This window comes from Cinclus cinclus, chromosome 14, assembly GCF_963662255.1.
Source record: "Cinclus cinclus chromosome 14, bCinCin1.1, whole genome shotgun sequence".
NCBI classification, from domain to species: domain Eukaryota; kingdom Metazoa; phylum Chordata; class Aves; order Passeriformes; family Cinclidae; genus Cinclus; species Cinclus cinclus.
The window spans coordinates 14035473-14107414 of NC_085059.1; the positions used below are offsets into that span (position 1 = coordinate 14035473).

At 42.0% G+C, this 71942-nt stretch overlaps 1 protein-coding gene across 3 annotated transcripts; it reads left to right on the forward strand.

Moving 5' to 3' along the window:
- Positions 1–14784: 14784 nt before the first annotated feature.
- Positions 14785–47387, forward strand: CNOT6 (CCR4-NOT transcription complex subunit 6). Of its 3 annotated transcripts, none has more exons than XM_062502019.1 (12): positions 14785–14798; positions 29106–29219; positions 31708–31894; positions 35339–35424; positions 36374–36478; positions 36565–36633; positions 37986–38143; positions 38651–38805; positions 39784–39938; positions 40903–41133; positions 42429–42631; positions 43295–47387. In XM_062502019.1, the coding sequence occupies exons 2-12, from the start codon at positions 29108–29110 to the stop codon at positions 43505–43507; spliced, it is 1674 nt and encodes a 557-aa protein (XP_062358003.1). In that variant the 5' UTR covers positions 14785–14798; positions 29106–29107; the 3' UTR covers positions 43508–47387. The 3 variants fall into 3 exon arrangements, with proteins under 3 accessions (XP_062358003.1, XP_062358004.1, XP_062358005.1); XM_062502020.1 differs by lacking the exon at positions 14785–14798 and adding an exon at positions 16025–16991; XM_062502021.1 differs by lacking the exon at positions 14785–14798 and adding an exon at positions 18560–18581.
- The last annotated feature ends 24555 nt before the right edge of the window (positions 47388–71942 follow it).

Consider the following 71942-nt stretch of genomic DNA (forward strand, 5'->3'; position numbering starts at 1 on the left):
CTCCTCCTTTCTACTTTTTGCTAGATGTCCATAGCTAGTCAGTTAGGCGACACAGCAGCAAAAATAAAGACCAGAGGGAAGTCTGAGGGTGAGGAGTCCTGGTCTTCAGAGTGAAGTAGGGCAGGGGATCAAAACACTAAAGCCAGGAGAGAGACAAAGGAAGGAGCTGCCACATCAAGGAGGAAGTACCATATCACTTTTGGAAAAGCAGGGCAGGAACCGACACAAGAGGACAGTGACAGAAGAGAGAGGGGCTGGTTTACAAAAACCCTGGCAGATGGGTTCACGTGTGCATTAATCAAAACAATACTTTGTTTTTTACTTTTTTTAAATAAGATTTACTAAGAACTAAAGGAACAACTGTTGGTTGAAAGTAGGTATATATCATTTTACCAAATCATCTTACCTTCAAATTAAGAACTTAGGAATTACTATTAAGTAATAATATGCTTGTAACCAGGTCGTAAAATCCACCCCTTTCCCTGCAAAGGCAGCTGTGATAACAGAGTTGATTTTCCTTCCCACTTCTTACAAGCAACTGAACGATCATGGAAAATCCAGTGATTTGTGTAAACTCTGCTTCATGGCTGGCCCAGCTGAGCTGGACTTTTTATGGAGTGTAATGTTCTGTGTGGGGAAGCTCTGCAGTGCCTCACTGCAGGCACAAACAAACCACAGGACACACCAGCCTTGCTCCTACTGCTGCTGGTTTTGGAATAGGGACGCTCCTAAAATACCCCACTGGGCAATTATCCTGGGGCACTTCACCAAAGGCAAAGGCAGGCTGGTTTGTAGAAAGAAAACTGCAAATATTTCATACCATTTCTCCTGAGAATTCTTTGTCTTGGGTTATAAAGCAGGCAAAAATGACAATTGCTCAGTCCCCTGTAACATTCTGAAATCCACCTTTAATATATTAGTAAGCTATGTATGAGGCAATGATCTGTTCTGACTGAGAAGAGCTGGAATTTGTGTGTTCAGCTGTTACTTGTGATATAGGAAGGAAAACATCTGCATCAATTCAGTCACCTCTGTTAGCAACAGTGTAGATCAGACACTATACATAGCAGGCAGAACTTGTATTAAAAATCTGATGATTAGGACATATTTATGCAATATTTTTTATTTTTTAGTACATTTAAAAACATGGCAAACAACTAACAAACAAATAGCAAGTCTTTTATGTCTGTCCACAGAAATATCTGGGGTTTTTTACACCTTGGTTATATGGAACATCACTTTTCCTGTGCGTAGCAGTGCAGCAGTTCAAAAACAAAGATCTTTTATGGACAAGCTACAAGCCCTTCAAAATACTGCCCAACAGTTCTCCTGCCAAATGAGAAGGATTTTACACCATACAACATACTGTAATACACCCCACACACCCTGTGACACACCAAGGAACTCTGTGTCACTAACGAAGTTACTGGAAGTGATGCTAACAGAGGTAGTTTTCTTTAAAAGTATTTTTTCACCCTGAATTATCTGGGTTTTTTTTTTTTATCTGGCCCGAAGAGGTGGTCTGAGAAGCCTCCTTTGAATTCAGTCAGTCAGCACAAAGGAAAATTTTCTTTTTCAGAAGCTTGAATGTTTCCATTAAATCTTTTTTTTTTTTCTCTCCTATAGACTTTATAACCATGCAAAGCACTCCAGCACCGAATTTATATACACTGCCAGTCTCAGTAAGACCAATGAAATTATCCACATCCATTGCATAAGCACTGAAATGCTCTGTAGAGCTATGATGAGCCCATACACAATAAGTACAACCCAGGTACTTTGATCTGAACCTACACATGTCACGCTTGGAGATAGCAGGATTGAGGCTGCAGTCTTCTTTTCAGTGACAACTGACAGAATTCCTGAACCCTCCCATCCAAGAAACAAAAGGTATTTCTGCAGCTTCACTTTGTCACTGCTGGGATCTGGAGCAGATGTCCCTTCTGCATTCCTGCACGCTGATCACCTCCACTCCCCTCTGACATCTGCAGCTTGGCCTGCTCCTCCTCTTCCAGCTCTCCCGTGATGATGAGCCAGAAGGTTACTTCACCTGCTGCACTGTATTAAGATTTTCTTCATTGAGTTCTGTGCTGGAGAGATACAGTTTGTGACAGGGACAGTGTGTTCCTTAGGGCTGTACAAGCCTACAGGGATGTACACTAGAAAAATGTACATAATAAAACAATGAACAATCCTGACCTCTGCAAGCATCACCTCAGCACCACAAATACTTAAATGAAAACTGTGTAAAATGAGAAAAACACAGGTATGTTCTAAATCTCTTCAGGCAAAGTTCCAGCTGACAAGCTCTTTTTTTACTATCAAACAAGACTCGCAGGATCTGGGCTCTGTAGGGAAATTGGCCACAGCATCCTCTCATAGAAATGAAAACCTTTTCCCTCTGGCTGGCCTCTACAAAACCCACCCATCTATAGAAGACGACTCTAAGTACATTTTCAGCTTGCCCTTGTTTAGATCCACTTGGGAACACCTCAGATTCACCATTTCCTTAAGTTAAACATTTTGCATCTGAAAGCTGCAGACATCAAAGGTTAGTTGTGAATTCTTATCAGCTTTACCAGAGTTTTCCACAGGAATCTCCCATTAGGGTACTGTATCTGCACCAGATAGGGTGGAGTTTCTCTGATTACTAATGCTCTCCTTAGCCCCATCTATATCTAACAGCAGGACACTGAGGGAGCTCCTGCCTGTCCTGGCCAGGAGCCAGAGAACTGAACCTTTGACATCCTGCCAGGAATCCCATCAGCCAGAGCTGATGCACAGCTCTGCTAAACTAGGGAAGGACACAGCCTTTAACCTGCTCACCCATCAGCAACTCTGTTCTGTGCCAAAACTAAGTGAAACATCACTTCATTCTCCAGGCATACCCATTTGATCACTTGGCCTACAAAAGAGCACCAAACAGCAGTCAAGGGACACAGTTAAGTATTATACCATGTGAACCACCACCAAGAGGGTGGAATGGCAAGGGCTTCCCAAATTAGAGAAAAACCTGTTGGCCTTCCAGACTGAAGTGCTTTTGCTCCTGAATGAAGGTCTGTGACTTGTCTCTGAGAAATTCTATTTATTTTTTTTAAAGCCAGGACTGAGAAACAAAATCATTTACACTGCTAAGCAGAACCAGATTGTCCCAGTTCCACCTCATTGCTAGTGTTTGTTCACAACTTGGGTTCTTTTCCTGGGAGGCACAAAAGACACCACACAAAGGAAGGACTTTGTCCTGGACCCCAGTCCAGCCCCTGATACCATCAGTCCCAGGTATGCAAAGATGGAAGGGAGATTGAGGTTTTAGGTTCTATTTACAGAGCTGGGCAGGAATCCTGCACATCCTTTTTCCAATTAATAGCATGTTCCCTACTGTACTGAAATTAAATAATAAAGAACTGACCTGCCTGCTGGGGACATCTCTAATAACGTGAGCCATCTGCACTCCTACAATGGGTGGTTCCTCCCACATCACCTCAGTGAGGGTTACTGGCAGGACACCCAGTCTCCTTCAGGGCTTGTTCCTAGAGCTTTCCTATCATCCCATCCTGAAGGGAATTTTACTTAGACACTCTGATATTTCTGCAAGCACCACCCTTCTGAAGCAGCATGTTGCAATTACATGTCAGAATTTGGCTAAGTTCAACCAGCAATTTCATATCAGTTACTACTTCTACATTCACTTTAGAACAAGTAAGTCACTGCTAACAAAACCCCTTCTCTACTTCAAGTGTGTCTTCCATAGGATGGTTTACTAGAGAGTATTTTTTTTCATGTAAACTTTACAAAAAAAATGCAATGTCATTGAGGAGCCATTTTTGCTAATAACAGTTACCATGTGCTTTACCAGCTACTGGGACACAAAATTAATATTCGCTTTTCTGGAAAAGCTGGAATTTGGCTCAACTACAACTCTGGAAAGCAGGAAGACTGCAGAGATAATTCATATTCTGGATTATCCACATGAAAATGAATGATGTTTTACTGGTAAAAGTTTAATGAAACAAAAGGTTATATTGCCACATAAGGTAATAAGCACCTGCCTGAGACAGGTGCTTATTGGCACTGAAAAACAAATGTTTCAGTTGGCACTGAAAAACAGACGACACAGTGACTAGAGTGTATTGAGAACCAATTTAAACTACTCAGAAGTTCTGGAGGATTTCGAATTCTGGCCAGTTCCTTGGGAAATTGTTACTTTTTCTAAATTTCTAAGTTGGGAACAGAATCCCAGTCTGCTGCTGCAGAAGAAAAGCTTGGTTTGTCAAAATCAAGACATAAAAGCTCAAAGGCAATTAAATTACAATAGGCTTATATTTCCATCCTGATAAAACCTGAAGAGTTCAAAACAAGTGGAGCCAAGTTGAATCACATATTCCTGTGATGGTATCCATTTCCTAGAGCATAAAATGCTGGCATTTCTGCTCTCCCCGCTATAAATAGATATATATAGATATAAGAGATTAGACCTATAATATTTTTACACAGCCAGCTATACCTGGAAACATGGGCCACATAGGAGGATTCAGCCTCCTGGAACTCATCAGCTGGGCTCTGGCCCAGGTCTGACAAGGAAACAACTCACTGGTTATCCCAGTGGCCACACTGCAGGTGATGTTGTCCACATGTGGGCATTTTTATGGGCAGTCTGAAAGCAATTATAAACCCAGTCAAACAAGAAACACTAGGTTAGATTGTCTTAATATCATTTAAGACATGTGATTGAAGCTCTGCTTTTCAGGCCATAGTAGACTGTCATAACATGTCAGTTAATTATATAAGTCCAGTTATTAAAAAAACAAACAAGTTTTCACTTTTATTGGAGCTGAAATACTTCCAAAGCCAGCAGTAAACAAAGTGCCTGTATTAAATAAATCTCAGGATGAATGTATTGTTGACACATGGATTAACTGGGCTGGAGATTTCAAAACCATGTCTGTACCTTTGCCCATGCAGACACTCTCACCAGGCCAAGAAAAAGTATTGTCTTATCACAAACCCTGCAGGAATATTTGTCTGAAAATGCTTCCATTGCTCCTGTTGCCACTCAGCTTGCAGGGGAGAGGGATCTGTATACTTTGTCTGCCAGATGGAGGGTGGGTTCAGCCCTGTCTGTCTGACATGCTGCCCTGGCTACCTTCTCTCCTCTCAGGAGGATTTTGGGCTGGAAGAGAGTTTCTCTTCAGCAGCCCTGGTAGCTGATACAACCAGTTTAACTCAGCTTTAGTTCAGGTCCACAGAGTCTGCCTGAGCTCGCTGCTGTTCCCAACCCTGGTGCTCTGCTGGCTCAGCATTACCTGTGCACTTCCACAGGGAAATTATCCAGGAAGGATTCAATCAAGCCGAGACAAGCTCTCTCAGTCACATGGTGAAGGAACTCATGGAAAAAGTGTCTGTAGAAATGTCAGGGGCTTGAGCTTTCATGGAAAAAGTGAAAAAACTTGGAAGCAAGCCAGGTGCTCATCCTCTTTGGAAGCAGCCTTCCCACCCTTTCCCTTTCTAGAAAATCAGATGAAGGTTTGCAAAGCCTAATTCTTAAATAAAATCCCCAAAAGTGATGAAATGAACATGTGCTACCACCTGCTGTCCATAATTTGGAAGAGCAGGGTCCCCAGCAGGGCCTGGCACCCAACAGTCTCTCCATAGCCCAAGTCCCACTCTGGCCTCAGGACACTGAGAGCAGCTTCAGTACATGCAGGAGCAGTCTTGGGGAGCTCATGGGCATCAGTCACCCAGGAGAGAAGACATTTTGTTGAATTCTCATGAACAAAGGAGAGGAGAGAATTAGGAAATGAAGTTAAAGGGAGTATCAGAAAAGTGCCCAGGCTGGTGCAGTTTCCTGAGGTGTCAGATCCATGGACAGACATGGAGGTACCAAGATGGAGAAAACAGCATCGGCAGCTCCAGACATCCACGTCCTGGGTGCTCTCCTGGGGCCTCTCACCATCCACTGGCACATCCCTGACAGGCAGCTGCTGTCACAAACAGCCATTAAGGCAAACAATTCACCAAATAAATATGGGTTTAAATAGACCAATTTTTATACAGGTCACTTCACTTCCACACGTCGCCATCAGGGACTGGCAACTCAGATCTGAAGCAATAAATCACCTCGGGCTGGCAAGAATAATGGCCCAGAGCTCACGAACACAAAGAATGCATTTAATCCTTTTCTGTTGCTGTGGTGAGCAAACAGAGTGTGCCCGGTGCATTAGGCAGCTCTCTGTGTTAATGTATTACCTACAATTACTTGTAGAACAAAACAGAGACCAGTGGAGTCAGTCCAGGTACTCACCAATCACTGCAGCCAAAGGGCTCCCAGGAATCATCATCTTCCCAAAGTCTTGATGAAGAAAGAATTAAGGGAGTTAAAGGGTTTGGTTCTAATTGTTGTAAAAAGAATGACGTATGTCCTGAACCATGGCTACACAAAAGATCTTACAGGAAAAAAAAAAGAAAAAAATTCAGACACATAAAAAAATCTTCCTTTATCCTTCTCAAGCTGTGCAGAGGTTTGTCTTTCTGCAAGGGCCCTAGGCATCAACGTTAGCCATCTCAAAGTCTTTTTTTGAAACATGTCACTGGTCCATGGTGTCTCCCATCCAAAACCCTCAAAATACCTCTACAACTGATTAATCAATCACATTATCTTACAAAGATTAAATGAACTAATGCCTCACATACAATGTTACACAGCTGAGTAGCAGATTTCAAACAGCAGCTCAGTGCAGAACACAATACAGACCTGAACAGCCAAAGCACTCGGTTGTGCTGGCAGAGACCACACGTCAAACAATTCTGAATAAGAAATTGGGAAGAAGTTGCCTTTTCCAAGAACATGTGTCAAAATAAAGTGTGGCTAAATTTAATTAATAAATGACTCAGATATAATACTCTGATCAGCTGCAACAGAAGGTTGGATTGCAGCAGATATTTCATCGGTAACAGCCCTGGGCTTCCCCAGCCTCTTGCAATTTGCTCTGAAAGGAAACCCCACCAGGTCAGTTTGGAAGGGATAATTTCCATAAGTAAGTGTACCCCAGTTTTATCTGAAACCACTTCTGTACAGCCAGCATGCTGGGGCAAAGGAATAAAAAGGCCAATACAGCATGAGTAAAAGTAGAAAGGCAAGACGTAATCAGAGAAAAAGTAAAAAGGCCAATAAGTTAATGTCAATCTAAGCTTTACAAACATGTCAAGAGTTTTTCTCTTACTTTCCATCTGCCATGGAGACAAGTAAGAAACATTCTATGGCAAAATAAAAATGAGCAAAGGAAGACAACAACGTGTGTGTGAAACGCATTTTTCCAAAGCCTCGACGGCATTTCTCTGCCACAGCACTCCACATCTCTCTGTAGGCTTGAGCCAGCGAGCGGATGCTGGGTTACTTCACTCTCTTAGCATGAACTCGTACTCCTTGCTATTCTCAATCTGTCACATTCAACAATCACATGCGAAAGTGACTCAGGCTGCCAGTTGTCTCCATGTTGTGCTTGCTGAGCATTTGCCAGTTCCTCAGGAGTAGGCTTGATATTGAAAGCCACACTTTGGGAAATGCGATTTAGCCTGAGCCTGCTGCATGAGGTTCAAACATTTTGATTTGTTTGCATGACAAATTTTTGTCTTTTTTTAAATCTTGCAGACCAACAATTCTGACACAAAGGAAACAACAGCAGTCAGATCGGCAGCTTGTTCAACTTGGCATTTTGTCCCTCCGGGGGCATTTATTCAAAGTGCCCAATATTTTGGAAGGAGTGAAAAAGTCTTTAATGTACCACACCAATAACCAGCTGTGAACATAGGACAAATTTTCTTCCTGACACCTGCAGTGATCACCTGGGAAGCAGGCAATGATTTCACCCATTTTCTGAGCAGAAGCTGCTCCGTGGTGCAGCCTTTTAGCTGTCATGGCTGCAGACACTGAGTCACCCCCCACCCTTCGCAGCAGTGAATACCCTGCCTTCCCTCAGCTCAGTGAGGTCTCCCAGTGCTTGGAAACAAAACTCTTCCACTTTCATCACCTCAGCCCCAATGCCTGCCTTCAAAAAGAAATTAGAGCTCCAAGGTACTGCAGTCTCCTCTGAGTGCAGGGGCATCCTGCAGTGAGCAGCTCACCTGCATGGATGTGCCCACATGACTTTGGATGATCCTGCTCCAGCAATGGAGTGTCCCAAAGCAATGGATCTGGCCCTCCAGGTGGGGAGCAACCTAATGTGGAGCTCCATGAGAGGCTGAAAAGTTTTCATATTTAATTATTTTGGCTGTGTTGGTGTTTGACCCAATACTATGTTGTCCCCTCTCTCTGCCTACCTAATGTACTAAGGAAAGTATTTTGTCAATTCAGACAATATAGAAATAGCCACATTTAACTACCAGCTAAATTTATTCAGTCATTCAGTCATTTTGTAATTTTTTTGCAACCACCAATGAAAAAACCGCCAAGAACAGTAGGCCTCTAATAGCATCAAGATTAAAGTGTACTTTATAAATTCTCTGGAGGGCTTTTTCCCCCACAGAGACTGCCCGTAGCCAAAATTCTTCAGATAAATAATAATAATAGTCTCCTATACAAAACATTCAGCAATGAGGACATTCAACATCTTGGAAATGTGAAACACATTGCATAAAGAAGACTATGTATAACTGTAATTAGAAATTTTATGGAGTTACTTGTTGTTAAATGAGCAAAATTTGGGCCTAAGATTTGACACAGTAAATAATAATATTAAGAGATTGATTCCAAAATCCTTGTGCAACCATTTTATTGTTTTTCAAAGTAATTAATCTAATTTGCAAAAGGTAAGCAATGAATCACTTATTGTGTCCCTCAAATACCAAAATCAAGATAATGGGACCATAAACAAAGTTTGCTACATTTTCTAATATTGTAGCAAATGGAGTTTTTCTTCAGGAAGCCTCTCCAACGTCCCCCAATTACACAGATAGCTGTCTGAAAGCATAAGGTTTGTGTAAAGCCTGTGTGTACCATATGCATGTATCACTTCACTTGCCACTGAAACAGTTGTGTCATGGGTGGAATGTGGCAACTCTACCCACACACAGTAATGTGATACAACAGATTAAGATAGTGGAAAGCCGTGAAACTGCATGGAGAAATTTAAGTAGATTGAGTCCATCTCTACTTCAATGGGAATTAGATCAGGCCCCAAATGAGAATTTATGCATGACAGCTGGATTAACATATATATTTCCTGAAAGACACTACCTTTATAAACTGAAGAGTTCCACAGTGTCACACTGGAGCATTAGTTCATTTTTTATTAAGAGAGAAACCATCATTTTGTAATTCATGGTAATTTCCTCCAGGACATAGGTCTTCTTAGTTATCTCTTTTGAGTCCTGATCCTACTTAATTTGCAAGGAATGAGACTGCAGCAGGGACATCTTAGTGTATATTTGAGTTATGGTCCTCATATATTCTGGTTCATGAGCAGGAAGCAGTACAAGCACAAGAGACCCAATTAAATTAAAAGTTCAGCACTCTTCCATTTCAGGGAATGGTCAGGCAACAAATTATTACAGTATTATTTTCTTACACAAAAAAAACCTGCCCACCCTCTTTTAGTTAAAAAACCCCATGCCCAGTGGGCAGTGCTGTGCCTGCCTGATCCATGGTGTGAAATCCTGGCACTCCGGAAAGCCGGAGCTTCCCACCCGTCGCAGGAAACTCCATCAGACATGCAGTGCCACGGCAGGGGGAAGCTTTACAATGCAGGAGCACAGATGGGATCAGCTTGCAAGTAAATATGTTTCTGTTGCTAGAGAAAAGCATAGAAAGCGATGATGAATAAAGATGAAAAATAAGATGCCAACAGAGGAAGGGGGAAAAGCCACCAAAATGGGTACAAAGGGAAGAGGATATGGTAGAAAATACCAAAGATCCGGATGGGTAGTTTGAATGCTGGCTTTCCGCTAAAGAGAATTCTTCCATCTTACATCAGTAACGCCATTATTTGGCATTTAACCTCTCAGTTGTGACTCCATAACTGGGCATTCAGGTATTTCATAGCAATTTGCTCTATTCACTCACATACATAAAGGCTTTTGCTGTGAAAGGCAAAGCCTTGTGCTCTTTTTCCAGAGCTCTGAATGCAACCAGGGGCTCTTCCCATGTACTGAATGCAGGCAGGTCATACCATTAACATTTCCTTTCATATTATTAACTTAGTTCTAATACAAAAAGATGGATATCTTCACTGAGAAAAGTTGACCAAGTGTTGAAGAGGGGATTCTAGGTAAAAAAAAACATGCAAGAATCAGCATGTGTCTAAAAAATGACAGGTAAACAACATCATGGTTCATAAATCCAGCTTCTTAACAGCCTTCAGATTTTTATATTTGATTAGGACAAGTAAGAATTATGGCATTTTAGATCTGTTACTTCACTGCTACAATATAGCAAAAATGTACACACTAGGAAGTATTAATGACTCAATGCTCCACAGCCCTGCATGCCTGAAATAAAGATTCAATGCACATTTTAAACTGCTGCAATCCTGACAGTTTATCAAATATCTAAATAATTTTAAGAGTCATCTAAACATAGTACACAAGCATCTTGGCTGGTGGCAGAGTTATATAGTAGTATCCAAAAGGCAAAAAGGAATGAGAAACTCTTCTCTCACTGTGGAAGTCTTCCTATTAAATGCAGATATTTCCAGAAAGAAAGCTTCTGATAATATTCTGTTTCTTTCAAAGAACTTACTGCACTTTTGTCGAACAATGCATATTAAAGTAATTCTAAGGCCGCAAAGCCCTTACCTACAAATTGTGCCATCCCAGGATTAAAATTCCTGAATTCATCTCTGCTGTGGAAATACATAAGGGGAGATTTCAATTACCTTTTTACATAAAGGTCTTCTGGAAACCACTGAACTCCATTCCATGCAGAGGAAAGCAGGAATATTAATTGCCTCAATGCTTTTTGTATGGAGCTTTCACTGTAGTTTTAATGCTCAATAAACATCAAAGATTTATCTTTACTATCCAGCTGTGAAAGAAGATGCTCTTACATTCACTGGGTAGATGGAGAACAGGCCATAAAACTTAAGGCTGAAATCATTAAAAATGCAATGATTTCAGAAGCACAATATGAGTGCTCCAAGTCCTCATTTTTCAGACTAACTGTCATTTTAAGCATATGCCATGTTCAGAGCAGCTATCCCACCAATCTCAACAGCCATGGAAGCCATCCTGCAGTTCAGATCCCTGCATCTGTACCCATGCAGACTGAAAATGCAGACCATAATTAGGCTCTGCCCTCCTATTTGGGATCCCTCTCCATCTCCCAGTTACTCCTTTCCTCCTCATTATTTCCCTTGCTTTACCATAACTGTGCTCTCCCCCCCGCCCGATTCCTTTCCTGCCTCCAAGTTGCATTGCCTTTGTCACATTTCCTGGGCACAGAAAGTGAGGGAGTGGTTAGGACTGAACCTTTCCTTGGTCACCTCTTCTGTAACGCCAGATACAAGAGATCCCACAAGCCACAACCCCTCTGTGCCTGCTCCCCCTCAGGATGGGTGATGTATGAGCCATGCAGGATGAAGGATGTCCTTTACTACAAAGAACTTAGAAGTCAAAGAAGCCTCTACTGTGCAACGGTATACAGATATTTCAAGAGTATATCTTTACCAAATTTAGCAATTTAAATAAAGCAAATGATTACCATCGGTCAGCCACAAAGACAACTCTCTACCAGAAGTTTCACATCCCTCTGTCAGTGCACAGAGGCACCAGGACCTCAAACCAGCTGTAAGTGCTGGTCAAATGGATCCAGTGGTCCCCCTGATGCCTCCCAGGCACACTCCCTGCTCCAGCCTTGGACGAGTGCATTCAGAGAGGAGATGGTGGGAGGTACTGAGGTTTTTAAAACCTGTCACAGCAAATACTTCTATCTTCAAATGTAAGGTGAGAAACGTTGTAGGACATTCACCTTCATAGTGTGGGACACACAATTGTGTGGGACAGGTTATTTGGCCCAGCTGAAAACTTAATCCACAGCATAAAAAGGCATTTTTGGTTTCTAGTTAATGAACGAAAATTCACACTCAGAGTACAGTACATCTAATGTTGTGTTTTAAACAGTGGCTAATTTCTACTTAACCTGGTTGTCTCTGATAGCACTACTGTCCCAAACTCAGCACTCAGTGTAGCATGGTGGGTCCTGAGATGTATGGAACTGTCATGGACAGGTAAAAGATTAATGGGAAGGGCTCTCTTTTGATTGATGAATCTGTGACCTTGAGCAACCAGAGCACTTGCACCAAGTATATCTGCCATGTGAGACAGACAAAATGAAAGAAGCTCATGTTACACTCTCAGATCTCATTAAGCACCCAGACCAGAAACACCGATACTGGCACTGGCCATCTGCTCTGCTGTTTGCCTGGTTACAAGTCTGATAACATTTTCAGGGAGGAAAAGTTAATCAGATGTACACATGAGCAACAGCACTTCTGCACAGGAAATTCAGTGGAACATAACAGTTTCTAAAAAAGAAACCCCACATACCTGTTTTTACTTCATTCTGCTCTTCCAAACCACACAAGCTGGCAGTAAAAAAAAAAATATTGACATAAAAGGTTGTAATTTTAGGCTCTTCAGATTTTGCTGGTTTTTTATAAATAACCTGTAAAGTCATAATAAAGTTCAGTAACTTGAAATCTGCCAATTTGCTGCCATGTCCTCTTAATCTATATGATGGACAATAATACAAAACTATTTTTAATTACTTTTAAATCATTTTCTCTAATGTCCTTGTCCTCATTTGCTTATCTCAGTTATTTGAGAATTACAGTATTTTCTGCCATTTGTTCTCCACTTTCAGCGTTGAAGGTCTTTGCCAGTAGACCTTTCCATGTTTAATGTAATATTACCCCAGCGTCCATCCCTGAGGAATGAAGGTTCCCTGCAAGCATTTTTTGAGAGACTTATGATCAACTGAATTTTCTTTGCTGAGCAGCAATTCCTGGAAAATCCTGCAACGTATTCAAAGACTTTCCTACTGCTTTTGGAGAATTAGCTCTGGGCAAAATGATATAGTCTATTGAGGCCATATCTGACCCAGAAAGTATTAACTGAAGAATGTGCAGGACAGCTGCTTATCGGGAAGAAAAGACATGCAGTGCAGGAGAATGACATGTAGAGCGGCTCGAGTTAGTTCTGAACGATTGTCAGCTCTCCAGAGCCAGCCAACACGGGGAAGCAGATACGGCATTCTGCCGGAGCCCATGCGTGTCCGTAATGGAGCAGGCTCGGATATCTTAGCACAGGACTGCACCATGTGGAGAGGAGATAGTTTATCATCCATGAGCATTTCAGATATACGATATGATAAGGCTGAACAGAAATCTGAAGTATAGCAGGATTATTTCCAACCAAGTGTCAACCTTTCCCTGGAGGACGTTCTGTGAGCAGGTTTGGTCTGCAGCATGCCAGGGTCATGCTTTCCAAAGCATTTGCCTCGATGGGTTGGGGGTGGTGCTCCTCAGAAGCTGGTCCTGGTACCATCCTCTTTCACATTATGTTGAAAGAGAACGCCTCACTGCACAACAGTGTGAGTGCCATTTATTTCCAGCTACATATCCAGTTATAACTAAATGGAGGCCTCAGTTCCTATTCAGCTTCCCCAGATCAGAAACAGGGCTCTGTATCTGGGACAGTGTCTTTGTCTTCACAATTCCTTTGGATGAGGCGGTGTGTACTAAGTGCTCATTTGCTGCAGCATCATCAATGTTTCAGCATTTTAACTCTCCTGACAAAAATTGAAAAACTGACAAAATCCTTCATTTGGAAATAATTATTTAGAAATTTTGCTAATATTACACCATTGATGACACTTTCCCACCATCATTTCACTTGGCATCTCGCATCATAAACTCTTCTTGTGCAGGGACAGTAATAGTAGCACTCAGTGAGGAAATACTTAATTTTTTCTAAATATCTTGGTTTGCATCCAATATTCAGTTCATGAAGAAAATGACGTGAGCTTCAACCTGAATTTCAGAAAGGTGCTGCTGGCGATTCTGGGGGACATTTCACAATAAACATTGTTTCCGAGAAGGTCACAGTGAAAGATCCTCGGCACTGGCTTACCATTAAAGACACAAGCATGGAAGAAATGTTCTCTTTCCAAAAAGGCATCCGGCCTATCACCCGTACGGTATCTGACTCAGCTCATCCACTTTGAGGCCGAGCTCCCCACTTGGACTTTTGCAGGAGAATTTAAAAGTTCTTTTCCAAACAAGTGACTATTCCCATTCGCCTTCCTTGGGCTCCGGCTAGGACCCCTTGTCTGCTATGCACCATTTCGCACGGGTTTCGAGCCTTACACGGCAGCCCCCTCGTTACTTTCACCCACGTTTCCCCCCGCCGGGCTCCCGCGGCCGTACCCCCAAACACGCTCCCAGCTCCTCCCTCCGCATCCCCCCGCGGCTCCCCCGGCCCTGCCGCCCCCTCCCCGGCCTCCCTCCACGGCCGCGGAGCGTGCGCGCAGTGCGGGCAGCCTGGGCAGGTGGGGCGGAGAGCAGAGCGGAGCGGAGCGGAGGAGGAGGAAAGGAAGGAGGAGGAGGAGGAGGAGGAGGAGGAGGAGGAGGGGGGCCGGCCTGCCCGCAGCCGCCGCCGCCAGGCCGCCATGATGCTTGTTTGCTTTCAATGAGTGTGAGGAGGAGGCGGGGGGGAGCCGCTCTCCCGTCCGGCCCGCGGCAGGAAACAAAGAGCCAGGCAGGCGGCGGAGCGAGGGCGGCGGGGGGACGGGGATGCTGCAGCCACAGGTAGGGGAGGCCCCGGCGCCCGGCCCGGAGCGGGGGGCTCTGGCCGGGGTGGGGGGAGTGCGCTGAGGGGGGGACCGGCGGTAGCACGGCGAGGGGGGGGAAACCTCCCGGGCTCGGCGGGGAGAAACCCCCGCACCGCGTCGTTTGGGGGTGTCGGGGGGACCGAGGAACCTCTGGGCGTGGGGGGGGGTTCCTGGGGGGGGTGTGCTGGGCCTGGGCCGTCGCTGCTGCGGGGACGCCCGGGGGAGGCTCCGCGCCCGGGGAAGCGGCGAGGAACGGCGGCTCGCGAAGTGGGGGCGGCGGGGAGGGGGTTCCGCACCCCCGGGCCGAGCCCCGCGAGCGCCCACCGGCGAGCGGGAGGCAGGGAAGGAGGCTGGGAGGGAACCGGGCCGGGCGGCGCCGCGCAGGAGCCCGGCTCTGTTTGCATCGGTGGGGCAATTAAGAGAAATTAGTATAATGGCATCTGGAAGCCTGAAGTTGTTTTTTTTGTTGTTGTTATTGTTGGTGCTGGTGGGTTTTGTTGTTTTTGTTGGTTTGGCTTTATTTTCCTCACCGTGCAATTGAGTTTAAAATAATTAAACAAAAGGCCGAGGGAAATGACATCAATCGGGGAACTGCCCGTCCACCCTCCACGCACGGCGCCCCGCGCCGCTGCCTCCCCGGAGGCCGATCCGCCTGGCTGGGCGCGCACCGAGGGGCGGCAGCGCTGCCTGTCAGCGGAGCGCTTCGCCTGCTCCGGAAGGAGCCGCGGCAGCTGCCTGCTCGCCCTCGCGTCCCTCCCCGCCCCGCCGGCAGCGGGAGCCGCGGCCGCGCCGGGGCCGGAGCGCCGCTCGCTCGTTCCGGCGGAGGGAGCGGCGGGGCGGGTGCGAGCCCTGAGCGGCAGCGGCGGCGGCCAATGCGGGGCCGCTGGGGCCGTGAGTGGCGGCGGCGGCGGCCAATGGGAAGGCGCGGGGGGCGGGCGCGCGAGGCCGCGGGACAGGCGCATGCAGGGATAAACAGAGGGAATTGGGGCGGGGGGCCCCGGGGTCGGGATCGCAGCGGCTCCCCCGTTGTTCCGTTACCGGGCGGGGCCCGAGCGGGGTCACTGCCTCGGCTGGGGCACGGGGAATGAGCTCCTGGGCCGCCTGCGGAACTGCATCGCGCGATGGAGCGGGCGGTGGGTACCTCCCGCACCCCCCGGTCCCTCCTGGTGCTCAAAGGACAGCCTTTCCTCCTCCAGAATTTTACGGGGAGCGATAAGCCTGGGATCAGACAAGGCTTTAGGAAAGGAGATGTTTATTGCACCTGTCTCTGTCTTGGTGTCTGTGGTGAACACGTATTTTATTAGCAATTTTACCACAAACGTTAAAATTCATATGGAGCCTACTAGCTGTAGTCCTAGATTTGACTTGGTGATCTTGGAGGTCTTCTCCAACCCGATTCTGTGCTTCTTTGCTTTGTGTAATTTAAGAAGTATATTCAAAACAAATGCAGTAAGCTAAAGGTTTTGTTGAGGTTTGTTTTGCTTTTTGTTTTTGTTTGTTTGTTTGTTTTTAATACAGCCATCTGTATTTCCAGAAATGCATAGAAAATTGTATCACTGAAAGTAGAACTTCGTGGATGGGTATTTGCTTTGTAACTAGAGTTGCAGATTGCCTGTTTTTTTTGTTTGATTTCTGGGGCTTATTTTCATAATCTAGATTTCACCATAGTGGGTAACAAATTCAAAATCCAGGGGATTAAGAAATACCTGTGGTATTTGTCTGGCTTAAATACAGAGATGTGCATGTGTTGACTGGTAATTGTGTTGTATCTCGCATTTTTTTTTTCATTCTAGAGCAGGTCTCGTAATTGGGAATTTATCAACATTTCCACTGGGGTAATTTTACAGGATTATCCGCCCTCTGTTCTTCCTGCTGGTTCATCTGGACTCTGTGGAGTTTGCTGCTAGCAATGGAGCCTTCTGTGGGGGTTTATTCATGCTATTACTGAAACGGAGCCCTTCGCATTTGGATTAACTCTTTGTTCACTTTTCACCTGAATCGCTTGGATCAGCCCATGTTTAAAAAGGATCCTACCATGCATCTCTTTTCTGTTTGCATTCTGAAGTTGAACTCTGAATACAGTCTCGTGTTCAGGCTGTTTACTGTGCTTGAATTTTAGAGGAAGAACTGAAATATAAAGATAGATGAAACTGTAATACTGCATGGGCAGGTAAATACATTTGACATTTTATACATGAAGACTTGAAAACATCTTATGTAGGGTCACAAATTAAATGAGCATGGTACCTTGTCAAGATGGGGCTGTGCTAGATATTAGGAAGACATTCTTTTAGCCAAGTGCGATGTTTGTGATGGAAATTTCAACTCTCTTTGAAATAGTTTTAAGTCTGAGCAAACTAAAAATTCTTTCCCAACATATGAACAAAGGAATCTATAGTTGAAAACATGGCTGTATAAACAAAAATGGTTCTGTTAATCTGTTACCAAAAAACTTAAATATTAGTGTTTGTAGTGCACTGTGCCATACTGCTTGGCTCACCACTGTGCCAGGAGTCCATGTGGTGAACCAGAATTCTTCCATCCGCTTGTGCAGTTCCTGTTGCAGAGGCCCTGGTTTTGTTTGCTAGCAGACTGTTGAGTTTTAAGTTGTTATTATTATTATTTTATGATTTTGTCATGTCCTTTTGGCTGGACACTTGTATATGTGCAGTCTGACCATTATATCCCAGTCTTGAACTGGACCACATTAGGCAAAGAGTCTACACAGAATCTTTAGGAATGAGGATGCCTTTCAGTCTTCAGAATTGAAGTGATGTGCAAGAATTACTTCTGTAGGGGTCTTATTTTTCAGGAAGTATATGTAGTATTGAAAGATTACAGTTGTGTATGGTGGGCTTCAAAAAGTTACCAGTGACCTACTCAACCACCAGATTTTAGTTCTAGTTGCATGAGGCAGTTGCATGCCCAATTGCATATAAAGTATCTGGAGTTTTCAATCCCTGTATCGAGGTCTTAGACTACTTCCCATGTCAAAATACTGACTTTACTGATTCCAGTCTAAATTTAGCCTTCTCCATGGTGTGATTTTTAAAGCTTTATGCATAAATTGCTCAAACTGAGTCACTGCAGGGTTTCATCTGTTTTGTTCCTTCTAAAGTGTTGGTGCTTCACACTTGGAAGTGTGATTATTGTACAATACCCTGCAAGATTATTAGCATTGTGTTAAATGACATAATTTATGTTCTTACATTGAAATTGGGTTGTACAAGTCCTCTCAACAAGGGAGTCTTGGCATAAGCTTGGGGACCTGCAGTTGCAATTTCTACATGAAGCAATTTCTGCAGCTGACATCTTGAAGAGTTTACAAATGCTTAGGCAGGTCCCAAAGAAAAAGCTATTTAAATGCTTAACATGTACTTTTAGATGCTAATTGCACTTCCAAGATGGTGCTTGCTTTAAAAAAAAAAAAAGATTGGCAACAACTCAGTTTTTCCTTTTGTAAGACTGCAACATGAATCCTTTCGTTAATGCCTTGGAGCCCTTTTTTCTAGTGTATGAATCAAGGAGGGACCAGGAGCAGTAAATATATAAAGTTGTTTATTTTAGAACTAAAATACTTGCTGTTAGTATTCCAATTTATGCTACAGTGGAGATCTGCAGGAAGAGATTTATTTGACTTTAGATTTTTTTTTTTAGACTGGGAATGCTGTTAGTTGCTCTATGGAGGCTGCCAACTCAACATTGTGATCACAGCCTGATGTTTGGATGGCTCTCTTGTGCATCTGAGTTCATGTTCCTGGTATGCAGCCTTTATTCTGAAAGTGAAGGGGCTCCCTACCTGAAGACCTCCCTGAAGTTTTGTTTCTGTTTTATAATACCAATATCTCCAAAGCATCCTTTGAGCTTCCCCCTTTCCTTAGCAAGGCAGCAGTTTCAATTGGAAGAGTGGGGATTTCCAGAACATGCTGTAGCAATTTGAGTGATGGATCCTGTCATGAGGGTGGAGCATCTTGCCGTGGTTAGGAGACCAGGAATATACAATAATGCCATATCCTGCAAGTTACAGATAATATGCAGCTTTATTGCTTGAGCTATTTTAGAGTGTACTGATGGGTGAGATGTGGATCCTGCACATTGATCTGACTTAAATGCTCCACAAAAGTATCTCTCTGCCTAGATCTGTTTGCAGAGTCAGAGATCAGTTAAAAACTTGCTTCAGAGACAGATCTTTCATGTGATTTTTGCAACAGAGGCCATGTTTAGTCAACATCTAGAAAGAGGGAAGGCTTGAAATTAAACTAAAACACCACCATGATTGGCCATGTACCATGTGATGTGTATCACCTGTCAGAGCAAGGAAATGGCATCATAATGGCTGAATATAAAAAGTATTGAGAAATTTTATGCCACATTCTGACCATTAGTACTTTTAAAATATTCTTTTAAAGAAGTTGCTACAGTTTTCACCCAACAGAGGAGCTTTTTGTGTCAAAGCAAAGGTCCTGTGGATTAAGAGGAATTTCAGTGCAGCATTAATAACAGTTCATGTGCAGAGTACTTTGAGGAATGAGAGCTTGTAGGGACTAATAATAATAGTAAGGAATCCTGTTTTGATGAGGAATATGATGAAAGATCCTCTGGAGATTTGCAAGGGCCAGTCATGGCACAGGTGCTTTCTGTAGTGGGAGCGGTGGACTAGATCACCTCATGATTTCTTCTGGTTTGGTAGGTCAGGATTTCTCTCTAGTGGCAGAATTTGGAAAGCTGCTACTTTGGTTGCTCATTAAATCCACATCATCTGTGTCAGTACAACTGTTGTCAGAGTAATGCTCAAAACCAGCCAGTGACATGGCTGAGTGGTGATACTTCAGTATTAAAAAAAACCAATCCCCACAACCTCTAAATCCCACTTTCTTTGCTGAGAATCATTGCTGGTTTCCAGTATTGTCTCACAAGCAGCTGCATCAAAACAATTGAGAGGTGCAGTGGAACATAGGGACAGGAAACAAGTCTTGAGTTGGCTTTGCTGCAGAAGACTGTGGTTGCAGAAAAACATTTTCAAGTTTGTTGGTTAAATTTGAAGTAAAACCAATCTGTGAATAATTTGTTTGCCGTCAGGATGTGGCTAGATGGGTAGAGCATCAACTGTGTGATGAGTGCTGTAACATCCTGACCTTCACTTAGTTTAGCAACACTAATACTAACAAGAATTTAGGTATCTAGAAATTGTGTTTTAGGAAGACAGGGATTTTTGGATTTAGATCCTGACCTTTCTTGTCAAGCTCTAGTTCAGTTCTGTGGCAGGAATGCTGAAAATGAGCTCATGTCCAAACTTCGTGTAAAGTAGACAAGTTCTCTCTTTGTCCTTAGTTCTGTTGTAAGACTAAGAAATAGTGTTTTGTCTGGTGATTTTTTGTTTTCCCCCATGAAACAACAGTAATGTGGCAAGCATTCCACAGACACATAAAGGAAAAAGTGGTAAGGAACGTGTTGGTGCATGTGCCAGTATTTAGAATAGCCTACTGAGTTGGACCAAGATAAGTAATTTTGTACTAGGTCCCCTAAACAAGAATCAGTGTTCCATGTACTGTGAAGGATCATAACTAAATTGTCAAATATGATTGGATACAACCAGTGTAGTGGGAGTTGGTATTATATTAATGTTTAAGCGTGTAAAACTATTCTCAGCTTTCTAGAGACATTTGTAGGTGAAGCTTTGAAGCCTTGGTCTTTCTGCCTATGTTTATAAAACCTGAAGCTAAATGTTTTACAACACAACTCCTATTTTTTAAAGCTGGTCTTTTAAGTTCCATCTGTCTCGTACAGTATACAATTCTGTAATGCAATGCAATTTATTTCAATTCTTAAAATAATTAATGAACCTGACATCTCTTTAATATATTGGCATTTCAGAATACACTAACAGAATGTGCAAAAAAGCTGAATGCTGTGTGGTACTCATTAACTAGCCAATGTGATTCCAGGGGTACCAGTTAAGGTCAGTCTTTGCTTTGCAATTTGGTTTTGTGTTAGTGTTTGTTTTGTATACAGCAGCCTTTTACTATAGTCATTAATTAGATGCAATTTCTGATAATTAAGTATTCTAATCATCTGGACCATGTTTGCAACACTGAGAGCATTTGGACATTGTATTTCTAATGATTATATGTTGTGCAGGGTAAGGGGTGGGAATTTGAGGGGTTTTCTATCACGAGTCTGATAAAACATGTCTCCTTTGGAGATCTGTCAGGAGATGGAGCAGCCAAGGACCTCTGTTTTCAATTGTGCCTTTTGTACTCTGACCATTTTAGAGTTCTCTTCTGGACCTAACCTAGTTTTTGTAGCAACTGGACATGAAAGTGGCAATTGCTTCTTTGCATTAGTGAAATGATGGTAAACAAGTTTTTCACACTGCGCAAGGTTTAGAGGATTGCACATACACCATTAAAATATGGGGCTGCACATTGCTTATCTGTGGGAAATTGTAATAAGCAGGGGTTGTATAGAAAAAGTAGAAGTTGGGAAAATTACATCCTCCCTATGCCTGCCACTGCCAGCTGGAACCAGCCAGTTTGTATTTCCATAAACAAGTAGTTATGAAGGACAAAGACACCTTAATTAAATTTGAAATACCTGCAGGTCAAAATTTAATATGCTCTTCTTAAAAATATGAAATTACTGAGTTTTGAACTTAACAAAATTTAAAGCCTGTTCTGGTCAGTGCTCTCTGGTCTAATGGAGCCTTCCTGATTTGAAGACAGCAAGTAAATCCTTTGACATTTATGGCCCAGTTTATCTGAACCAGGATGCTTTGCTTGAGTTTCAGGAGGGTTATGTTTCATTTTAGTCACCTTTGGCAAGATTAAGGGGGTTGCTGAACTTTAACAGCATTATAGATTTTTAAAAGAATATTAAGGCATTTGTCAGGTTCTGAGTTTTCTCTAGTAGAAAATACATGTGCAAATTCAAATAACTCATCTGATAAGTAATATTCCAGATACACTTACATGAATTAATGGATGTTGACTTGATCAGTATTTATTTATTGTATTTATTATTACAGATGTTCACATGCATGTTCACATCCCTACAGCATTACCTTAAGTCTGAAAAAGAGGAAGGGTAACTCGTGGGTTTGTATGGGCAGTTGTGTACAATTACAGTTTTAGAAGTCCTCAGAATAGGATGGAGAAGCATTACATCCGTGGTGAAGCTAACAGCCACTAAAATGTGATCTTAGCAAGTGAAAAAGTACTTGGAATTAATCAATTGACTTAGTGTTGATTCAACAACTTTTTAATATCATTTTAATTTAGATTATTCCAACATTAGGCTATAAATTGGGTTAAAGGGATCTTGACACTTTCCCACGTTAGTGTTGAGTCTCTTGGGAGGGGGGAGTGTTCCAGGAGTTGATCTTGTGCTGCTGCAGTTCTGCCTGTGTGCCCACAGCTGGTACATGCCATCCCTCCTCACACTAGGCAAAAGGAAATTTTTAACTTACAGTATGTGTTCTAAAAAATTCAGGTGTTGGCCTTTAGCTGATTTCCCAATTGGATTTTTCTTAGCCTTGTTTTTTTCAGTACCAAATACTTATTGAAAAAAAAAAAATTACTTCAAGAGCCTTTTTCAAATAAAATGCCAAGAGTGTTTGTACTTGTCCACAAATAATAGGTGTTTACACAACAGACTTGATATTTGCCTTGAAGTAGCATACTAGTAGGGAAAAAAATAAATATGTGGTTTCTTGCAACACTGGTGTTTTCTTTGTATATATTTCAATAGAGCGATCTGGTTCATGCCGACAAAGTTAAATGTAAGTTTGTATTTCAATAGATAAGCAAGTCCTTAAATTTCTGTTCATTCAGCCTCAGAATATTTGTGACTTTTAGTTCTAATGTATGGATTTCTCAGTTCAAAATTCAGATTTTTTTTTTTTTTTCTTTCGGGTGATGGCTCATACCTGCTTTCCTGAACTTCGGTTTATCTGCTTGTGTATTGTAGCAAAATATATTTTGTAGATATGTTGCATGTTCCAATACATTGCAGCAAAATACATTTTGTGTACAGTACATGTATAAAATATGTGTAACATAAATATATATTGTATATTATATTGCAACTAAATAGGCATTAGGTAACAAGTTATGTTTCATAGCAGACTGCGAGTATTCTTCCATATTTTGGTGTATACCTGCTAGTAGTTGGGAAATAAGAAATTACAGGCATGTGTTAAGATTTATTTTTTAAAAAAAGTTTCAATTTAGTATGTTTTAAATAAGACATTTATAGAAATAAGATAACATTAAATTTAGAAGGCTTTTTAGGAACAGTATCAGGATACAGAAAAAGTACCCAGTTTTCTAGTTTCATGTCTTAGGTGTGTGGGGTGATGCCAAATCATTTAAATCAAAAATTTAGCTGAAATACATTAAATGTACTTCACAGGGCACTTGAGGTTTAGCTGGGATGCTTTGGGTATTTGTTTCCTTTCCTCATCATGGTATCTTGCCCATGAATATTTTTCCATCAGTTTTCAGTATTGATGTCACTCTCGAGTTTGTTGCCCAGGCATGGAACAGGGTGAGGATAAGTTCAGTCGTTGACTCAAGTCATCAAGTCAAACGTGTAAATTCTGCAGGGACTGACCTTTATCATAAACCCTGTTCAAGCCACTGTGGCTTTTCTGTGAGGAGGTGCCAGATGTTGCACCTTGTCATCCTGGCCAGGGACAATGTGGTTGTTGTTTATTTGTCTGTACTTCAAGCTGAAATGTAATTAAGTTCCCATAGAAATTCATGACTTGCTGAGTAAAGCGCTACCAGTGAGGGGACAGAGAAAGCAGCAAGCTTGATTCATGTTGGAAAAGCACTTTTTAAAGAAGCTGTAATGAGTCTTTGAGTAGGAAAGGGCAAATCTGCAGTTTTATAGTAAAACTGAAATACAGCGCTATGAAATTATCTCAAAGATTTTTTTTCCAGAGTACAGTAGTTTTCTTTTAGAGGTACTTCTGTTCCCTTTGAAGAGTGTCACTGTTTGGAAAGCAGAAATTCCTGTTAATTCTAATAAAGCTCCACAGTAGAAATTAACCCTTTCAATACATATTAATGCATCTGATGAGCCTATACATTGCTAGACCTGCTACAGCCTTAAGTTATCTAAAAAACAATGTACTTTGCCTTCAGTTAGAATTTCAGACTTTGTTCAGTGTTACTGTTTAACTGGGTGAGGGTAGCTGGAAGCAAGAGTTTGCTTCCTGCTGTGAGAGAAGAGATTTTGTGCCAGTGTGGCCAGAAGTGCCATTATGGTGGTGTCCTGATTTCAGCAGTTGCAAATTCACACATACATTTCTGCTATACAGTAATAATAACACAGGAAGCTAGCCTCCCTCAAATACATATTTTTTAACTCTTCCCCCACATAGCCAGTTTAATTCTTTTCACCAGCTCCTTTGTTATCAGACAAGTTGGTGCTCATGCAAGAGTGAAGTGGAAATACAGAGTCCTGGGGAGGAGGAACTGCAGCAGGACCTGCTTAGTTCTGCTTCATGCATTGTAACACCACAGTGCAAGTGGAGGAGGGTGTGGAGGATCCTAAATTAACTTTGAATTCAAAACAGACCAGTCAATTTAAGAAACAGTTATATTTGTGGGGGAGGTCATTGGAACCCATTTTTAAGTGAAGCTTGGATTGCATGGAAAAGAGCTTCAGGGTTAAAGGCACAAGGTTACAAAAGAATGGGTCTGGGGTGAGCTTCCAATTGAGGGTTTGGAGAGAGAAAGAGAAGAAGCATCTCTCATATGTGCTATTGTTTTCTTATGAAATTTTGAGCAACTTAGTAGATTGCTTTCTATCCTGATACTTTTCAGCAGTTGAGGAGTAATTTATTTGGCAAGCCATACTGCACTGCATCAACAAATGGAAAGTATTCTCCAATTGTTTTGTTGCTTCTTACTTTATTAGACCTAGATTTGCATCATTTATTCACTGTTTTTAATTAAAGTAGCAGAAAGTTTGAGTAATTCTGCACTTGATCAGGTGTGGTGCTGCTTTGTTTACTTTCATCTCCTGGCTGTCTCCTGATCTGCCTTAGTGTGTTAGTGACAAGTAAAAGCAAGTAAAGGGGAAGGAGGGGAAGTCTGAAGAAGTCACCAACATGTATTAGGAAGTTTAAGAAGCAGAGCTGTAATGCTGCAGCATTGTGATGTTGAAGTATTTCTAAAGGTACTCCCAGATTTGTAAATGGGTTTTATAGCTAGTTCATAGTAAGTATGGAAATAGTTATTTTGGAATAATTGATTGGATCAGTTGAAGTTACATCTGAGCACTATGTTGCTCTTACTTGTTCATCATTTTCAACAAAGTTTTAGAATTCAAGTTTTCTTTTCCTAATTTAAAGATCATGTTTTAGGGGCAAACTTGATATCTACATCCATAGTAATAGTATGAAAGATTTTACTTGGCCTACAGGAGTTGTCTGATATGTTTCATTTTGAAATTGAGTTCATTTATCGTGGTATTGTACAAAGCATTTCATGAAATGAAGAATTGCTGTAGTATTGGGGTGCTTTAAAAAAACCCCAAAAACCTTAATCTCACAGTATCTGCTCACCTATTTATCTTATTTAAATATTCCTTCTCACCATCTTCCAATTTCATAAACCATGGCAGAAGGGTAGAACAGGAAAAATGTTGTCATCTTTACTGCCCTGTCACTCACAGCAGAGTCATTTCTCCATTTTGAAGACATTATTTATTGGTAATTTCCATAGTCACCTGGAGCATTAACTGCCTCATAGTCCAGCTCCCACTTTGCATATGTCCATAGCCAAGGACACTTATCATTCCAAATGCCTTGTCAGGCAAAGAGCTGAACTCCCTTTGTTCTCCTGCAGGGAGCAGTGTATCTAAACCAGCTTAGCCTCCTTTTTTAGGCCAGCAGCTCCTCCTGACGTGGTGCCCTCTGTGGTGCTGCTGCTGGGAGTGCACCCCAGGAGCTCGGAGTGCACCCCAGGAGCTGGTAGTGCTGGTGATGACACTGTCACTGTCATTGTCCAGGACAGTCCCAGACCCATGCCCAGCCTGGCTGCAGTCGTGGCTGTCGTCTGGAGAGACAGGCAGCAGTCGGGGCAGGCACAGCTCCACATGGGCACATTTGGCTTTGTCTCCAGTGGTCTGTTCTGAGGGAAGCCAGAGCTCCATCACCCACCTGCTGTAGTAGCCAGCTTTGTCAGCTCTCTTCCAGCAGGTTTCCCTCCCCTGACACAACAAGCTTCAAGTTTTTCCTTCTCTTTCTGATCCCTGTCACCCTTCCCTGAAGGGGCTGCTGCCCATCACCCTGTCCCAATGCCTGTGTCTCAGCACCCTCTGTACAAACGAGGGCTTAAAGCAGTGTCTGCACTGGAGGCTTGAGATCTAATTCCCTGTGTCAGACCCTGTGTACTGTTGACCTCATTGGCCTTGCTTGGCTCAGTTTCTTTGGGGTAAGGGGTGTTAATTCTGTGTGGGGACTGAGTGACCCAAGGTGGAAGTGGGCAGCCACACTCAGTACAACTCTCAAGCTCTTCTGTTTTTACAGTTATTAAAATGACAATTTTAATAACCAGGTTATTTCATTTACATTCAAACATACTTAAATACCCTTTTCAATAAATTTAAGTAGTCTGAAGCGTGTTCCAGGAATCCATGTCATATCTTTGTTATAAAGATTTTTCTCCTTTACAAACTGATTTACTGAATGCAATAAGAACCTAACGATAATGATGCTTCACCATGTGTGTTGGTGCAAGTGAAAATTACAGATGGTATAAGCTCTTTTGAAAATTGCCATGATGATTGTTAAAAGCTGCAGTAATCAATGGTTCTAAGGATGTTCAACAGTATTTTATGGGTCTTACTATAAATTGCTTTAGCGTCTATCACTTAATCTGATGTTTACCTCACCTTTTATGTTTTGCTGTAGCAGCTCAGCAGGTGCTAGATTTGAATTTGGGAGGTGGAGAAAGGAGACAGTAAAAGAGACTGATTTTCTTGAACTACTCCATGCTGTGAAGTTTTGAAATGCAATTCAAGGTGTTGTGCTTGTATTTTATGCTGTACTATGAGATACAACCCAAATTTAACCTTGTTAGTTCCAGAGACATTTTGAGTTCTGGGTGATAGATGAAGATATGTTAATGCCTGGTGTGACAGTATCTTAGATGTGGCTGGTGGCAGTGATGCTCTTGGGCAGCAGCAGCAGCTTCTTCAGCCAGGAGGCTCTCAAACATTTGCTGCTTTTTTGGCACCTGGTAATCCTAAACAGCAGGGATTCATCCTCTAAGAAATGCAGCAGTGAGAGGGAAAACCATAGAGAGCAGGAGCTTTATTGAGAGGGAGGGTGGTGCCATGGAGCCACCGGGAGTCCAGGATCACCAGGAACTAGTGTTAAACCCCAAAATTCTTAAATCTCTAATTGTTTTAGTGTACATTAACAAAACCCACTGGAAAAGTATGTCATCCTCTTCTAGCACTGAGCAGTGATACACTGCTGGTACCAGCAAAGCTGTTAATTAGTGCCTGTGCTTGAGTGTGCTCTGGGGAGTGTTCGTGTATCTGTACTGAATGAGATTTCTGTCTTTGCTATACCTCCTTCTTGAAAAATTGGAACATACTTATTAATTCAGGGAGCAGCAGGAAGAGAAAGCAGTAAATGTCTGAGGAAGGTAAATGTTTCCTGACAAGCTGGAGCATTCCTACATGGTCTTTGTGAATTAGATATAATTATATGTAGCAGTTTCAGAAGAGATGCTCTGTACATTAATATACATTTTTGCAGCAGTTGCATAAGTTGCTGCAGGGAGAAGTTAGGCTTTTACCTTTCTGGAGATTATAGTCCACTTTCCTCTCGTTTAATTAGTGAAGTTTGATGAAAAAAGTATTACACTTGGTGAGTTCCACACCCTGGGTACTCAAATGCCTTCACTCTGGAAGGAGCCTCACCCAGCTGCTATATATAATCTGATCCTTTTACCCACAATTCACTTCTTAAAGGGGAATTTCTTTTCACTGCAGAAATCTGGTTTTGACCAGTAGTGGGAGTTGAAAAGGAGGAGTGTGACTTAGTAAAAGAGCAGTTATATTAAACTAAGCATGTGAGACTTAAAAGCTTTATTTTAATTAAGATGCATAATTGTCAGAAAGTTTTTAGTGGATTTCTGTTTTTTTGTTTAACATGAAGAGTAAACATTTTTCAGTAAAATCAGTAAACAGGTTGTAAATCTGGCTGATAGTCTTATTTACTAGGAATTATTCTTTGATTATTTTGTATAATGAAAATATTTTTCAGTTCATCCCAGGGAATGAAAAAATGAGAAAGCCTTAAAAGACTTGGTAGGAAGATGTCCTCAGAAATTTGACCAGCAAAGTTGCTTGCTTACTGAGTGGGTTTGGACAGTATTATAATACTGCTGTAATGTACTTTGCTGAATAATTGCATAATATTGCTTGTAATGTGTTTTTAAGGGTGATTTGAGCCAGCATTGTTTAATTTCTCTATTTCATATAAATAGATTCATAGCTGCTTGTTTGTTGGAGAGGAATGCTTGTTTCTCTGTCATGGTGCATGATTGAGTATGGTAAAAAGAACCTAGAAAAATTATTCTTATAAAGTTACCAGGAGTGATGGGAAAAAAAATGAGAAAAATTAAGTTAAATTTCAGTATTAAATACTTGGCTGAAGAAAATGATGGAAATATCTACCTTGGGTGCAATATTTTCAGATTGTAGAGAGTAGGGTGAAGCTTGAATTAAAACCTATCGCTTTACGGATTTAAAGAATTGAGGATCTTTTTGAAACCTTAATTTTTTTTTTAAGGTGATTTGTGTGAAAAGTTGAGAATTGCAGTAAACCTGGAACTGATAGGTAATCAGAGGTAATAGCAAACTTGCTCTCTAGGAATATGAGAGAGATCCCAGTGGTGGTGATCATCCCTTTTTGAAGTTTCATTGTGGAAGAAACAAGAACCTGCAGTGGGTTGTGTTGGTTCTGAGGGACACACAACATAGCCATGGAGGTGGTGGGACACAATTTTTGCAGATTCTGGTAAATTACTGGGGGCTGGGCTGTTGTCTGCCATTCAAGGAGCATTAGGAATCTCTGCTTTTCTGTTTTATATCAGTGTTTCCCATTCAGCAACATTTGTAAATGGGCACATTATCTGTAGCTTTGAAAAGTATTTGGTACAAAAGTCTAATATGAAATGTAACTGAAATGGGGATTACCTTCTACAGAATTCTCAGTACGTAATATCTCAGTTGATCACTTGCCTTTTGGTTTCAACAGGAATGCCCAAGGAAAAGTACGATCCACCTGATCCACGGAGGATGTACACAATTATGTCCTCAGAGGAAGCAGCCAATGGAAAGAAATCACACTGGGCAGAGTTGGAAATAAGTGGTAAGAAACTGAGGCATGCTCCTGAGTTATGAACTCACTGCAAGTAGTGTGGGCTTGGACAAGCCTGGGGTGGAGTCAGTACCTACCTTCAAGTGAGCCAGCAGAACACTGGGATAGAAGCTGGGGGGTGTGTGGAGGGAAAAGCTTGGGCTGGGATAACACAGGGAGCTGTCGGACAGGTAAGGTGGGGCAAGTGGGAAATCCCCATGTATAGGAAAGCTGTCAAGGTGAGGATATGGGTGTGAGCTCTTAGTGTTTTAAGATGAACTGGGGGAGAGCATGAATTTAAGATCTATTTTGTCAAAGAGAAGAGGGTGAAGTTGGGGGTTCCTCTTTAGTGGTATCTTTTTATTGTAGGTAATGTGACAATGAGGTATTGGTCCATGAAGCAGTTTTCTGTTTAAAAGCATTTGTAATTTTTGCTTTGTTCTTAAGATTAAATACAAACACCAAAACCTCCACAATCTGTGGAGATAGTCTACAAGCTTTGAGATACTGTTGGACTCTTGAATCTTTTCTGAAAAGTAAGATCATGCTCAGAGTTTCTAAGTGTGTATTTCAGCTGGTCAACCAGTCTCTTGATACGTGGAGTAAATCCTGAGTTTGCTACAAAAAGTGTGTTTACAAGGAAGTTAAAGCAAGTATTTTAAGAATTTAAAAACTGTTTTGTGACATTTTAAGCTTAGGCTGTAATTTTGTGTAAATATGGAGGTTCTTTAAGCATCTGCAAAAATTGCCGTGTGGGATTTATAAATGACGGTTCAGTAAAGAAATTTATGGAAGAAGGACTAAACAAACAGTTCTTCAAATTGTGAAGAATCTTTCCATCCAGTTCACTGAGTCTGTCTGTGCTAGTACCACGTGCCTCACCATGTGAGCAGCATTCTTTACTGAAGGTTACAGATGCAGAAACACAGTTAAATGCTGCTTCAGGAATCAGCATTATATATCAGCATTAGGCTTGGAATCCTCTTGGACATCTGCTGCTCTGCATAGGAAGTGCATTAAGTGATGGCTCTTTCCTTTCATGCCTGGTAATCTCACTACAGACTGATTCCAGCCAAGGGAGGTGCTGGAGTGGAGAGCCCGGATCAGGGATGTTGATTGGAAATCCTTTCAGCTCCAAGGCTTTCTGTGATCACAGTCACCTGTTTGCATTGGGGGTGGGGAAGAGGTGCTAATTCCATTTTAAAATGCGAAGAACTATCGATTTGTGTTGAAAACCTTTCAAAAGATTTGTTAACGAGCATTAGTGGAGCATCAGTCCCTTGAGAACTGTATGCATTTCCCTTGCAAAAAAAAAAAAAAAAAGAAGTGCAGTGTTTTTGTTTCATTAATGTTCACGCTGTCCTTTCCTTGCAAAATACTTGGTCACATAATACAGGAAGCCACAAATGTTTAACATTTAAATCATGTTTTCTTTCACTACAGGCTTTTTTATGCTCCTTGTTTTGTAATAGCTCACTGGAAGTTATACCAGTATTAAATATTTTGCTGCCAGGGACTGAGTCCCAGGTGCACATCTCTTAGTGTAGGTTTCCCTGGGCACTAGATATGAATTCTTATTTTGGAGAAAATCATTTAAGGAAAGGAATTACAAAGTGTGTGTTTTGGTATAATATTAACCAGACTGTTGTTAACCTTGATGAGTCACAGCAGGGATTTTAAAGTTATTCCAGCTAACTTTTTGCTTTGGAGAAACTGGTGTTGGTACTCCTAATGCTTTTGGTACAGTGAGATGATTTATGTAAATGAAAAAGGATTTACCCCTGGAGGAAAAAAGTCTTGGAGAGAATGAATATTTTGAGACCTTCTGATGATATCTCACATTCCTTGCATGTGGCAATGTAAAAATCTTGATTCTGTCACACAAATCCATGTTCCCACCCTTCAGTTTATACAAAAAATCATACCTTTTAAAAAATATCTGGCAATAGTTGATACAGCTTTTAATTGAATGCCAGATGGAAGTCTGTGTTCTCAACTAAGCATCTTAGTCACCCTAAATATAGTGTTTCTATCTGTTCTTGGCTGGATTAATGCCATAGAGTAAAGATTTTTGGTTTGAAAGATGTGCTGAAATAAGGGATGAACCAAAGCGCTGTCTTTCATCTCAGACATGAACTATAATTGAAAAAAATGTGTTTCTTACACCTCTGTTAATGATAAATTCAGAGCCAGCTAGTTAATATGTTTTGTCTTGTATGGGACTAGATGGAGACAGATGTTTAAGCCGTAAGTATGGATTGGGTAAAACAACTTCAAGCATCTTTGGCAATATCTTGCATTTTGTCACACAATGACACGTTTTTCATCTATAGAATTAGTGATGAATGGAATTTATATTGAACAAAATATTATTAATAAAACCCACAAGCAAAACTCCCCCTCAAATTCTCCTGCCCCATACATACTCGAAAAATGTGCAATTACTGCCAAATATATGTATTTTAAATGTTCTGTTTTCTCTTGGACCTTTCTTCCACAGGGAAAGTGAGAAGCTTAAGTTCATCATTGTGGACGCTGACCCATTTGACAGCTTTGCATCTCAGTGACAATTCCTTATCCCGTATTCCTTCAGACATTGCCAAGCTTCACAATCTGGTATATCTGGACTTGTCCTCTAATAAAATTCGCAGTTTACCAGCAGAGCTCGGAAACATGGTGTCACTCAGGTATGCAAATCCTAATGGGAGTTAAAATTGTTCTTTTCTTGTCTTTGTGGCAGCAGTTCAAATTTCAGCATAAGTAAATTCCTGTTTCCTCCCTTCTTATCTACCTCCCTGAGTACTTGCTGTGGGCTGTGCAGCTATAGCAGTACTGGCTTTTCTGTGATCTCCTATTCTGATGTATGACAGCACAGAATGAGCCTCAGAAGTACTTGTTTTGATGGCAGTCACCCATTTTATATTTTTCCAAGTCAGGTTTCCTCTCAGGCATCTCTTTTGAGGTTCTTTTACAAATCTTTTATGTGGTGTTTGTCTCAAAGAGTAAGTGAGGCACCAAAAAAATAGCTTTTATCTCACAGTAAGGTAGGAAAAAGGTCAGATTAAACATTTGTAAGCATGTTAACTACAGTGTTTTCATCTTTATTCATATTTAGTAATTAACAATAGTTCTTGTTCTGTTTATTGTATAACAATTGCAACATGTTTAGTATCATCTCCTCTCCACCTTTGCTGTGATGTAACAGCATTCCCGTGCAAACTGGGGAGGAGAAAACAAATGTTCTAATCGCAGTCTTCAAAGTGTCTTTTCCTTCAGTTTTGTAATGCCAAGATGTACAAAATTAGCATGGAATGAAAACTCCTTTTGGAAGTGAAATATGAATAATGATGCCAGTATAGATTGTACTTAAGGCTGCAGCATTTTGCTTTGTAAAAACACTGTTACATAAATATATACATTATTTATATGAGTAAATTTTTACAGGCAACAGTCTTTTGCTCTTGACCCAAAGGAAGAGCCTTATCTTAGGTTTATTAGACAGTTGCCAGTAATTGCCTTCATTGCTATTAATTTAGAAGATACTTCTGAACAGCTTTCTCAAATCCAGAAAATACAGAGTGTGAAAGTAACAAGAATGTTATTAACAGTAAAGAACAAGAATGTTATTAACAGTAAAGAACAAGAATGTTATTAACAGTAAAGACAATGATAGAGAAGTGAACTGCCAGCACAGCTTTTCGTGAAGCTGGAAGCAAAGCAAGTTTGCACATAGAAATATCTGTTACTGCATTTTCCTTCCTTTAGAAAAGTCTGCTCTATTGGAGAGGATTAAACTAGCTGATTAAACTGGTTCTAAAAGCTCAAATTCCAGAGGAGTTCAAGTCTCAACCTTGGAGGCTGAGCAAAGGGACCTTGCTTTTTGAAGCATAATTGGCAGCTCTGTTTTGTAGCATGTTGTATAGTTGCTTTCAACTGGAGAGGAGTGTGTTCTAAGCTCTACTTCTTTCCATTACTATTTCAATTAAAAGCAGTTATTAGTAACAGGTTTCTTCCCTTCTTTATCCAGCTCCTTGGATATTGTGAGCTAGCAACCCTAAATTTGCTGGAATAGTCTCAAATTCATCTTTGTATTTCATTAGTCTCCTTTCAGTCTTTTTAAAACATTTTTATAAATTTTAACACTTGTGACATGGAGATAGCTCAGCAGGGCAGAGTCATCAGTAATGTCAAGTCATTATGCCTTCTTCCCAGCACTTCTCCTGATTTATTCTGGCTGATTCTGTGAATCTTCAGCCCTTTCAAGTCCTAAGTTTCTTCTGAGCAGAGAAGTGTAAATCTTGTAAATGTGAAAGGTGTGGCTAAGGTCTAGGATCACATAAGCTTTCTATTTATTGGCTAAAACACAGCACTTGTACCCAGATCTCTAAATGTGAAAAGCTGTGCATGAATCCACTCCTCAGTAATTGTAGCTGCTCCTTTTTTTTTTTTTGTTTTTTCCCCCACTGTAGTGAAAGTGAAGAAAAATCCATAAGCACATCCTATGTGAGAGCACACTGCAGGTCCCAGCTGGTCCAGGGTTTTGTGTTCCAGGCTGGCTCTTTGCTGCAGACACTTCCCCTGGATTCTGGGAAGTTGTTCAAACTAACGGTAATTCAACCCTGGGCACTGCTGATATCCAGAGCCACAGAAATCATTTGTGCTCTCAGCACTGAGAACTGATAACAGGTCTCCCAGCTCCCACATCTGGAGCTCTGGGTTCAGTCTGTACTGTAGAGCTCACCCAGGACTCCTTTCATCTCCCTTTTTACTGCAGGTAGTTGAAAAAAGACGTGTCAGAGCGGTAGGATTTCTGATCTTTGCAGAAAAAGGGGAAGAAAAATAAACAGTGTAACACGTTATCTTGGAAAGCTCAGCTGTAAAACAGATTCTCTTGATATGCTTGAGAAAACTTGAGTGCACCCTCAGTACATTTGCAGCTGACAGAGAGCTGGGTGGAAGGGTTGATCTGCTGGAGGGCAGGAAGGCTCCACAGAGGGATCTGGCCTGGCTGGATCCACAGGCCTGGGCCAGTGGTGTGAGGTTCAGTCAGGTGAAGTGCTGGGAAGCTGCCTGGTGGAAAAGGACTTGGTGGGAGTGGTCAACAGCCGCTGAACATGAGCCAGGTGTGCCCAGACGGCTGAGAAAGCTGATGGCACTTGGCCTGGATCAGCCACAGTGTGGCAGCAGGACCAGGGCAGGGACAGGCCCCCTGTGCTGGGCATTGCTGATGCCACACCTCAGATCCTGGGCTCAGTCAGTTCTGGGCTGCTTATGGCAAGAGAGACATTGAAACCCTCAAATGCTGTTCTCTAGAAATCAACAAGAGCTAAATTAACTTTTGCCATCCAGGTTTTTTTGGTTTGTTTGTTTGTTTTGGTTTGGTTTGGGATTTTTTTTGTTGTTGTTGCTGCCTGGAAATACTTACCAAGTCTCTAGGCACCAAGTTCTAAACACTTTGGAGCAGCAAAGTGTTTATACTGATTGATTCTATGAAAGTCTTCACTGCTTTAATGGGAATTCATTTAGGAAAGTAAAAAGTCTATTTTTTCTGCCCGGTTTGTTGGATATCAGAATTCAGGACATGAATTCTGTTCCTGTCTGTATATGGGTTTTGTGAGTTACAAAGCACATATTTTGTCTTACTGCTGAAATTATGAAAAGAAAACCACCCAGAACAATAGAAAATTACTGCTGTAAATGACTACTGCATGGTAATGCCACAGCTGTAATCATACTGCCATGATCCTGGATTTTTTAATTTAGTTTCAGGGATATAATTTCCCTTTATTTCGTAATCACAGCTGACCTGTTTCATGGTCTGTTTTGTCTGAGCTGTTACTGCATCATCTCTTGTAGATACTGAAGTGTTTAATTATTGCTAATGTTCACAAAATGTCTGACTGTTTAAGATAAACTCTCCCAACAGCTCCTTTCCTCTGTTCTTCAACATAATGTGTTTTGTCTGGGTGTGTGAGTACAGCAGGATTTCCCTAACCCTTGCTGTTTAGTCTCTGAATTTTTCAATATTGTGGTTTGCTACTATACTGATTCTCTTTTAGTTCAATTTTTGTACTGCTGCAGATAAATGTTACTCTGTTTTCAGACCCATATGATTCTTGCTCTGTCTGCAGGGAACTACATTTAAATAACAACCTGTTACGAGTTTTACCTTTTGAGCTGGGAAAACTGTTCCAGTTACAGACTTTGGGTCTGAAAGGTATTGCTGTTTTTTCTTGGTCTCTTTGCTTGTTTAGTGATACTGCTGCTGAGCTGTAATGGTTGTAGTCTGCTGGTTCATAAAATGTTACTGATTAGCAATCCCAGGTGTAGCTGCTCACTCCACCTTTATAAATACTGTTACTTGGGGATTATTTAGAAAAATAACAGGTTTGGGAGAGCAGTGCCCATAGAAAGAGATTTGCTTTTCTTTTTGCAGAGTGCGCAGAAGCTTTCTGTTGCTTGCATGGGGATTTAATGCAGTTCTGCTTTAACTAAGAAATAGTCTGTGGTTAACTGTGGTACATCTCCAGACAGGAAGGGAACATCCTTTGTACAGCTGCAGGGTTCTTATGCAAGCAACAGTTTAAGTATTTTCCCATTTTTTTCCCTCTGAATTTCATGGATTCTAGCTATAAAATTGTTGACCTTGAGGAATTTTGAGTTACAAAATTAGAAGCACTGAGAGATACCTCTAAACACTCTTGTCTCAAAAGTCTGTTTATCTCTCCCTTAAAACTAGGCACTTGCAGTGTGTGTTGTCCATGACAACTTCTGCAATCTGCTTATGTTTGGCAGATGGCAGAGTCTCTGCTGAGATCTGACTGTCAGATCAGCTGCTGGTGGATGTTTCACACTGAGCAGAGGTGCCTCCTGTGTTTGTGCTCATGAGCTCTGCCTGTTGTACCACACAAGTTCTTCACTGCTTTTAGTCCAAGGACCACCTTTGGGATGCTCAGTGCCACAGCAGAATCAGCAGGGACTGTTGCTAAACTTCACTAGGGCTGTCCACACATCCAGGGTTTTGTGGGATTGGAAAACCTGAGATCTGAAACCCCAGAGAAGTTCATAGTAGATCTTGTCTCCAATATGTCAGTTGACAACACTGATATGCAAGTCTGCAATAGTTCTGTGTATTTTATTCAATATTCCTGTGAATTGGTTTGTAGGAAACCCACTTACACAGGATATTCTGAACCTGTATCAGGAACCAGATGGGACACGACGGCTACTGAACTATTTGCTTGATAATTTGGCAGGTACTGCAAAAAGAAGTAAGTGATCATTCTTAAAACTTTTCTTTCTGCTGTGTAAAATAAATGTGATTATCACTTGTATCTATTTTAAAATGTTCCTGTAGTTTCGACAGAACAGCCGCCTCCAAGATCCTGGATTATGTTGCAAGAACCAGACCGTACAAGACCAACAGGTACTGTTACACTTCAAGGATTTCTCATTTCTTCTGTTTTCTTTTTAATAAAAGCTGTTGATCTTTACTGGAAAATAAGTTAATGCTTAAATTAACCAATCTGCAGTGCTGACCTGCCAGCTGAAGTCATTCTATCCCAATTGGAACACCTGTTCCAGATTTACCCATCTTTTACTCTAAAGTAATTTATTTTTAATTAGTGTCCCCCTCACAGGATTTGAAACTGTTGTCCACAATTAGTTAAATGGCAGAATTAAAATAGGCTTAATTTAACGTTTGTTGGAGAATAAAAGATGGAAGCATCTGAGCATGATTTCCAAAAAATGTGGAATTTTTTTAAGTAACCAGAGTATTATCCTTGATTCAGCGTTTTTCTTGCTGCTGGGTTTCAGGTTATGTTTAATTCTTTACTTATTTTATTTTTCCTGCATAAATTGTTTAAAATACAGTCTTTTCTATTTACCTGCACACCAAAAATCTTAGTGTATTTCTCAGTGATTGCAGTGCCTTCTCTTTAAGGACTGATAATTCTCCCATTATTAAGGTGGTTGCTTCAAAGATCATGATGTTAATGCAGCTTCTGTTTTGCTGTCACCTGTTTTCAAAATGCTAGAACTTTGACACTAGTCAGCCTAAGATTCTTTTCCTCCATTCTCTATATCTTCAAATAATGGTCCTGTTTCTTTTTTTCCTGCATTTGAGAGCAGCTTCCAAGTATCTCGTTGTACAACAAATTCTTTCAGTGCTTTTTAAAAATAAACCTAAAAATCCAACAAAACAATCCCCCAAATCCATACTTCTGTTTCAGATTAATGCAGAGAGGAGATATTTCTTGTCCTATGCCTGAATGGCTTTTTGAGGTAGAAATATTTGAGGAGTTAATTTGCCTACACTTTTTCTTTGTGTGAAAGGATCCTCACCCTTCCTATGGATCTGTTACAGTTTGTGGTAGCAATAATTAAGGTAGATTTTAAAGAATCTAAGTGCACACTTGCAGACCTTTGTGTAGCTGGCAAATACAAGTGTTCAAATACACTTAGTTTATTTTTGGTTTTTCACAGTACAGCACCACTTATCATAAAACACATTTTTGTGCTCTTTGCTGTGTTAACTGTATAAAAGGGGGTGTTTGTTTCCTAATTAAATGCTAGACGACAGCTGCCATAAGTCCAAACATGTAATTTGTCTCCCTGGAAGAACTTAACAATTTTTTTAGCACAGATACACATGCTGTGTTTTGATTGAAACAAATGAAGCGTGAATTGATAAATTCCCAGAAGACAAAAGTCAAGACCATAACTGTATTTTTTTCTTTAATCTCTCAGTATGTAAGTAAAATTATTGTTCTGCAGCCTTGTTCTCTGTCATGTGTTACAACGTCCTCTGTGACAAATATGCCACCCGGCAGCTGTATGGCTATTGTCCATCCTGGGCCTTGAACTGGGAATACAGAAAAAAAGCCATTATGCAGGAAATACTGAGCTGCAATGCTGACATCATAAGTCTGCAGGTAAAAAAACCCACACCATTATTTCTTTTCCTTTTCTATTCCCATGTGCTGGTTTCTTCACATTGAGTGTATTTATAGTAAACGGTCTGTTTTCAAAACCTTCTGCAAACAAAAGAAAAAGAAGTGATGTTTAGAACATTATTTGTTGCTTGACATCAAAAGAAGGCTCTCAGCCCCCACAGTTGGAATGGGAACCAGCAGCCCCTGATCAAAGCAATGTTTGTGGGGGTGTCTTTGTGCCTGTGTGTGTATGTGGGGTTGTAATTGACACATTTTCAAATAAGAGGCTTGAGATAATCATAACTCCAGGGATTACAGAAATTCATTTATATTTTCTTAAAATAGGGATGTTGCTCTTGAATTTGCATTCTCTGATGTACTTAATTCTTAGATTTTTTCCCCCTTAAATCTCATTTGAAAGTGATTTGCACTTCTGAAGAGTCTAAATAATATGTCTTCTATATTTTGCTAATAGTATGTTCATGCTGTGCTGCCTTAACTTTACAGGAGGTTGAAACAGAGCAGTACTACAGTTTTTTCCTGGTAGAATTGAAAGAACGTGGCTATAATGGATTCTTCAGTCCAAAATCTAGAGCTAGGACAATGTCAGAACAGGAAAGAAAACATGTTGATGGTTGTGCAATATTTTTCAAAACAGAAAAGTAAGTGATGTGGTTTGCTAAGCCTTCTGTTGTCTCTTGCTGTCTTTTACATAATTTCTTAGGTTGGTCTATAGTTCAAACAGTTGGGCTTTAAACTGGCCTTTTGTAGCCATGCAGGGTTTCATACAGAGCAGTTCTACCCATGGAAAGACTGGTTTATATGAGAGATCATTCTGTGTGGAGCTAGCAATAAAAAAATTAACCTTGAAATACAGAGTTGAATGAGATTTCATTCTGATTGATCAGTGCTGGTTGGGAGTTCACTAAATTATGCTTCACTTGTTGAGTGTGGGTGTCCCAACCATTTGGTGGTAATAATAAAAATTTAAGGAAATAATGAAAAATGAAGCAGATTTTCTTGCCTTTTGTTTCTTTGAGTAAAGGAGTTTATTGTCCCCCAAACTGCTGAAATAAGGCCTCATATCATACTGACTTTTTGATGCATTAGCCTTTGGTGAAGTAAATGACAAAATATCACTGCACACTTCTGTAAATAAAAAACCCAAAAACAAATCATTTAAGAGCTGCAGCACTTACTAGTTGTGTCATATTGCATTTGTACACTATTGGATGTGATGGTAATAATGTCCCTTCCTGATTCCATTCTTGTGTATCCACAAGTAAATGTGGATGCCAGCTTTCCTACTTAGTGGCTTGGAAAATTATTTAGTCTGTCTCCATTAAATCTGCATATTTGAACTAGGAACAGATGCCAAGTTAGAAATAAGCATAACTTTTCTAAAATACCTTTCTCAACAAAATCTTTTAATTGTAACTAAGGTACTATAAACTACATGAAAATTGGTAGGAAAACTGTATCACTTGACTTCAGTTTAGGATTTTATGAAATTAATGTGACTGGCTGAGATTTTTCACATCATAAATATGTTTGAGCTTTAAGTAAAAGGAGAATTACTGATAGTATTTCCAACTGTATCTGGCTGCTGCAAAAAATTGCATATGATATTTTTCTTTCAGATTTACTTTGGTTCAAAAGCATACTGTTGAGTTCAATCAACTAGCAATGGCAAACTCAGAAGGTTCAGAGGCTATGCTGAACAGAGTTATGACAAAAGATAACATTGGAGTTGCTGTTCTTTTAGAACTGCGAAAGGAATTGATAGAAATGTCATGTAAGTCCCATTTAACTTATTTTTTAATAGATGGTATTTTGTAAATGAAAAAAAAATACTCTTATAATAAAGAAGAGAGACTAGATTCTGCAAGTGAATTTGGCTTTGCTGATTGTATGTTCAGACAATTTTATTTCCAAAGAGGATTTTGGGGAAAAGTTGTATTGCTTAAATGAGGAGGGGTTTTTTTTATTTTTATTTTTAAGGAAAAAAGATACAAAAAGTTGAGTATGAGTGATTTTTTTGTTTGGTTTTGGGGTTTTTTTTTCTTAAAATTATGTACAGCTGTTAAAGAACCAGGTGGTGGTAGTTGTGTGTTTCTGGGTCGTATATCTCCACCATTTTAACTTACTTTCTTTACTGTTATGCTTATACAACCTGTTTGTTCTGCCCTGTCATTCTTAATTTAGGAAATGTAAATTGGCTTTGTAAGTATCACAGTGGGAACCTACTCAACCTGTGTTATATTTATCCAAATGCTATTTTATTAATTCAGATGGTAGCAAACAAACCTTTTAAGAAACACTTCTAGCAAGAGAGGTAACTTAGAATGTGGATAACTTAGAATTCAGAGCTTGCTGCCCAATAAGTTATGAACAGAACCTGTTTGCTATCATAGCCTGAGGAAAGCTGCTGTAATATTTTAGAAAAACATTATTTGCCTGTAATTAGGATTATCCATTACTTATGTTAATTTTCAGTGAATACAAAAGCATTACATGTAACAAGATAGTCTGTTAGTGGTCTTGAATGTGAAATACCATTCCAAATGCTTTGTATCAACTAAAACACTTGTTAAATGTAAGAGGAGTTATCTGACCCTCTTCATTCAAATGGTATAAACCCTCTTGAAGTCATACTGGTATGTTATTTTTTTGTCCCCGTAAACATTTTGTTTAAATTTCTGTAATAGTATTTTTTGTCGCTGACTGATTTTAAATAAATAACTGATTTTAAATTTTAGCTGGAAAGCCACATCTTGGGATGGAAAAGCAGCTAGTTCTTGTAGCTAATGCACATATGCATTGGGACCCAGATTATTCTGATGTGAAGCTGGTTCAGACTATGATGTTCCTCTCTGAGGTAAAGAACATTATTGATAAAGCTTCTCGTAGTCTCAAACCTGGTGTTTCGGGAGAACTTGGAACCATTCCACTTGTACTGTGTGCAGATCTCAATTCTCTACCAGACTCTGGTAAGAGTTCCATTTCTTATTCTTTAGACTGTTTTAAGTGTGTAACAGTTTTAAGTTTTTTAATTTCAAGAATGCATTGTTTGATAATATAAGCTCTAGAGGTGCTGAGAGAAGAGGAGGACAAGAGAAAGCTGTTTCATCTGTGAGTGACCTTATTGCCTGTGCTGTAGTACAACTACAACTGTGTCTGGTCTTTCAGAAGCATTTCCCATGTGATTTTGTTCCTTCTTTGTTCCTGTATTTTAAAATGTCATCCAAAAATAACTGAAAACATGAGTGCGTTGCTGATAATTTAGTTTTCTTAATTTTAAGTCTGAAAAGATAATTTTTACCTTTAATTTTGCTACCAAACAATAATTTTCTGTCATGTTTTAGAACTTCTAAAATTCAATGCATCCCCTTCAGAAGGGGACTTTCCAGAACTCTTTATTAACATGGAACTTTATTTCTTGACTTGGTAGCAACTTTATAAATGCAGGAGAAGAGCACATTCAGTGACTGCCACCTTGCTTGCTCAGGTACCCACCCAGCTGAATTGCTGTACTCAAGAGCCGTCCTTCCTTCTTACTGCAGGTTGTTCAATGTAATCATCTCCATTCCTTGTCCCCTTCCTTCTGTCTTCATCTTAGCTACTCTTAACATCTCTTAGGGTTGTAAGGAGCAGTTATTGCTCAGCAGTAATGGAAATAGGATTCTTTTTGATCCCAGGAAGGCCAGTATCACTAGTACTGATTGCAATGACCAGTTCACGTGTCTGGTTGTGTCTTCAGAACGACTTAACTGCTTCTTTTACCTTCCAGAACTTCAACATAGCTCTTCTGAAACTGAAGCACAATCATAGTTTCTATGACACAAATCTAATCAATTTGGCTTTGCAGCCTCTTTAAAGTTAACTTCATTTGTAGAAGTGTTCCAGAAGTTGGCTTTTTTGCAACACTTTAGCTGAAGAACATTGAATGGCAGGACCTGAGCGTAAAAGCAAGAAGAGGCAGCCAATAACTGCACTGATGGAATTTTGCTTCTGATTGTTTTCATCTCTCCCTTCCCAATCTGTGCCTTATTAACCTTCTCATTTTTTCTAATCAAAGTATGTCTCTTTGTTCTAGGTGACATTTGCTCTTGATGCACACTGCCCTGCAGTATTTTAAAAGAGCTACTGTTGATTGTACTGTGTATTGTTAAGTAAAGTTTTGGTTATATAAAGCTTAAAGTTGCATGTTGGACTTCAAGTACCTACACATACTTATTTGCTGAATGTTTGTTAATACCTTCTTGTTTGTAATGTGTCTCCTCAGGTGTTGTTGAGTACTTGAGCACTGGTGGAGTGGAAACAAACCACAAAGATTTTAAGGAACTGAGATACAATGAAAGTCTTACTAACTTCAGCTGTAATGGAAAAAATGGGACAACAAATGGAAGAATTACACATGGTTTCAAGTTGAAGAGTGCCTATGAGAATGGTCTAATGCCTTATACAAATTACACATTTGATTTCAAGGTAAGGACTTGCTTATATTTTGGAAAAGTTTTCCATTTTCAAGTGTAACTAGTGTGATTTACTATATGAAGTTTTTATGTAGGTTAATCTGTGTAGCTAAATTCACCAAGTTCATACTTAAAACAGCAAATTAGGATGCCAAACACTTCAGTCTCCTAGAAACGATCTTATTCTTTTTAATAACTTGAAATAGCTTTACAGGAGTTGGGGTGCTCTTAACCTTACATGTAAACAGTAAGAGTTTGTGTTTTGATACTCCAGGCTAAATGACAGGGGCACCGAAGTTGTCAAGTGCAATAATAGTGAAAGAATCCATGTTGCTTCTGGAAAAGTCTCAGTTCTCTGTTGCCCAGGGAAAACAAAGATTGTTTTTTCCTCTTCAAAATCAGCAGAATGTGATTTGAAGCTCTGTAGGAGGTTGGAAATTGAAACCACAAAAGCATAGCAGAAGTGATAAAGGGTGGTCTTTTCTTTTGTTTTCCTAATCTATATTGAGCATCCACTGGATATAGGAAGAAGAAATCATGTAAATTGTGATGTGCTGTAGAGAAGGAATGGGATATTTCATTACTTGTAACACCGAGCTCATGTCTTGTTTGGAATAATAACTTGAGACAAGAATAAATACTAATAATACTCTTTTTTTCCCCCCTCTTGTTTTAGGGTATTATTGATTACATCTTCTACTCTAAACCTCAGCTAAACATACTTGGCATTCTTGGACCTTTGGATCATCACTGGTTAATAGAGAACAATATAAGTGGTTGTCCACATCCACTCATCCCTTCTGACCACTTCTCACTTTTTGCACAACTGGAGCTTTTGCTGCCTTTCCTGCCTCCTGTAAATGGAATCCATCTCCCTGGCAGGAGGTAGTCAAATACATTTTTAGAGGGCAACCTCAACTAACTTGTACAATTGTAAAATCTGAATATAGAGGAGTGAGGTATGGCCAACAGGGATTTTTTTCTTAATAATCTTAATCTTAAATCTTAATTATTTGCTAAAGACATAGTAAAAGCCAGGTGCTATCAACAGACACAATTCTGAGCCCAATATACTTTGTATACTGTTCCACAGCGATTGGTGCATTTGCACCTTTCTTTAATACATTACAATTAACCTTCCTGTTTCTTTTCTCCAACGTGACATTTTCATGCCTTGAAATAGGGAATTGTTATACAGTGTATTCTCTTTGCACAGTTATCTGTAGCACTACTTTTTTGTGGCCAGTAGGAACATCCACAGAACATTCTCCGTACTTCACTCCCTCCTTTTTCAGACTTGTTTGTAAAATATAGAATTTGAATTTAGCCTTTATTGATTGTATATGAACAACAGAAAACCTGATTTATGAGATTTTGTACTTTAAAAAAAAAGAAAAATCAGATTTGGAAAATGATTGTATTGTAAACTAAGGCTAAATTTTTATCTGTTTTCATGTGTTATAAAGGCCAGCATGTAAAAGAGGTTGTCACAGGTTTTCTCTGCTAATGATTTGCACTGTTAGGGTTTCGTTAGCCCTTTTATACTACTTTTTATGTTCCATTGAGAACATTGCTTTCAAAATCCAAACCTATAAAATCTTAAAATCTTACAGAGATAATAAAATACATTCTATTTCTGATAAAAACAAAAAAGAGGCATAGAGTTCTCACAGAACAGATAAGCTGAGCAGTGAATATAAGTAGACCTGTATGGATTGAAATTTATTGCTGATGTGTACGCACTCAGACATTTTTCTCATCTCTAACTTTTGAAGTAAAATCTAGGGATACTTGTGTACAGCTTCTTCATTTCTGTTTTAAATATTTGCCCTATCTCCACTGTGCCTGCTTAAATTTGTTCTCAACTAGCACTGCCTGTGCATGCAGAGAGATCCTGTGCACCCTCTTTTATTTTTTTAAATAATGTTAACACTTGTGAAAATTTTATGAAGATACTTTTGTATAAGCTGTGGCATCTTTTTTTCCTTTGTGAAGCATTGAATATCACACTTTGGAACATGTTCAGGTTATGGGTACACAGTTTCTAGCTTCTAATGCCCATGCACTGCTTCTTTCAGTGTCATTGCACAGTGCCGTTTTTCCCACTAAGAGTTACTATCATGTGGATTCTCTTTGGTTTGTGTGTTCCTCAGTTTCTGAAAGTATAAGTCCTTGAAGATAAAAACCTAGCCCTACATTTTCTATTAATGAAGCAGTGTAAAATAAATGCATCTTCAATACAGGTCCCAAAGACAATTCTTCAGATCATATTTTAAAGTGACCAAGTCTTATTTTAAAGTGTCAAGCAAGACCGAAGTTACAGTGTACCCTCAGTGCCATTTGTGTCATGAAGCCAAGTATATAACAGCTTAAAAATTTAACTTGTCTATTTGTATCCTAAAAGGGAGAAATCATCATCTCCTTAAGCTAATACAACTTGAATAATAAATGTAAAAAAAAAAAATTAATAATGGAGATAGAGCTTGGTCTTAAACAGCTTTTGTTTCAGCTGCGGGCAGGGAAGCAAAAGGACACTGAGCATTAAGAGAAAACTTTCTAAATATTAAGATTTTTTTATATATAAGAGAGTGAATTGGTAATAATGATTCAAAATTTTATTGAAAAGTAGTCAGCACACAAGTGTGCTGAAACCGTTCTGTTTTAAGCTCAAAGTAAAAACTGCAAACAGTTCGGACATGTAAAATGTAGATTTTAAAATTTCAATACGAGAATTTTTGATCTTGAATCCTTGTCTGGGACCTGATCTCTTGAGGTTATCTTGTTTTGGTTTTAGTTGTAAAAACACCAAACATGTCCAGTTTATAATCAGTACATTGAAATGCTGGTAGTATTGCTGTAGTAGATTTAATGCGTAGTGTTATTTTTTTTCTGTTTGTTTTTTGGGGTTTTTTTGTAAAGTGTGAATAAAAGGTGTTTTACTCATGTTTCCTTAATGATGTCTTGGTAATGTACATCATGACAATTTCCAGTAATGATGAGCCAATTTAGCTTGTCAGACTAAGCAAACTATTTTTCTTTTCTGATATCTGGATTGTGTAAGGAGTCCAGAAAGCTTTACAGAAGGGGAAGGGAAGCACTTACTCATTTTGTATTTTTTTAGAGGGGGATAATTTACTTTAGTAGATGCTGGAGCTTGAGTGCACTTGTTAGATTCTAAAGGTTTGAGCTTTATCCAGTATGTGTTCTCCTCTATTGCTTAGTCTTAAAAGATTTTTTGAATTTATGACAGCAGGTGAAAATAGGGCCCCTTGTGCTTTTGGAGACACAACTGTTCCTGCTTAGTCACCTTATGGTCTAAGGGTCCATTTGAATAACCATATCCTCCAGCTTTTATAGTAGTCCATCAAGGTCCTGATTGAAAACCCTCTAAATCCATTGAAGACACTCCTTTGACTTCACTGGGTTTTAACTGGACTGCAGCTGTGACTCAGGGGCTGAAGGAGGGAAGGAGAAATGTTTTGAAAATAGGGAAAGACCAGATGGCACCAAAACAGAGCTGAGATAAACTTTGTCAAACAATCTTTCAAAGAAAATACATTCTTGTGTCAAACAAATCTAACTCAAAAGTCTCAATTTCCAGCTATAACATAGAATAAGGCAATAAACCGTGTCTTCACAAAAATCAAAATGTTTGCTTCATAGTTTTTAACATTAAATGGTTATTTGCAATATTTTTATTCAAGGTGGCTTTGGGTTTTGCCATAATGTACCTTCAGTGTTATTGTTGTAAAAGCACATACAGCAAAAGTCACAGAACATCCTTGGGGTTGAAAGGATTTATTTAGGTAAGACCAGGCTTTTTTCCACTTAAAGTATACTCTGCCATATCTTGTCTAGTTTTATTTGCATTTACCAAGAGTTCTGGGTGTCAAAGTGTAAATTGAACTACACCCTTAACTAAAACAATTGTTTAGAGTGCAGGACTAATACCACAAGTTACTGCTTTTAACATAACACAAGTTGGGGGGGGGAGAGCATATAAATTAGTGTGTGTTGTAATTATTTTGTTCTTTTAGCAGCTTTAAATTAAAGGTAAATTTGGCTAACATTTGAATTGATTTTAAGAACGTTGTATGCATCTTTGATGGAACTTCAGCAAATCTCTCAAGGTTGTTTGGTTTGGGTTTTTTTTAATAGCAGGCTTAGAAATTAGCTTATGCTTTGCTTTTTCAATCACACAAAACCTGTATGAAAGACAAAATAATTGCAACACCCTTGTGGGGGAGGGGGAAAAAGAAAACTAATTACACTGTAAAACTTTGAAAAGCTCAGTTAACCGCTTCAGTAGCAAAGCCTTTCTCATCCAGCCGGACACAGTATTTTTTAATATGTTAACTGCTATTCTTTTCTTTTGGTTGCATAAATTTGTAACACGTAAGTGTCTTGGTATGTTTAAGTAGTGTCTAAAATAGAATATCTTAGTCTTTATTCACAGTACTTCTGTATAATGTGTAATGCACTGGACTAACTCTTGTTTACCATTCATGTAACAAAAACCAGCACATTATCTGCACTAAGCTCAAAGAATGTTGCATTTGTCTATAGGCAGCTCTTCAATAAGATACATGGGAAACTGAATATGGTCTGATGGTAAACAAGGGCTTTTACTGTTCTCTTCAGTGGAACTTTCTTCTTGGTCAAATTTTAACTAGTTAGTATTATATTTATATACAGGGTCTTCTTTTTCTTTACCAATGTATTTTCCTACTCATAGCTGACCAATAAATCCAGTATCTGTTTCAAACCTTCTTGAAGTCTAATTCATATTTTAACTTGATTCATAAAGCTCTTCCTCAAGAGTCACAGCCAAAGTGAGTGGAGTGTGTGAAGGGTATAATGGAAGCATAAGGAACTTGATAATCCCAGAAAGACCTTGCTGTGGTTCCTGGTGCTTTTGAGAGCTGCACACTAGAAATCTCCTCCAGTCAGTTGGATTTGGATTGCAAAGTGAAGGCATGATCAGAAATGCCTCCAGAGCCTGTGGGAGAGTCCACACCTATCAGAGCTCAACCCCTTGTCTTCATAGCTGGCCATCCTCTGACCTTCCAGGTCAGTTGTGCAGTGGAGGTTTTGTCTCGGTCCTGTAGACCCCGCTTCTTCCTTCCTCTTACTGCTCCAGAAACACAAAGTAGACTTGGGGTCTGACAGCAGGAAGGGATTTGAATACTCAATTTACTGTGAGAGGGAAACAAAAACTTTTTCAACTTCTTTTTCAGGAATGAGATAAAGCAAACTCTTGGCATTGATCTATTTTCATACCCCATTCTTTCTCTGTGGCTGCCTCTGTCTCAGTGTTTGTAGGGTGCAGCCTCACCATGTTTGGTGTGATGTTCCCAGCACTGGCAGCAGGAAACATCAGACACCTGAGCACACTTGTGTGCGTGGAGCACTGAAGCACCTCTCCTGGTGCCACTGCCCTCCTCAGAGCCCACATTCAATGTCTTGGTGCAGCTTTGCTATGAAATAAATTATCTAGTTCAGTGTTGCTATAAATAACCCAGGCCTCGGAATGTTCAGCTTGTTTGTAGGTTTAAAATGTGCTCTCTTGATGCAGCTGGTAAGCTCCCAGCAGTGTGATGGGTCCGTTGCAGGCCTAGCTATGATTTCTTTTGGTCTTGTCTGTTGGTGAGATGTTAATTCCCATCACATTTGCAGGATTGCCACTAGATGGTGCGGGAAACACAGGCTTCAGCTGCACACATCCTGAACCTATTCCAGTGCTATGCACAAAGGGTGGCTTGTAGAATTATTCTGAAGAATGTTTATAGGAATTCAGGCCCAGGGATGAACCTTTTCTAGTGGCCGCAGTTGCTTTGGTAACATCCTTGCCAAATAATACCAGTTTTATAAATCCAGCTGTCACAATGGGAATGAAAAGATCCTACTTGGTCCTCAGTGACAAAATAATTCAGTAGGCCCTTCCCTTATTGCATTAATCTATTTAATGTTATGTTTTCAGATGAGTACAGTTGTTACATGGTTCCAGTTTGGAGTTTACAAGCTCCTAAATAGTATCTGCAAACCTGACATGTAAGTAAGGAAAGAGCTGTTTGGAGGGAAACTGCCAAAATTAACAGAGACCAGAGTCCTTGTCAGAGAATGTAGAGAGAAAAAAGCATCTCTCCCTCAAAGGCAAAGGACTGAGCTGAGCCTGTGTCCTGTCATCCTCAGCCACAGTCAAAGAAATCTTGTCTTTGCTTAACTTGCAGTAAAATAACTGGATCTATTTTAATAGATTTGATTATGCAATCTCTCTGGACTGACTCTGGTAACTGGTCCTCCATAACCCATGTCCACTGCCTCTTCAGTGATAGAAGAAAAAGTTGGATTTTGGCCTTCTAGGGTGAGAATCTCCCAAATCAAAGCAGTTGACAGTGTGACTTGTCTTTTCTACTGGCACTGCTGAAGCAGAGGAACCTTAAAATCTGTGGAATTGAGCCCAAAGAGAAAAAGGTAAGTGGAAAGGACAAGACTATACCAAGTACAAGAAGTGACCTCTGGGGAGAAGCTATACTTCACTAAAGGTAGCACTTCTCTTGGTTTTCATGCTCCCTTTCTAACCCAAAGGCAATAATGGTTTACTCTCTAAATGTTCCCTTACTCTGTATGGAAAACAGTAAATCTAATTAAGCTATTTATAGGAATCTGTGGTATACTTGAATATTTTCTTGTTCCAAAATAAGCCTAGTGTTCTCACACATCACTTTTTAAAAGGTAAGACAATATGTTTTGGTCAAATCTTCCTAGTGTATCAGTGGACACTACTGATTTATTTTAAAATGCTAGATGTTTATCATAAAAAAGCACACACTACAGAAAATAAAAGCATACATACCCTCCTGGGTTTTAGTGACCACAGAGATTGGAGTAACACATCCAGTGTGTGTTACACATCCAACACATGAGGCTACACTTTTTTTTCTTTTCTTTTGTTTTTTCTAGTTTAAGTTTTCTCAGCAGTTTTCTGGTCTCTGGAAACATTCCAGGCTCCAGTGGTTTGTGAGAGTGCTTCATGGCCAGCATTGTGCTGGGAATCAAGTCCTTGCCACCCTGGTGCACTCATGTGCATCATAGGGTGCATGTGCTGCCAGCCATGGAACAGCTGCTGCAGGCTCAGAAAGATGAATTACAGGTTACTGTGAAAAGGAAACCAGTGGTGATAGTGAATATTTGCCATGATTAATACCTCTGAAAACTGAGCCTCAGGGAAAACCTCATCCCACTCTACAGCTCTCTGGAAGGAAACTCTAGCCAGGCTGAGGGTTGGTCTCTTCTCCCAGGTAACCAGCAACAGCACAAGAGGAAATGGTCTGTCAGGAAAAGTTTAGACTGGATATTTGATTTCCCTAGAAAATTTCATGGAAAGGGTTGTTAAGCATTGAAACAGGCTTCCTAGAGAAGTGGTGGAGTGGCCACCCCTGGAGGGATTTAAAAGTTGTTTAGCTGTGGCACCTGGGGACATGGTGGGCTTGGCAGTACTGGATTAATGGCTGGCCAGTTTTCCAGTGAATAATAACAACTACACCCAGTAAAACTCTGCGTGCATTGCCCAGTGAGACAAGATCAAATCAAACATGCTTTTCCTTCCACTGCTTTTTGATTTTCAGTTTTTGACTTCACAAATTCATATATTTTCATGTCCTTTGCAGTGTTTTAAGTTGGTGTGTGAGGCAACTGAAGATTTTTAGAGCCTTTGCTGCTCTCTGAGAGACTGTACCCCTGTGTAAGTGGGGGATATGCTAATGCTGGCAGGTGGTAAACTAGGAGTATTTCTGGCATAAGTTGAGGTAATAGACTACAGGAAGGACTGGGATTACCCTCTGTAACATTTTCTCCCTCAGGTGGAATCATTTATCCACAGACCAGTGAGGGAAGAAGGAGATGAACAAAAGGTAGAGATTTGGGTCTTGGCCCAAAACAGCCAACAGGAAATTTTCCACTGACTCCACTGGGCTTTCACTGGGAAAACATAATTGGGAGTACAGAAAAATGAAGTTACCAAATGTGCATGTAGAACAGCCTGTCTTCTCTGAGACCTGTCCTAACCCCCAGGAGCCCTGCAGGCACAAGGGCAGTGTCTGACCTGTGGCACCCAACAAGGATTCACATTCCACCAAACTGAGTTTGCATTTTTGCTGAGTCCAGTGCCAAGTCTCTGGTGTGGCTGTACAATTTAATTCAGCTTTCAATTTGATGGTGTGAAAACATGCAGTTTCACTTGTTACATCATCCTCAGGAGTCAGCCAGCCTTTCCCTTACATTTGTCCATGTATTACTCATGTCCTGTAGGAGCTGGTGAAATAAATAAAGAGAAAGAACCACCTGGCACTGCAACACATGTTCCTTTTACCTCTGAGATTCTTTTCTTGTTCTGAAAAATCTGTTTCTATATAATTATTTTTTTCTTATGTGTTTGGCTAATCCTATGAATCTTCTTCCCCTATATAGGAATGATTCCCATTCTACAGAAAGCAGAAATAATTCCAAAAGCCAGCAACTAACTGAAGGTCCTGGGTGTCTGGGTGGCAGAGCAGGTCATACCTGCAGTCCCTAGCTTGGACTCTGGGATTGGCTCTAGTCCCTCTTGTCCTGCAGGTGAGAATCTCATCCCATGAGCTGAGGCACTTCAGCAAGGGTAAAACTGCTCTGAATTCAGGCAGATCAAATGGTCTGAGGAGGGTACAGAGCCATGGCCTTGTCCTGCCTGGAGCTCCTCTCCACAGCAGAATGAACAATGTGCCTTCAGTCTGTCAGGTGGGTTGGTTCCCTCCTGTCCCAGGAAAAGGAATGCCTGTGGTGCAGTGCTTTGTTTTCATAGTGATTTAAAAAGTGCTGTACTGATGGCCTGGAACACTCTGTACAAGGTTCTGAGAGCAATGAATTCGTAAATATATCTGCAAAGGTTCTGATCCATAAAGATAAATAAATGTGTGTTGTCTGTTGAAGTACAATGGAGCTGAGAGACCTTGGGAGTTCGTGTGGGTCAGGATGTGAGTGTTTGTACCAGGAGCAGTAAAATCTATGAGTCTTAACTCTTTTATTGTGGTCCAATAAAAAACACTTCTCTTAAAAAAAAACGCCAAACATGTGTGACAAACTACCATGTAAATGTGGTGCTTCATACTGTTGATGAGAAAGGAAAGAAGTTTAATAAAGGCTAATTGCAATGTTTGATTTGATAATTGGGACCTTACAGACCCTACAGGTCTGAGAGTCTGACAAAGTGGGACAGGCTGTATTAGCCATTGGGGTTTCTGAAAGAGCAGGGAAGAGGGAAATAATTAAACCATTTTGAATTTCCTTTTGAAATTAAATTGCTGGAATTAGTATTAGATGCAACTAAATGTGGTGAGGCAGTTTGGGGAGGGTTTGTTTCTTTGTCAATTTTGGCAGCAAATACGAAAATGAGTGGCTTCAAACTGACAGAGGGCAGGGTTATATTGGGTATTAGGAAGAAGTTCTTCCCTGTGAGGCCCTGGCAAAGATTCCCAGAGAAGCTGGGGCTGCTCCATCCCTAGAAATGTTCAAGGTCAGGCAGGATGGGACTTGAAGAAACCTGATCTAGTGGAAGGTGTCCCTGCCCATGGCAAGGGAGTTGGAATAAGATGATCTTTAAGGTCCAAACCATTCTACGATATTATGAAAATTTTGAATAATACAATGTTATCACAAATTCTGCCAAGCTTAATGGAGTCATGTTTAAATGCTGCTATGTTTTCCTTTCTAGCCTGTATCCTTTGCAATGAACTGTAGGAAGGAGGCTTCGTCTTTGGGCACAGAATCCAAAGATTTCTGCTGCCTCTGAGATCACCAGATAATTTTCTGTTGCCAGCATTAGCTTCAGTGAGACTTCTCTCAGAATCCTGTTGTTGAAGACAGTGAAATTTAATGAAGTGAACTGATGTGCTCAGAACAGCTGCCCTGCCCTTGCTGTCACATGCAGTGCCTTGTGCCTGCTGGCCAAATGTGCCAGGAGCGCTTTTGCATGTCAGAAAAATGTGCAGAGATTATTGATGTTTGTCTGCATATTTCTACTGAAAAATAAAACCTAGGAAAAGGTTATACTGGATGCCCCAGCCTCCACCTTCTACCTTCATGGCAAGTCCCACCTTGGAGCACCTGGTGCAGTAACTGCTGAGCTGGGGAGTGAACTCTATTCCAAAATCCTGAGGATTTTGCTCCTCTTTTTCCTCATTACAAGACCCCAATCTCTTCTGCTCTCTTTGGTGGTGGAAACCATCATTCCCATTATCCCCCTGACACTTCCCTATTATACTACTGTAGGCTTCTGGATCCAGTTATTTTCCCCAGGTTTTTCTGGTTGACAATATTGTACAATTACATAATTAATTTGGTTAGTTATGCTTAGGAAAGAGTTTCAGGGTGGAGACACAAGCAGGTCATCTGCAGACAGTTTATTGTGTGGTTCATTCCCTTATTGAGAAATTGTTGATCTGAAGCTTAGAGACAGCAGAGAAAGGAAACTTCCATTTTCCTGCATTTAAAATGACAAGAGGAGGGTTTTGCTGAGCCCTGTAGCATGGATCAGTTGTCACTTTGATCTCGAGGACTTCCTAGAGCAGGCAATGCTTTATTATTCCATGGGAAGAGAAGACACTTTGCAATAGATCCTGCTATTTGCTTGTTGCTATAAAAAGACTGGGAAAGGGAGGTGGGGAGGAATCTGTTCTAAACCCAGCTGGTACCAGCTCAGCCCTTCAGGGAAGCACAACACTTAATTTCTCTTGTATTTCTTTGACCCAGTTAGCATTGCACAAATGTTCCTGATCACAGGACTGTCTAATCCTCTCTTGAATCCTGCTGAATTTTATCTTGTTGACATCCTGCAGCAATCAATTCCAGGAGCTGACCCTGCACAGCAAGGAGGCTGTGTTGTTTTCTGCCTGTGTGCCCTTGCTCCAGCAAACCAGGCTTGAGGAGAGGCAGTATGGAGGGTGAACACAGAATTCAGCATCTGAGGCAGGGATGTCTCCATCCCTCGAGGCTGGGGATGCCTCACACTGCAGCACACCTGAAGGAAAGCTGAACATTGACTGAGCAGCTCAGTCACCTAGCTGTGCTTTATGTCACCTTGTAGTGCCTGAAGGAACAGCTGTAGTGATGTTTTGGAGAGAGCTGGGACTGAAACAGGCTGGGGTCTGAAGTAGGACCTGGATGTTTCTGGATTCAAATGTGGGCATGATCAGGCCTGTGCTTGTATTTGCTTCCCCTAAAAAGCAGTTGTATTTTTACTGTTTTCCACAGCTGGCTCTGTGAGCAAGGACCATGTGCAGGTTCCTTTGTTCTTTGTGCAAATCAACCTCAATCTGAAGCTCCCAGCTTATCCCACTAATGAGGCTGGCATGGCTTGTAGGCTCAGCAAGTCAGGGATGGCCACTGCATTTACATAGCCCCAGCTCAACAGGGCCTGGTGGGAGGCTGGCAATGCTAGACAACCATGAAGGGCATTTGTGAGCCAAAGTCACAGTTTATTCTATACAGTTTTTGATGCTTCTGTGCCATGATCTGAGGGGGAATGGGAAGAACATCTGGAGCAAATTTGGTATTTTTTGTGTAATTGCTTTGGAGCCTGGACACTTGAGATGCAGAGAGTTTTAGAGAGCAATCCAGCACCTCTAGTATAAACCATTCTCTCTCCCACATACTCACCATCCAGGAAAAAATAAAAGAACATTCAGCAAAGCACAGCTGACTTGCAAATGTCACATTGTGCTGTCACATGAGATGTGGCAGTGTCCCTGCTGGCTCCTCTGCTCTCACCGTGCATGACCACCCTCCCTGCAGAGCAGGGATTTGCTGATCCTGAGGGACAAAGCCACTGCAGGTGTGTGAGGCACAGGCAGATAAAGCCTTGTGGTTTATACACAGTTTTTGCTAAGCTCACAGCAGGCTGTTGAGCTTTCAGCTAGGTTAATTTAAAAGCAAAGGCAAGAAACAGTTGATACAATGCTAATACACGCAAATAAAAAAAACTAATAATTTGATTTTCCTCATCAGCTGCTATTAGAAATCTGTGCTTTAACCGCAGCGGAAAATTATTTCCATTACAAGTCCATTCCAAAGCACTTAAAGGCTCCTTTTGATTTAAATGGCATTTGGTCAAACTTTATGTAGCAACAAGCTGGTATTCTAAAAATGCCCAGTCTTTCTACAGCTCTTTGTAACAGTCCTAGGAAGCATTGCCTCCAGGACCATTAATTCCAGGAAGGCTGCAATTACCAGGAACAATATCTCTCTATTTACACAACATGTATTTTGCATCAGCTCTAGCTCCTGTCAAACAAATTAGATTATACTTGAGAATCCCTGAGCATGGGGAAAGGCCACAAGCCCATGATGTGGCACTTCAGGGGTCACCCTGCTGTCAACTGTGGCCCACATAAGTGATGCCAGCCACAAAAACACACATGGGCCCTGGTGAGCAAGGCAGAGAGATGTGCCTGAAAGTTCTGGCTCTTCAAACACAAGCAGTAAAGCTTTCAGCCATCCTTTCAGAGCTCTCTTCTGCCCACGGTTACAGCTGCAAATGGAAAATACAAAAACACTTTGCCATTAATCACGTTGCTGATGGTTCAGTCAAGGTTTCATTCAAAGCTAAGGGATTCCTGCTTAGTCACTAAATGCAGTTTAACTTCATTTTGCACCATGATAAATGAAGTTAGTCGCCACTTAGGGAGGCTCACAGTTAATTAAGAAATGTCCTCAATGAGCAATTAGGCCCAAATGCAGGCATTCAAGGCAGGGGGAAAGCCTGAAGCACCACCCACAGAACCCCAGCTTTCAGCTGAGCCATCCTGGGTGCCTCGGGCTCAGGTCTGATCTTAAAAAGTGGGAGCTTTAAGTTTTCCTTAGAGCTTTACGAGTTGGATTTCTTTTTTTTTTTTTTTTTTTTTTTGTAAAATAAAAAATAGCTGCTTTAATCCTAACTTCAGAGTTAAAGACCTTTTTAGAAACTGATTTTGCTCACCTTGCTGATACCCTCCAGCATCTCCCTGTTTGTGTGCAGCCCTTGGATCTGCTCCCTCTCCTCCCTTGCATTACAATCCCAGCTGAGGGCCCCATTCATGGCATATCCCTGTCTGTAATCACACTGCACTGGCTGATATCTCAGTTTGTTTATAAGCATCTCTCTTGCTGGCTGTGTGGGCACAGAAAGGCCCCTCCTGGCTGGGTGAGGCTCTCTGTGCTGCAGGAGTTTCTGAGGAGCTCCTGCCCTGCACAGGTCTGATCACCAGAGAGACTCGTGGGGCATTGCTTCCTCACCTTTGGTTTCAGCTGATGGGTATCTTTGTCGTTTAAAAGGCAAGAATCTGAGGAAAGAGTGGGACAGTTTTCTTTCTGCCTCGCCATCTCTGGTTTGTAAATTCTGGTCATGATTTTCTGTGTCCAAATGCATTTACTGTTTGCAGCAGGAAGAAGCTGCATGGTCATGCAAGCAAAATTGCCATGTTAGCTCAGAGTTTGCTTGTGAGCTGGATGTGAAGTCTGAGACTGAAAGCTGCCAGTGGGATTTGGATACCAATTCCCCATTCAAATTAATCCAAATCCCTTTGGCAGTTCTGATGATCTCAACAAATGAGATTTTTTTGCCGGTGACTTCAAATGCAGAGCCTGCCATGAGATTGGCCATGGAAGCAGAACAGCTTTTATCTCTCTCTGTGACCTAAATTCCTAGATAAGGTTTTCTTTCTTGTCTGGAAGCACTTCTGAACAGGCAGCAACTTCTGCAGGCTTATCCTGACCAGTGATTCCTCAGGGGCTGTTCTGCAGAGAGGGAAAAGAAGGAGCATTTTCTAATGGCCCAAGTGTGCACCCATGGGGTGAACAGGGAGAAAAGTGCTGTGTAACTACAGGCCACATTATCCCACCCAACAGCATCCAATTTCTTTTACTTTGGTAGGACTGCAGGCTCCCTCAGCAGCTGGGGGGCAGAGAGGCTGTGACGAGAGTGACAAGGCTGCTCCTATCCCCATCCCCTTCTTGAACCAGCCCAAAGTACATCTGCAGCAGGTGCACAAGAACCAATAATGTCATTTCCAACAGTGCTGATGGTGAAGAAGGTGAGGACTTTTCAAAACAGGATTTAATTGAACCTGAATAGAAACAACCCTCCATATCTTCTGCCTCTGTCCTGTGTTGAACCAGCTTTTCTTTTCTTACCTGTCACAGCTTCTACCGCACAGCTGGAATTCCTCAGCCTGGGGCTCCTGGCCCTGCCACTCAGCATCCCCCTCCTGCTGGGAGCTGCTGTGCTCACCCACCAGCACCACCAGTCCCAAATTTCCCTCCTCCCTTTCCTGCCTTGCCCGTTCTATGTTCTACTCTAATTTGCCCATGTCTCCTTGCCCCCATCTTTTCTGCATCCCAGCAATTTTGGCTCCTCTTGCAAAATCCAGGTGCTTGAGTAGAATCTCAATTTTGACTAAAGAAAAAGTATTCTCCAGAAAGAGCCAGTTCACTCCAAAGCTTCATTTCTCCAAACCTGGCTGCACCTAATTCCAAACTCCTGATGCTCCATGGGCACGTAACAGCCACTGCTGAGCAAACCTGGAAATAACACTGTGTTTTTAAATGTCCCCAGCTCTGAGCTCACACAATCTGCTCCCAGTCCTACATCAGAGGAGTTGGAGGCTTCTCCCAGTGTGTCTTGGGTAGACCTCTCATTTGCTGCTGTGCCTCTCTGCTCTGAAGAAAGAAGGTGATGGGTTCAGGAGTGTAGAGACTTGCAAGATTACAGCTCAGAATCCTGTCAGTGTAGAGACAGGATTCTCAGTTGCAGCTGAGAAGGAATCACAGTCCTGGGCAGCAGCTGCTGAAGGGGTGAAGTGTGAAGGCCTTTGGTGACCCGGTGGAGTGAGAAGGTGTTGGCATGGCAGGTCAGAGCCCATGTGCTGTGGATCAGCCCAGCACTAAAAATAATCCCTTGTGGAATGCAAAATGGAAACAACAACTGGATGGAAGGATTTTATTTGTTTCCTCTGTCAAAAGCAGTGATACATGCAGTTGGCACAAGACTTGTTAGGCATTAGAGTCATAAATATTCACATGGAGAGAAATTTAAATGACAGGAGAGAAATGAGGACAAGCATCACTTAAACCCCACATTTACCTGAGAAGGGAGGGACTGGTGTGGCAGAGGCAGAGCAGGCTGAGACCTCCTGGGTTCAACTTTCTCCATCAGCTTTAATGAATGCTGGAGCCATCTTCACTTCTGTTCTTGCTGTGTGGTTAGTTCAAAAACAGAGCTGAGAAGCAACTCAGCTCCATAGCACTAATGAGTTTCAACAGGAGAAAAATGAGGTGAGAGATGTGAGGATGAGAAGCTCACACTCTCACCTTTTGATCCTTGAGCATATTTACACTCATGTTGGTACTGAGTAGAAGTTGTTTTTTTCATTTAATCTGCTTCAGGGTGGTTTGGAAATCACTTGTGGGGATTTTTATAATTGCAGCTTTCCAATGCTGTTTCTCGTCTTAGCTGCTGTTGAGCAAACAGCCTGGTCCCTCTGCTCTCCGCTGTGCCAAAACATTTATTCCTGGTAGTAGTAATAATTAGGCTGGTGTTGCTTTGCAGTTTTCTCAGCTACATCTCCTGACTGGCTACAGAGACAGACAGGACAGGCACCAGACACAGGTGGGTGAGGTTTCTCTGGCTGCAGGAGAAAGTGTCAATGGCAGCTTCTCTGATGGAGGAGTCTCTGTGTGGCAGTGAGGGATGGCCTGGGCATGTGCCCACTACCCCATGCCAGGACCTCCCAGCCTTGTGGGAATGCTTCTCATCCTACAGACGTCCCATGTAGCAATAACATCAACATTAAATGTTTGTATATGCTGTGTGCTGGATGGTTGGAACATGCACATTTGTTTTTTCCATATTTCAGTCTAGCAGCAAGAAGCAAAGCTCAGTCAACATCATCAGCATGGTCAGGTAGGTGAGAATACAGAAGCACAGGTATGAATAACACAAGTTATCATTTTACATTCAGGTTCTGTGAGCACCAGCCCAGCATCCCTAGGCTGCTCCTCAGCCAAGGCTGCTCTTCTGAGCCTGCAGAGCTCTGTGTGGGCTCATGGTGTTCCCACACCTGAGCAGCAAATCCTGTGGGTGCCCGCGGTGTGCAGCCTGGCTGTGACAGTGCAGAGTCCAACATGATGCCTGTTCCTTTACAGCTGGCACCACAACAGCCACAGCACTGGCATGGCAATGCCCACCAGGACTCCCAGCTCTCCTCCTGCCAGGGATAAGTCCAAGAGTAAAGGGAACAGAGATGTGCCAGGGTAAGCACCAGGAAAATCCCCACCCAAGGAGTTTTAACATTCTCCACGCTCCATCAAATCCTCATAAAAGACTTCCTATGATTTTAAAGAAATATTTTTTTTATGCTGCTGCTCTAATGGATGACGTCTCCAGTGGGATCCTGGTGCTGAGGCAGGGATCTATGATGAGTCTCCCAATAGACATGTGTGTCAGAGAGAGTGCATTTCATACTGTTCAAGCCTTGGGCAAAGGGCTCCTTTTTGAATAACTGTACCCAAGTTTCAGCAACATCTGGCTGCTTGACATTGGCTGGAAAGCACTGGTATTTCAATGTCCCCACTTCTTCTCCAGCACAGATGGCATTTGTGTTCTCTCCAGCTCTCTCCAGGTTTTCCTCGTGTTCAGGGCAGTTGTAGGCAGTAGGTGGGAGGAGATGCTTTATGAACTGTTGCCTTTCCCAAATGAAAACTGATCGCTCTTTCCTTAACAGATGAGACTCTGAATTGTCCCTTTGCCCACAGATGAGGGATATAATGGATCACAAGAGTCTGCCTGACTCGCATGCATTTTCAAGCCATGTTTTCTGTGTGAGGACTCCAGGGAGAGCCACTAGAGCACAGGTTGGTTATATTTTGTGAATAAAATTATTCTAAACAGCTACTTCTTCACACTTCAGCAATGGCTGGGAGCAAACAAGCTTTTATCTTTGCTTCTTTCCAGATGCATCTGTGCTCTGAAATCCAGTTACGGATAGTGGCTTTTCTAGGTACCTGGAAAGACTCAAAGTATCTCTGCTTAGTGGGAACACCACCCGTGACATTTTTGTCACAGTGAGAAGCTTCTCTTCCTTCTTTCTCATCTATGCCTGCTGTATTGAACAAATTCTGCCTGCCAGAGCATGGTAGGGTTGGGTTGCCTATCACCTTCCCTGTGGCTGAGAGTGCCAACGGCTCTTCAGTGTTAATAAACATGGGGCCATTTTCTTTCTGACTGTGGTTATTCCCTAAAACTGTTCCCTCATCCCTTCTGAGATACCTCAGCTCTGAGCATACTGCTTCTTTCTGAGCTGGTCTTGGAGAAGGAAGCCTTGGAAAACTGAACACTTGTGGAAAACTGGTTTTCCCTGTGGTGTTTTCTTCCATCTTTGTGGGATGAAGGTCACCATTTGAGACAGAAGAGCTGCGCTGTGTGAAACCAGTGCTGGCACTTCCACCATAGGAAGAAGCCTTGGAGGAGCAAAGATTTCCTACATTGGTGTAAATTTGTTCCAGGGGGTCCTCTCTGGACCAAAAGTCTGTTTCTCCGGGTGGGACTTTTCCTAGTGGCACCACATTCGAGATGAAATTGGTCAGTTTACATTTTGACCTTTCCTGCTGTGCCCCCACAAGCAGTGGAGAGCCTGACACATCTTCGAGGGTGTTCAGAGTCTTTCTGTCCTTACCCTTACGTCTGCTTTCCAGAAGGGCCGGGAAGGTGGGTCTGGCGAGGTGGCAGATGGATTGGATGTAGTCGTCACTGGAATACGAGTCTGGGCTGGCTGCAGCACTTCCAGCACGCTTTGGGTTGCTGCTTGGATCCTCCATCCCTTCCTCATGGGTTTCCCGTATGGTTGGGAGAGGCTTTGAAAGGCTCATTCTGATCCGGGGTGCCATGGCTGCAAAGAGCAGAGCACACATGATCAGCGTGTGAAAACCTGCTGTGGTAAAGAAATCCTGGTCTTGTTTCTACCTGAGCCACCTGATGTTTTCTTGTGGTAAACATGGCTGTTAACAAAAACTGCATTTTAAGAGTTTGCTGGCAGTATTTTTACATCCATGGCTTCATAAAGAGCTTCATAAATGTACCAAAGAAGTCAAGTCATTAAATGTGGCAGTAAATAGAAGGTTCATTAAGGAGATCAGCAATGTGCTCCCTCCTGAAGCAATGCAAGGGAGCACAGCTGGAGAGGTGTGGGCAGGAGCATGAGCTTGTCTCACTGCCCTTGTTGCAGTAGCAAAGCACAAACTACTCTCCTTATTTAATTCCCATGTCTGCTACTGTGACAGGGCTCTGACTTCACCCTTAGTCCAAGCAGGCAGGAGCTGAACCCAACAGGAGAGGAGCTGCCCTGCCCCTATGGGGAGCACCACCTAAGTAAAGCAACATTACAGTGGTCTCTCCTAGAAGCTGTAGGTGAGAATGCACAGTCACTTTTGTCGGTAGTTCATAAATGTAGTTATGGTTAGCTAGGTCCTACCCTGAGTGCTTACATAGAGTCATTGGGATTTAATTCATATCCTTCATATTCCAATAGTCATCCTCAACTCCTTTTAGGATGGATTTCCGTAAACGGCTCCCACTACTCTCTTAAATATATTGAATTACAAATATTTCAGTATATTTTGTGCTGCAGTGTTTTCTAACTGTACTGATTTTTTTTTCCTCCAAACACTCCCCCCTCTGGTTTGCTTCATCTCCCCTTCTGGCAGAAATGACTACATAGCCTGGATTTTTTTTTTTTAACTGTTTCCCCCAATGAAATTTGTATGTGACTAATCTGCAGACACAATATAGCTTTGTTGTGTGATTAAACGCAAAAGTGCTTTACTAGCTATTTTAATGCTTTGCTTGTCATTGCTGGAAATAAATCTTGCTTTGTTGAACCTCCCTGCAAAGCTGCAGATCACACAGGGAGCACAAATGAGCGGCTCCTGCCGAGCCCAGGGTAGAGCTCGCTGGCTGCCCAACCCTCCTCAGGCTGCTGCTGGCCCTCACTGGCTTTTCTCAGGTGCTACTGCTAAAGCTACCCAAGCTGGGATTTGCTGATCTGAGAGCAGGAGATGCTTGTTTTAAACCTCAGGGCCTTTTTATTATCCTTTTCCCTGCCTGCTCTGTTTCTCTGATGTCTTCAAGCCTTAAAGAAAAGGCTTGTTCCTTCCTTCCCTCCCAGCCCTTGTCTGAGCTCGGCAGTGTCAGAGTCTGGGCCCGGCAACGCGAGCGGCCGGATGCTCCCGGTAAGGGACAAGGGCATGCGGTGTTAAATCACGATAGCGCCCATCAGTAACTCGGTCCTGCCAACACGCCCTTCCTCCGGAAGGAAATGAAATTACCTATTTGCAGTAAAACTCTTCCGATGATGGGATGGACCAGGTCCCGCCCGGATGCGCTCCCCTTCTCCCCGGGCACCGCGCTGGCACGGCCGAGGTCACCTCCCGTCACCTGCGGCTCCCGGGGAGCAGGACCCCCTGCCCTGCAGGTTCCCTTCCACCATGCCTTGAGCACCACTGGCTCCAGCATCCCGCATATTCCTGGCCACCCCCAGCACACAGCCCTTGGCAGGGCCCCCTCCCCTTACCTGCGGGGTGCGGGCACGGGCGGCCGTCGTCTCCCCTGGCTGCGCGGCTCTGCCCCGCTCCCTCCTCCCTGTTTCCAGCACGGGAGATGCGCTGTCTAACACTAACCCGTGCGCCGGCTCCCTGCCTCAGTCAGCTGATCCCGCTGCCTGTTTTGTTGCTGTTGCTAAATATATCCGTCTGGCTGGCTGCCCTGCCCTGCCCTGCCCTGCCCTGCCCGAGCCGCAGCCCGCGGGCGCCGGGGCAGCCCGCGGCCCCGCCAGGACTGACTGACCACCGCATCCCTGCGGTCATCGCCCGGCGAGAATCCCCCTGTGCGAGGGACTGCGGCTCCGGGACCGTGGTGCGGGAGGGGAAGGGCTGACGATGCTCCAAGCTGCGGTGGGAGAAGAGGAGCAGTAGTTCCTTCATGCTTTATTGCTGAAAGGGGAATCCTTAGGGTTCGGGGCTGTTTTTCCTCCTTCTCTGCCTTATTTTGTGAACAAATTTGTGCTGGTTTGCCCAAGAGGCGGAGGGGGTTTGAAGCTTCATTAGTGCTGCTCTCTGCTCTCCTCCGTCCCTGCTCCCATTCTGCTCTGAGCAGAGCATTTCTGGGCAGTGCTTGTGCATCCCTGGATTGAGCTATACATCATCCCCAGGTAGAGCTGTACATCCCTGGGCCGAGCTATACATCCACGAGCTGAGCTGTACATCCATGGACTGAGCTGTACATCCATGAGCTGAGTTCTACATCCCTTGGCCAAGATGTACATCTCTGGGCCAAGCTGTACATCCCTGGATCGAGCTATACATCCATGGGCTGAGTTCTACATCCCTGGGCTAAGCTGTACGTCCCTGGTTTGAGCTGTTATATCCATTTTGCTGTGGAGGCACAGCAGCAGCTGGCCCTGCAAAGGCACCTCCCAGGGCTCTGCTTCTCCAAGCCCCCTCTCCCACTATTTCCACTATCATCCCTGTTCACGTTTCTCTGAGACCATACAAGTGCATTACAGCAAATTGCTTTTGGAGGACAGTAGGAGGACTGGCAGCATCTGACCTTGTTGTTCCCTGGGCAGAAGTGATTTGCCTTTGTTTCCTAGCTTATTAACATGCTGCAAACTGATTGCAGTTCTGGAGTAACCCTGGTGTCCTTCTCATAGCCTCTCTTGCAGCATCATGTTGTGTGGGAAGATGAATTGTCATGCTGCAGCAGAATCTTCCTTCTGTACTTATTTCCCAACACTGTCCTCAGAGGCAGCCCCAACAGCTGCTGCTCTTTCCTGGGGAATAGCCATCCCACACAACATTCCTGTGTGCCCAGGCCAGGGTGTACGACTGCATTTCTGAGCCGTGCTGCTCCCCACAACACCTGTCCTGACCTGCTGGAGAGTTGAAGAGAAAAGCAAAAATCCTAGATTAAAAATCACTGCTTTAGTTTTAATGCAAATAGTCTGTGTTGCCAGCATCCAGACTGGAATTGGCTCCAACAGCCGATTTAGTCACCCAAGCCCACATTCATCATTCAGGGCTTTTCTTTATCTCCAGTAAAAAGAAATAAGCAGCTCAACAGACTTGTGCATCCCTTCAGGATACAGTTCCAAGCAGATTATTTTCTGGAAATAGCCATTGCTTAGCATTTCAATATAACAGGTATGTAAACTTAAGCTGTTTTTCTGGACTTGTGGTGCCAAACAGCTGAATTTAGCTGAAATGGCCCACAACCTTCATTCATTAAACTCACTAACAGCTGGGATCATGCTGTAGTAACTCAGAGCTTCAATTTTTCCTTCTTGCTTGCATGAAACGATTGTCATCAAAAGAAAAAAAACCCCTCAGACACCAGCTATGCTAAGCAGCTGCAGTATGGAGCTTGGGAAGAACTTTTTGTGAAGAAGATCTCTGATCTGGAAACAAACTCCACATGTGCAGATGCGCATGGATACATTCTCTTTAAAAAAAGTCTTCAAGATGGAACCTGGTAAGTCTCTCCTCCTTGCTGGAGTTGCCTCCTTCTCAAAGGTCTGACAGAGTGAACAGAACATCCAGATGGGAGGGATTAACATAACATAACATAACATAACATAACATAACATAACATAACATAACATAACATAACATAACATAACATAACATACATAATAATATACCTTTTTTTTTTTTTTACCTCAACCACGGCCATTTGGTTTCTTCTTTCATCAGCTGCCTCCAAAAAATCTTAACTTAAAAGGAACAAGGTGCAAGTTTGAATGCTTTTTGCAAGAATGCCATAGGTTTCTCCCAAGAAGTTATGAAGATGGTTCTGGATAAATCATCCCAGTTTCCTGTATTTATACTCTCCAAGGGTGCAGTGATTCAGCATTCCTGGGTGCATGAAAATTGTCACCAAATGGGATTAATGACAAAAGAAAACAACAGCAGCAGTGACTGAGCTGCAAAGGAAAAAAAACAGTTGTTAGTTCTGCAGGGCTTGGTTGAGTGTCTGAGATATAAATGCTGACAGTTATTTTTTGGTTTTGTTTTATGTTTGTTAGTTTTGGGGGTTTTTTGAATGCTTCCAGTTTGAGGGAAATCCACACAGTTTAGCAGAGTGGGGTAAATGTAACAGGTGACTCTTCTCTGGGTATTTTTGATGCTTGCTTGTTGGCTCCTGCCAGGGCAGGGGGACAGGGTTAACATGACACTGAGCATCTCCACACCTCAGTGCAGGCCCTCCTTGAAGGTGCATCAACAACCTGGAAGAGCTGCTCCTCTCTTGCAGGTGGGAGAGTGTCTTTTTACAGGGCAGATTTTGAATGGGACAAGGGGGGTCCGTTTTAAATCAAGAGGAGAGATTTATGTTATGAAGAAAATCTTTATTGTGTGTTGAGGCACAGGTTGTGGGTTCCTGGAAATGTTCAAGGTCAGGGTGGATGGGGCTTGGAGCAACCTGGTTTAGCAGAAGGTGTCCCTGCCCATGGCAGAAGGGTGGTACCAGATGATCTTTAAAGTCCCTTCCATTCCAAACCATTCTGCAATTCTATGTTTCCATGTTTGTCATTAAAAGTTTAGGAAAGGAAAATGTTTTAACCTGATTTGTGCCAGATTCCAGATGATTTGTGTTCTCTAATTACATGTCTCATCCCATTAATCTCCTGTGCATTGCAGCAAGCAGCCACTACAGTAGATATTGAAGATACTGCCATGAGCTACTAATGAGCTGTTTTTGTAGGAACTAGACAGAGTTGGGTTGGAATTGTTGCCCCCACAGCTGTTGCCTTGACTGCAGCTCACACAGCAAGTGGTGGTGGTTATGTGTGCCAACACTGTCACTGATGCACACAGATTTTCTGGGAGTTCCTGGCTATTTCTTGCTTTTTGCAGGTGAGGAACCAGTTTCTGTGAGGGCTGGGTGACTCAGGCACATTGTCACAGGGCACAAGGTTTGTTTGCAGAACCTGAGCTCTCCATCCTGTCGGGAGCCTTTGCAAAGGCTCAGAGGGATTTAGGTACTTAGTATCACTGCAATTTAATTACGCTGGAAAATGACTCTGGTGATCCTTTGCTGGGAGTTTCTAGGCTATGACATGGCCATGGCTTCATTGGCAGTGGTTGCTCAAGGCCAGCAGAGAGAGGGAGTTCTGTGCCAGTGCAGACTTTTCTTAAAATACTTTGAAGTCTCAGAAGTCCAAACCGTGGTGACAACTCACTGGCAACCTCCCCTGGGAATCTGTCCCGGGTTATTTATTTAAAATAATATGAACATTTTTATTTCTGGCATAACTGATCTGCCCCGATTAAATTTTATCTTTGCATGGATGCATTTTTCATCATCATTTTAGATTATACATGTCCCAGAACGCCTGAACACTGCTGTGGATTGGTGCCTCTTGGACACACCACACAAAGAGCCTGGAGTGCTGAGCACAGTGAATTGTTGCAGGTCTCAGTGAGGGCAGCACTGCCATCACTTGAAAACCTTCTCCTGCCTGAGGTCACATGAAACCCCGGGTCACCCAAAACAGGTTTATCTTTCCATAGCTGTTGTGTTTCTTTAATAAAATATTTTTAAACATTAAATTGCAATCACCAGTGGAACCTCCTGTAATGTTACTGACCTCTAAACTTCCTTCTGGAGGGACTGCGATGTGTTTAGATGCCCTAAGAAATAACAACCCCAGAAAACTTACTCCTGAGTTATTTTCAGTGGTTTGGGTGGTGGGATTGATCATTTCTCCACTGCAGGCGCTGTCTGTGTTTCTCTCCTGCAGGATTCCTTCTCCAGCCCCCTGCCACAGTCAGGGCACAGACAGCAGCACAGCAGCACCTTCTATTACACCCACAACTGTGATGGGAACTGAGCCGAGTGGGTTTTATTCCATCTGGTCCTTCCTGAGCGCATCTCACCGGATCAGGGGATTTTCCAGGCTGGGATCCCAGCCCAGCGGCCGGTTCATAATGGCTCTCCTTGTGCCGTGCCACCATCTAGTGGTGACTCCACCGAGGCGGAGCATCCCCGGCTGCTCAGAACCCGGGGCTGCTCCGTTCGGCTTCATCTCCGGGGGGGTGCTGGTGGCAGCACTCTGCTGATGGAGCATCAAACCCAGCAGGTTAACAAGGATAAGGCTTCTCCCACGCCTGTCATCCTGCTCTGCTCCTTGCTGTAATGAGATTTTAGAAGTGCTGCTCCTTCTCGACGCGGTTCTGTGGCTCCATGGCTCCTGGCCTTGGGGAAGGTGCTAAAGGAGGAGGAGGGAATGGGAAAGGTGGTGGGGAGGGGGCAGAGAGCAAAGGTGGGCAGTGCACACACGCACAGCTCTAGGGGAGTTTCCAGGCATTTATCTTCCAAGGAAGGCTCTGCAGCATTTTTGACTCCTGTGAGCAAAGCCAAGCGTTGAGCCAGAAACAGCCTGTGGGAGGCTGGAAATCATCCTGTGCCCCCTCACTGTGGGAAAGGGGAGTCAAACTTGCATGGCACTTTGGAGGGGCTGCCTTCTGCCTGGTGTAATTAAGAATAACCAGAAAACTGCTTTCCCAGCCTGGAATTGCAGCTCCTTGAGCTGCCTTTTAAAAGTATTTTTTTCTCAGAGCCAGATAATGGTGAAAAGGGCTAAAAATCTGATGTAGGGCAGAAAAGGAAGAGAAGGCCTCCTGTGGGTGTCATCTTTTGGCATTTGAGAGAGAGAGAGCAAGACCAGGGCAAGGGAGAGGTGTTGGACATGTCTGACCCCACCTTGAGTGTCTCTCGTGTCTGGGGTGTGGTCATGAGACCCTTTGCCATGGCCACTCTAAAAATGTCAAAATCTATGAAAGAAAAAGGCAATTAAATATGACCCTTGCCACAGCTGTAAATGCTGCAGGAATTAGCACAGTAAATGAACCCCATGTTTGGGCTTGTCAACTGTTTTATTGGGGCATTTAAATATGTAAATTACTTTTCCAGATGGAAAATGTTGAGGTGGCTCGTTACCTGATTAAAGAACAGTGGACTTGAATGCACTGCATGGCGCTCACTGAATAATTACAGTAAGAAGGGATTTTTCAAATTCTCAAGCAACAAACTTCAATCAGATGGGTAAGATTCAATTACGTTTTAAAGGAAACCTGGTTGCAAGTGTGCAGGATATGGCAGGAGAATGTGTGCAAAAGAATTTCATGGAAAAGAGCAATTACTTTATCAAGAGGGCATGCAAAGCAGAATTCAGTCATCAGTCGTGAACAGAAGCCCAAATAACTGAGTCTTTTGAAGAGATGATACATGGATGGATTTGGGCTTCAAGCAAGTTAAAGTGAGTCTGATAAATTTCTGTGTAGTTATCAACTAAGGTTTTGGTCCAGTGACTTCGTGATATTTAGCCTTGGATAATGGATGTTGTAACAAGGATGTAGGACTTTGGCAGCAAGTGTATCCCAATCCCACTTCATTAAGTTGTTTTGAACCTGAAGATGCTGGTTCTTTGTCCTCCAGCATCTCTGCATAAGATCAATTCAATGAAAAAAGCACAGGGAAAAGCCAAACACTTTTTGCAAAAGAACACAGACATTTGAATTTAATAAATTATAAAATTAAAGATTCTAATTTGTATATACATTTTTAATATACAAGAAATGGCTATTTATTGCAATTTCTGTTAAGGCATATGTAAGTGAATGGAATTTGCATATAGATATTCAGATGAACATAGCTAATACTGTGCATTGTAGGTGAGTAAATAAGACATTAAATGCATTATGTAATAAAATAAAACATAAAACCCTTTGAGTACTGGTAAAGCACCATTTCTAGAATTCTCAAAATACCTGAAAGCAATTCTATGGAGGTGTTGTGAGACACTAAATATTGAATGGATATATGAATATAAAAAGTGATGCATTCATAATAGATAACAGAAATTTTAGAGAAATTATGGTGGAAAAAAATGGCAGATGACTGAAGCCAAAGAAACCAGAATTTATTTGGGGATTTTTTTTTCATGAAAAGCTGTCACTTGGATTTTAAGTTTAGACATCCAGAAAAATGACAATTGAGAAAACTGTATACTTGCACAGTTAGATCATAAGTAATATTGCTTTGTGGAGCACATTACCTTATCTCTCGGCTGTCTGAGGTGATCTCTGCAGGAATCTATTTGTTTATAAACCTGCTTTAGTTTCTGGGGATTAGATTATGTTAAAATACCACTTTTGGCTTGTTATGTCTGAGAATGCAGCACCTGGACAACAGCAAACCAGTTACAGAAGATCAACTGATGATGCTCTTGCCCAATTGCAGCATTGTAGAGAAGATTAAACAGTTGTCAAAGTTCAACCAAACAAAAAAATGACCAAATTTTCCACTGATGGCACAGAAATGAGATCAGCTCAGGAGAGAAAACTCCCACCTTTTGTCTGGGGCTGCTTTTTCTTTTATCAATAGAGCCATGTGTTGTGTTTTCCAGTAGAAGTGATGTACATGTTCTTGGGGAACTGCTGAAAAAGCCCACCCTCTGAAGAACCCATGGTAGCTGGAAAAGAAGGCATCTTTCCTGGTCTGAAGAGACTTAGTTCCCCTCTCCTCATAGAGGAAGAGTGTGAACAGAAGGCAGTTGGTGGCTCCTGCTCCTTAAAGAGGTGGTCCATCAGCCTCTCAATGTCCTGAGCAAAGCAGACTGAAGCTGCTGCTTCAAGTAGTTTAGTATTCCCCAAAAAAAACCAGCTAGAGAAATACTCAGTAGAATTTAAACCACTGAGAAACAAATTAAATTAAAACTCCCAAAAGGTGAGAATGAGAAGGGAACAAGCACTTCCAAAATGCAGATGCCACGAGGCATTGTATGGGGTTCCCAACGATCACCAGACCTAACATAGCACCAGAGCAGCCCTCCAGGAGGAAGCTCCTGCTCCCTGAGGCAGCAGAACTTTCCACTTTATCTGGAAAAAGGCTTTTTTGAGCTGAGGGCACTGCTTCCTGCGCACTTTCTTCACAGTGCCTGGTTGACTGAGCCTATCCCAGAAGTTAGGGCAGAACAGAATCCATTAGATGAGTTACCTCAGGGGATTGGAGCAATGGGTCTGAAAAAAGTCCCTGAGAGTAAGACTGGTACCCTCTAGGCAGCAAACTTTGACCTCCCCATCTGCGTAAATCCAGCTCCATTCCTTTCTATCTTTGGGTTTTTGAGGGTTTTCCCTAAATTTCATATGCTTGGTTGAGCTTCTAGTCTATGAAAAAGCAGGGGTTGTGATTTATTTTTATTGTCCACAGAGCTAAAATGATATTAACTTGAAGGGGAAAATATGAGTTTTATGCTAACCACATCTGGTTAAGGAAATGTGGAAGGCAAGAATTACTATGACTATAGGCTGGGAGCCCAGCTACAGCTTGTGTCTGCCATAGCACAGCAGCTGGAATGATGTTGATTTAGAACATGTCTTCCTTGTTTATAAATAGAATGGTGGGCTTGTTTTCCCTTCAGTGCTCATTACTACTCCTGCTGTTGTGCACAGACGTGACCTGACCCTACACTGTTATTAAAACTTGTCCCATCTGTAGACAACCACAAATCCCTTGGCACAAGGCTCCCGGGGCATGCCCGTGCACTGGGGCTGTGTGACAGCTGGTAGGCCACGGAGCAGGGCTGGGACAGGGCACTAAGGACAAGGACAGGGCACTAAGGACAATCACTATGGGCACAGGGCACTAAGGACAAGTACCCTTTAGCTGGCAGGAGAACACTCCATGCCCCAGGAGTGAAAACCTGTGGTAGAACTCATCCTGCTGTGCTGCCAAACTGCAGAGCCAGAGTTTTACTTCTCTAAACCAGAATAAGAACTTTTGCTTTGTGCTGGCTGCTGCTTCTACATCTGCAACCACATCTGCTTGGCCCAGGAGATGTTTCCTAATGCTCTGGACTCTTAGCAGGCCTGTTGGGCTTCCCGGTTTTCATGTTCTTCAGTGTATCTCTCATCCCTGCGCTATCTGAGCTGCTCCAAGTGTATCATCACCTTGATCCTGTGTAAGAAAGGGCACTTGATAGCACAACACCAGCTGAAAACATTCCTTCTCTGCTTGGGCTAGTATATCCATGAAGAATTTTCCTTAGACCAGGTCTTGTGCTTCAAAAACTTCTGGCCACAGTTCAGGCCAAAACAGTCCCACAGGTAGATGCTGTAAAGCTTGAGGTTCCTGCAGGCTCTTGCCTGCTTTTTAGCTGGAATGGCTGGTTTGCAACTGGAGACTGTGCAGCTCATTCAGTCGTGGTGATCAAAGGCAGAAGGCAGGGTCACAGGGAGTCACATGTGCTTCACCCTGCAATGCCTGTGAAGCTCTTTGCCAGCAGCTGGGCCAGAGAAGAGCTCACACATTGCTGGGAATGCAGCACATTCCCAATAATTTTGTGACTCTATATACAGGCTTATTGCTGGTGCTGCTTCAAACCAGGACCAGCTCAGGCTAGAGAGTGAGAACTTCCTCTCAGACTGGAAAATCTGAACTTGGAGCCACCAGACCTACCTAGCAGTAAAGAGAGGATTTCAGGGAAGCCATGGGCTCTGCAGGAGATTTACCAGCAAAGAAGAAACAAATGGAAGAATCCAAGCCAGGAAAAAACTGTTCAGATGCCACCCACAGCAGGAACCAGTCCATGCTCCCTGTCTCAGCAGTGTTAGAGCCAAGCTGAGTTCATCTTCTGTTCTCCAACCAGGAATTCAAAATGACCTATGAAAACCATGATGACCCTAAGGGGAAAAAAAGTACTCAAAGGGTTGTCAGATTACACATCTTAAAGTTTTCTGGCAGACCTGGCGCTGTGAATACACGTGTGTGTGTGTGTGTGTGTGTGTGTGTGTGTGAGTGTGTGTGTGTGTGTGTGTGTGTACAGCAAACAGTTGTTCACTTCTGCACCAATGAAGCTGTCCTAAGGAAAGGAAGAGAATACAAAATTAATTCCTCAAAAATAACTGCATCCTATGTGTGGGGGGGTGGAAATAAGTTTGTCTTAACAAAGCACCAAAGAAAAGACAACAAGAAACCAGTCATCTTTAAGTTAAACAGAATGTGGGTAGAAAAAAAAAATCAGACCAATAAAAAAAGCACCAACCAATAAGGATCACTGAGGCTGTTGCATTACAGGAACTTAAAGACTATTAAAAATATGGATAATTGTAAACAGAAAAATTAGGATGTTGTCAGTCCAAGTTGGCCAGATCTACCCTACTAAATGTCTTGCATGTATCCAAAAGTTTAGGAGAATCCTTTGAAA

Coding starts and splice junctions, on each gene's coding strand:
- CNOT6 (XM_062502019.1), top strand. CDS start 29,108: ATGCCCAAGGAAAAGTACGATCCACCTGATCCACGGAGGATGTACACA. Junction 29,220..31,707: donor GGCAGAGTTGGAAATAAGTG/GTAAGAAACTGA, acceptor TTTCTTCCACAG/GGAAAGTGAGAAGCTTAAGT. Junction 38,144..38,650: donor CTGACATCATAAGTCTGCAG/GTAAAAAAACCC, acceptor TTAACTTTACAG/GAGGTTGAAACAGAGCAGTA.